Raw genomic sequence first — 72,089 nt, forward strand, 5'->3', positions numbered from 1 at the left:
ATTCATCTTCGTTAATGTTAGTTAATGAAAATACAGTTATTCATTGTTAGTTCATGGTAATTCACAGTGCATTAACTAATGTTAACAAGCACAACTTTTGATTTAAATAATGCATTAGTAAATGTTGAAATTAACATGAACTAAGACTTATAAATGCTGTAGAAGGATTGTTCTTGCTTAGTTCATGTTAATTAATACATTAACTAACATTAACTAATGGAACCTTATTCTAAAGTGTTACCCCGATCTGTTTATTCATGGATCACAAATCCAGGGGTGGCTGCATAAAATTGTTTCCAGTTCCTCTGATCCAAACATTTCCAATAACTGCAGACCATTGTAAAGTACAAAAGAAATAAATGTTCCATTCTTGTTCTGGAATTCCATTCAAAGCAGATGCCAAATTTAGTGACAAAATTTAACTGCCATTAACTGTGGTAGCATTTTGTTAATTTATTATGGAAAACCATTTACCTCAGTATCTCCAGCTGACAGTTTGGATTCTTCAGTCCACCAGAAAGAAGCTTCACTCCTAAATCCTGCAGGTCATTTTTACTCAGGTTCAACTCTCTCAGGACACAGTTCGAGGATTGTAAAACTAATGACAAACTCTCACATGACTGAGCAGTGAGATTACAGTTTAGGAGCCTGCGTGGAGGACAAAGCAAACAGTGATATATTTGTGTTTATTTTTTAAGGTTTATAATCTGGAGGACAGATGACTTGGAAAAACCTTTGAATATAGAGATCTAGTTAAAAGCAAATGTAAATGATGTTTTCTGTCTTGAGTTCCAGTCCTGGCAGTAGTTCCTTCAGGTCACTCTGGTTTGACTCCAGTGAAAGACCCAGGAGGAACCGGAGGAAAAGGTATAGGGGTCTGTTCTCACTTTGTAAAGCCTTCTTGACTACAGTCTTATGAAGCAGAAACAGTGGCTTTTTGAACAGTTTCCATGTTACTATTCTTCTACAGGACTGAAGAAATGGGCTTGTTTTCCCATCTTTGCTGATCAAATGCACATAAAGAGCAGCAATGAATTCCTGGATGCTGAGATGTACAAAGCTGTAAATCATTCTCTCTGAAACAGCTTTTTCCATCTGAAATATATGAGTGCATAACCCAGAGAACACAGACCCTTCACTAACATCTAGACCACACTCCTCAAGATCTTCTTTGTAGAAAATCAAATTACCTTTCTCCAGTTGTTGAAATGCCAATTTCCCAAGCTTCAAAAGAATCTGATCAAAGGCCCATGCATTGGCAATCAATTTAGGGTCATCACTGTATTTTGCTTTGATCTGTTTATGCTGAGTAAGTAAGAAGTTAATGTACATCCCTGTGAGAGTTGTGGGTGTTTTGTCATTGCTCTTTTGAGCCAGTAGAGGCTGAAGTACTGTGAGAGAGATCCAGCAGAAGACAGGGATGTGGCACATTATGTACAGGTTTCTGTATTTCTTGATGTGACTGATAATGTTTCCAGCAACCTCAGGACTGCTGTTTTTTATGAAGTACTGCTCTTTCTGCTCCTCATTGAATCCTCGCACCTCTGTCATTTGATTAATGTAGACACGGGGTATCAGACTGGCTGCTGCTGGTCTGGAAGTAATCCAGATGCGAGCAGAGGGAACCAGGTGTTTCATGATCAGGTTTGTTACTATCTTAGTCACTGTTGTTTTTTCATGCACTTCTGTAAATCTGTCATTCTCTTTAAAGCTTAAAGGGAAGCGACATTCATCCAGGCCATCAAAGATGAACATAGCCTTACCATCACCTTCAGGAAGAGAGGGCAATTCTTCAGGACCACTAAAGAAGTAATTGTTAAGCAGATCCATGAGACTGTAATCTTCGTTAATCAAATTCAGTCTACGGAATGAAAATGGAAAAATGAAGACTATGACTATGTGATTTTCTTTTCCTTCAGCCCACTCAAGGATGAATTTATTGACAGATACTGTTTTTCCCACTCCTGCGATCCCCATTGTCAGCACTATTTTGTTTTGTTTGTCACACAGAGCTTTAAACATGTCATTACACTTTATTGCCGTCTCCTTGGCAGCCAAACGGTTGTTATTTGATTCCTTCTGTATCACTTCGTGGATATTCACTCCAGTCTCATTATCCTCCACATATAAATCAGAGTAAATATCATGCAGGCATTCCCAATGACTTGTTTGAGAATTACCAAGTAATATCCGCTTATAGTCCAGACTTAATTTGTTCTTCAGTCTGTGGCTGGTTTTTATGTAATCATGAAGAGCAGCTTGACTTTTATCTGCAGTTGAGCCTTTCAGAAACATGAAAAATACAGCAACAAATAAGTGACTGAATTGTTCATAAATTCATAATTAAACTAAATACAAATTTGTTAACACTTTAGAATAGGAAACATATTTACTGTTAATTAAAAATAATTCCGCAATAAGCTGCAAATTTGCTTTGTATTATTTACATTATCTACATTATTTAATGTTTTGTTTTTTCTTTTATATATTAGTGATGTTACATCCCTAGTGTTATTCCTATTATGTCTGTACTATGTTGTACTAGCCTTGAAGATCCTGTCATTAAGTAAAATTCCTTGTGTGTAAACATACTTGGTAATAAAGCTCCTCTGGGTGCAGGGCCAGAGTGGGACTCATTTTCAGCCTTGTAGTTTCATGCTTTGGACTGGACCACTTTTGTTCAATACTGAATATATTAAACTAATGTAATTTAACATCATTCTGCCCTGTTCTATATAAATTTGTAATTCATTGTTTTTTCAAAAATATCATTTCCGATTCAGTGCAAATACAGTCACCTAAGTGTTGATTTACAGTGGAGATCAGAACAGTTAATAACAATATTATTTACAACTCAATGTAATACTAAACAGTGTTGGGATATTTTCTGTTCATAAATAACCAAAAACTAATTATAATAATAGACATATAATTTGAAATTGATATGTATAAATTTCTGAAAGCTGAATAAATTTCATTGATGTATGGTTTATTATGATAGGACTATTTGAAAATCTGGAATCTGAGGGTAAAAAAAAATGTTAATACTGAGAAAATCACTTTTAAAGTTCTCCAATTTAAGATCTATTCAATGCATATTACCAATCAGGTTTTGATATATTTATGGTAAGAAATTTACAAAATATACTTAATACTCTAATTAATTTTGTCATAAAAGAAAGATAATTGTGACCCAGTGACATACAATATTTTTTGGCTATTGCTACAAATATACCCCAGTGACATGAGACTGTCAAGGGTCACACACAAACACACATATGACTTTGAACGTGGAATGGTTGTTGGTGCAAGACGAGCTGGTCTGAGTATTTCAAAAACTGCTGATCTACTGGGATTTTGAAAATGGTCAGAAAAAGAGAAAATATCCAGTGAGTGGCAGTTGTGTGGACGAAAATGCCTTGTTGATATCAGAGGAGAATGGGCAGATTGCTTAGGGATGATAGAAAAAGGCAGCACTGCCTCAAATAACCACTCGTTATAACCAAGCACTGTTGGGAACGATACTTAAAAAAAGTAATTAGTTATAGTTACTCACTACTTGTTCCAAAAAGTAACTGAGTTAGTAACTGAATTACTCTATAATAAAAGTAACTCGTTACCAGGGAAAGTAACTATTTGCGTTACTGTAAAAAAATAAAAATAAAATAAATTGCTACATGTCAGAGAATTTTTTTTTTTTTTGCAGTTTTCACAAGTCAGTTGAAATGAGTAGAACAGACAGGTGTTCGTACATAACTTTCATTTATTGCACATCAACAGACAGCAAGAGTTTTATCCTGCACTTCAAGCATTATCTTTGTAAGAAAAGTGTTTTTGGCCACTAGCTTTGTAGATGCGTGTCACACATTACATGCACGTTCTTGCCTTTGACCACAATGAATTTGAAGTAGTGCTTATATCTTCACCTTGAAAATGCTACCTTTTCATCGGATTGCTCCTGACTCGCCATCTCTGCTGCTGCTGTGTAGCTGTAGCGTGTGTGTGTGTGTGTGTGTGTGTGTGTGTGTTTGGCGCTGCTGGCGCAGCCGCGTGTGCCGGCATGTGTGTAAAAACACTGGCTCTGATTGGCTACCATGAAACACATGACTCTGACTTAACCAATCACAACCGCTTATCTCGTCATTAACCCACCTGCTCAGTTGCGGTGTGTGAGCCAGGGGTCCGTTCGGATTGCATAGTTTATTAAATCAATGCATAGTAACGCACCGCATTTAACGTTCAGTAACGTTAACGGCGTTGTAATGACGGGAAAAGTAATTAGTTAGATTACCGCGTTACTGAAAAAATAACGCCGTTACCTAACGCCGTTCTTTTAAACGGCATTATTCCAAACACTGTAACCAAGTTATGCAGAATACCATCTCTGAATGCACAACACGTCGAACCCTGATGCAGATGGGCTACAGCAGCAGAAGACCACACCAGGTGCCGCTCCTGTCAACTTAAGAACACGAAACAGAGGCTACAATTCGAATTCTGATGCTTGGTTTGAACTTCAGCAAGTCGTCTTCACCAAATCTAAATGCCTAAATGCATTGAGTTGCTGTCATGTGATTGGCTGATTAGCAATTTGTTTTACCAAGCAATTGATTAGGTGCACCTAATAAAGTAGCCAATGAGTGTGTGTGTATAAACAACAACAACAATTGGGCATAGAAAGTTATATTGTAACACCTGTGATCATATTTACTTATTCCCAAACTGTGGTACAACAGCTGAATCATCAATAATGGCATCATTAATTATCTAAGGGCATTTTTCACTTAGTAGATGAACCCAATGCTTTTCATTAATATTAATTCTTCTAGTTCTTATATTTACTCAATGACAATCCTACCTGCTAATTCTGGTGTGTTGGGCTCATGACTGGTGCTTGGTAACATTACTGGGCCTGGCTCTTCACTGTTATCGGCAAACTGGACTAGAGGCTGCTGCTGCTGAAGAGCTACAAGAAAATGTTTGATGCATCAGCATGAACAGTGGTTAGCAGAATGTCATTTTGCATGGCCATTGGCATCTTGCACTGCTCCTAACTAAGCTTAACTTCAGTATCATCTTCTTCATTTGTTGAAATCTCACTAGTTTTAAGGGAAAAACTTAGTACATTTGACAGCTTCAGTTTCTAATTATTTTTTATATTATTCTGGCCTTTTCAGCGCTGCCCTTGTGCTTTGTATTATCCATTTTCATCTCTTGTTTTTTGCTTGCATATCTCCAACAACAGATGTGCATTCAGCCTAGGGATAGCATTCAAATTTCAACCCAGCGGCATGACAACACCTTGAATTCTCCTGGTGCTCACGGTTAGCCAATCCGGGCCTGGTAAGGTAGTTGTTCAGTTTAGCTGTGGGATAGTATTAGGGGATTTAAAATATGGTCATGCATAATAAGGCATTAAAATGTCACTACTGGACTGGACTGACTTCAACAATTTTTTTTATTAAACCATTAATAACTAGGACCCCAAACAAGACATGAAACTGCATTAGACTAAAAAATATCTATAAAATTAGGGCACAATGTACTGTACTAATTTGAATTAATTTTCTGTACTTTTACCTAGTGCTTTACATGTATTTATATATTTTTTTTAATTTGCTAGGACAGTAGTTAGACAGGACTGGAAGTGGGAGAGAGAGTTGGGGGACAAGATCGGGAAAGTCTGCAAGCTGGGACTCAATGAGGCGTCGAAAGTACAATGGCACTACATGTTGTCATGCTGCCCACAAAGCTATTGGCACCAATGTTTTACCTGTACTTTCCACTGCATTGTGTTATGTTTTACCTGTACTTTCCACTGCATTGTGTTGTTTTAGAGTTAATAGAAATGGAAAAAAATATGTATACTGTAGGGCTACATGATTATGACAAAAATCATAATTGTTGATTATTTCTGTGAAATTGTAATTTCGATTATTAATTACGATTGTCACAATTTTCATTGAATGATGTTTATACCATTGTTTGTTTTTATATGAAAATAAAAAAGCTGAAAACACTTTCACTGAAAAACATTTAGTGCCTTTCTATAGTATTAAGCCTCAAATGTCAAATATATAGGTGCTGGTCATATAATTAGAATATCATCAAAAGGTTGATTTATTTCTCTAATTCAATTCAAAAAGTGAAACTTGTATATTATATTTGTTCATTACACACAGACTGATATATTTCAAATGTTTATTTCTTTTAATTTTGTTGATTGTAATTAAGGAAAATCCCAAATTCAGTATCAGAAAATTTGAATATTGTGAAAAGGTTCAATATTGAAGACACCTGGTGCCACACTCTAATCAGCTAATTAACTCAAAACACCTGTAAAGCCTTTAAATGGTCTCTCAGTCTAGTTCTGTAGCTACACAATCGTGGGGAAGACTGCTGACTTCACAGTTGTCCAAAAGACGACCATTGACACCTTTCACAAGGAGGGCAAGACACAAAAGGTCATTGCAAAAGAGGCTGGCTGTTCACAGAGCTCTGTGTCCAAGCACATTAATAGAGAGGCGAAGGGAAGGAAAAGATGTGGTAGAAAAAACTGTAATAGGGATAACTTCACCCTGGAGAGGATTGTGAAACAAAACCCATTCAAAAATGTGGGGGAGATTAACAAAGAGTGGACTGCAACTGGAGTCAGTGCTTCAAGAACCACTACACACAGACGTATGCAAGACATGGGTTTCAGCTTCGCATTCCTTGTGTCAAGACACTCTTGAACAACAGACAGTGTCAGATGTTTATCACTTCAAAAAGGACTGGCCTGCTGCTGAGTGGTCCAAAGTTATGTTCTCTGATGAAAGTAAATTTTGCATTTCCTTTGGAAATCAGGGTCCCAGAGTCTGGAGGAAGAGAGGAGAGGCACACAATCCATGTTGCTTGAGGCCCAGTGTAACGTTTCCACAGTCAGTGATGGTTTGTGGGGCCATGTCGTCTGGTGGTGTTGGTCCACTGTGTTTTCTGAGGTCCAAGGTCAACGTAGCCATATACCAGGACATTTTAGAGCACTTCATGCTTCCTGCTGCTGACCAACTTTATGGAGATGCACATTTCATTTTCCAACAGGACTTGGCACCTGCACACAGTGCCAAAGCTACCAGTACCTGGTTTAAGGACCATGGTATCCCTGTTCTTAATTGGCCAGCAAACTCACCTGACCTTAACCCCATAGAAAATCTATGGGGTATTGTGAAGAAGAACATGCGATATGTCAGACCAAAGAATGAAGAAGAGCTGAATTTCTAAAAATCCTTTCTTTGTATTGGTCTTAATTAAAATTCTAATCTTCTGAGATTCTGAATTTGGGATTTTCTTTAGTTGTCAGTTATAATCATCAAAATAAAAAGAAATCAACATTTTAAATATATCAGTCTGTGTGTAATGAATGAATATAATATACAAGTTTCACTTTTTTTATGGAAATAGTGAAATAAATCAACTTTTTGTTGATATTCTAATTATATGACCAGCACCTGGACATCGGAATTTTTTTTCTCTCTTTAAATTATAAAAAAATACAAATACTATTGGTATTATAATGTTAAATTAAAACAACATTATAAAATATAAGGTAGAAAGAAAAAAAACATATCTTAAGCATGCAGAATAGCATAAGTGGACTTTGAACGGTTACTACAATTTTTTATTTAGTGTTTTCATAAAATCCTTATTTGTATACATTCTTCTTCATTACACAAAATATACAGCTACTATTATTTAACATTTTAATAAAACCTTAATTGAACAGAACACAGCGATCATTTTAGCCAGCTCCTCATCAACACTTTTCCGTTTGGCTGGGGTCATTATTTTCAGAATAAATGTGCTCATCTTAGTTTGATTTGCAGAAGGACATAGAATACCTTGAGTTTTCAGCAAGACAGTGGATGCAGAAGCAGAAGTTCTTGGCTCAGGGTCAGTGGATGGCAAGCTAGCTTGCTCTCTCTCCTCCAGCTGTACGGATGGTTGGGCGGTTCTTAGATGTCTGTGCAGGTTTGTTGTTGACCCTGCATTGACATATTTTCATTTTACAAATTCTTTATTCAGCTTTGCTGTCTCCAATATCAATGGCTATGTTTACATGCACCCAAATAATCCATTTGTAGTCGGATTGATGGCTGAATCAGACTGTAAAACGTTCATATAAACACCTTAATCGATCCGATTGAGCTCGATCTGAATGAAGTTTCGATCAGATTAAAGAGGGTGGTTTATTCGTCTTTTAATATGATTGAGAGTACATGTAAACACTCGTTTGGATTGAACCACAAAACTGCACATGTGCAATGATGCAGATATAATGTAGGCTAATGACATATGACACACAGAACAAGTGGCTGATCCTTTTAAATAAAGTGTTGTATAAATGCGTGTCCTGTCATGATAAAACTTTCTGTTCGCTTGGCAAATGTGAAGTGGAGCAGGACAACCTTGTTTTGTATACTCATCAACATGCAACCTGTCTTGGGTGCGGGGAGGGGCTTTTTTTCCCTACAAACTGGTAAATATTAATTCTGCTGTTAAAAAACAAATAAATAAACCATGTAGGAGAGTGGTTATTACGTGCAAACTCAATATTATCTATATGTCACTTCCACTTTTCACTTTCACTATTTGTGCAATGTGCACATGTAAAAAAAATATGTTCCGATTTGAAGCTTGTGACATATAAACGTGCACATCAACCCGATCACTTTATTTAGCGTTCATGTAAACACTACAATCAGATTCATCCATTGTAATGAATTCAGTCCGATTGAACCCAAAAGTGTGCATGTAAAGATGCTGCTTCTCTCTTCTCTTTTTTAAATCTGGCTCCCCCACCTCTCTTTTTCTGTGAACTTGGTCTGTACCATTACACTCACTATCTTTGAATTGTGTCCCCTTTGTGTGTGATGGTTTGATTTAACCATTGATAAAATTCATGACTAGACACTGTAGTAAATGTACTTTCTTCTTGGCTCTGTAATTGTTGCTTGCTGTTATATTTTCTCTTGCTTCCATGTAGACATACAAGCAGTAATTGTTGTTTTATTTCATATTTCTATTAAATTAGCTACAATAGGAACAGATTTCATTATATTTCCGTTTGCCCAATCTATGTGTGTGTGTGTGTGTGTGTGTGTGTGTGTGTGTGTGTGTATGTGTGTGAGAGAGAGAGATCTGTCATATGGTGGTTTATGAGGACACAAATCTGTATAATGACTTGGGTATTACAACATAAAAGGTGGTTTATGGAGACATCCTCATAAGTGTAGGGTAGGTTTAGGGGTATGGTTATTGTAAGGGGATAGAATATACTGTTTGTACAGTATAAAGACCATTATGTCCATGGAGATGTCCCTGTAAAACACATTTGTGCCAATTTTTGTGTGAGAGAGAGAGAGAGAGAGAGAGAGAGAGGTGGAGAGGGATCACCCACTGGGAAGCATAAATCACACAAACACATCAGTAGAGCAGAGAGGAAAGTTTGTCAAATCATCACACTGGTAAACAGTTACTCATGTTACAGTCAAAGTGAATTAAATGTTACCTTGCTTGTGTTTGTTTTCCAGCTGCTCAGCGAGATTAATCTGATGCATCTTTCTCAAGATGCTGACCATGATCTTCACAGCTTCTTCTGATCCAAAACATGCCACCATCTTATCCACTGTTTTTAATCTATCTGCATTCTCCATTTCAAACTTTGATACACTGTTAACCCTTGCTGTATTTTCTAGGGTAAATAACTGTAAAATAGCCAGTGTTTTGCTGTATCTTCTGGGAACAATATCTTACTGTAATATGAGGTGCATCTTTAAGAATTTATGCAGCTCAAATAATAAATTACAGTAAATTACTCTATGTACCCATTACAGGTACCAACTGTAACATTAATCAGTAAATTACTGTCCTCCGACACTACTCGAGTGCATTACGTCACATTATATTGTGAAGTGTACACATATTCAGGCAGAAACCAAGGATTTATGCAATATGCATTAACACACACATACACACGCACTGACTGCCTTATCCTAAAAGTGAAGGTGTTGCCTCTTTAAGGCAGCCTAGTGGTCAAGTCATTTGTTTACTTTTCAGCGTGCATCGTTAGTCAACCAGCTGTGACGTTTTCACGTTTTAAGCCTTAAAATGGAACCTTACACAAGGAGTAAGTAAACTGTTAAAATATAAGTGTGGTTTCTAGAATATTTATGTGAAGTTAAATCGTTGTTATTTGTTCTTGGACTTCCTTTGTTTCCAGAATGCTATATGGTTAGTTGAGTTTTGAGCCTATCCTCAAAACTTAGAGTGACATCCCTTGGTGTTGCAAAATATTTAATTGATCAAAAATTTACCAACTCAGATTGTTTATTTATTTAGTAATGTTTTATTTAAACATTTGCCACAATGTACAGATGCAAACTGTGCAATGTGCCTTTCCACCAACTTATTGTTTTAATGCACATATAGAAAGACACCAACATAGAGCAGACTTTCAATATGCCTGTGGAATACAGAAGTGCCCTTGTACATTTAAGACATTTTCCTCGTATAGGTCTCATACGCACAGAAATCACAGGCAGTCACAAAAACAAGATAACATTATACATAGGCATCCACAGGCGAACCTCCACTGTCAGGTCCTAGGGTGTGCATTTGTGGCTTGTAATTTTTCAGAGCTGTGCTTCCACTTGTAAATTCATATGAGATGGTAGAAAAGTTTGCTCACTCCCTTTAATGCACTAATTTTTATTTAAATAATTAAATAAAACTAAGGGAACATTGCTACGTTTTTGCTCAGCAAACTTTTGTTGTTGTTGTTTTGTTGTTTTCAAGAAAACTTCTGAATATATATAGACTGACCAAACCCTACCAGCCATACCAAGGCTCATCATGCTTGGTAAGCATAAAATATATTGTAAACCTATATGTTTCTTTGCAGTTTTCATGGTGACTTTTAAGTTTTCAGGAGATAAACTTCTAACCTCATCTAAGTGGATGGTCAGCACTGAGGGGAAAGTGAAACATTGCATTGAAGAGAAGCTGGATTATGCTGCAGCACTCTCTGTGCTTTTTGGTTGCTTTTATTTTTTTAATATTGAGTACCAGAAGTCAGCCAGTGCCACGCTTGAGCTTATTCAAAGGTAAGTGTTAGAAATCATTATGTCCAATCATGGTTTTATTTAAGGAATATCTTTTTTGCCAATATGTATTTATTGTTGTACTTGGTTCTCATAATACATGTATGTATATATATATATATATATATATATATATATATATATATATCTTTTTTTTTTTTTCAGCCGCAATACTGAGTCTACAGTTAAAAGAAAGGTTCAAAATGTGAATCCACATGTCCATACATTTTTGCAGAGCCTTACCGAATTTGAATAGAAAACATCTAATTAAGTAAGCAAAAGCAGTATTTCTTAAGACTTTTATTATAAAGACATAAACTGGTCATTTAATTTTTGTTGAATTATTACAGGTTCGGAACAACATGTGGGTCAATGGTGACTGAGTATTATATTTTGCCACTACATATTTTGTGTGTGTGTGTGTGTGTGTAATATTATAAAGTAAGAAAACATTATTTCTATTTGGTTATAATTTTATTGTAAATGTTGATTTCATTCATTTGCTTTTATTGAAAATATGCCTGATTAATTAAGTTACTAAAGTACACTGGCATTGTTGTTTATTTATTTTACTTGTTTTATTATATTGATAAAGAAATAAGAATACTTGTATTTTGTTTATAATTTTTACTGATGTTGTAAGATGTTATTTAGACAATTCTATAGATAATGTGGTTGTTTTTGGGTTTTAGTGGTTTTTTTTTTTCATTTTAGTATATGTTCTGATTTGTTTAATTTTGTGATATATTTCATGTTATGTATTTGTTTTTCCCAAATTAATAAAATATATTTGTATGAACATTTTGTATGCATTCTCTTTAAAAAATAAATAAAATAAAAATATTGTCATTCTGGTGTTACACAAATATTATATACAATAAATTTATATGCAGTATTATACTGAGTGGTTTCGTGTTATTACAGTAAATAACTGCCAACACTCCTGCCAGTTATTCACTGTAATTCTTTATTTACAGTATATAACTGGCAACACTGTTGCCAGTTAGTCACTGTTAAATATTAATTACAGCAACTAGCTGGCAACAGTGTTGCCAGTATTTTACTGTTAAAAAACCTGGTAAGGTCTAACAGTGTATATACTCATGATTCTTTAAGTGCCTCTGAAACTCCTTCAGCTCAGCTTCCTCCATCTCTTTCAGCATGTACACAAGCAGCTCTTTGACAGATGCCATAGTCCTTCACCAATTCACATCTGCAGGGCAAGAAGCAAAATATCTGAACTAGTTTCACTCTTAATGTATGATCTAAATCACTCGAAGGTTACTTATGTTATGAAACAAAGCTGCAATAATATCAGGTCTCTCGGATTCAAGTGTTTCAGGGCCATTCACACATTTGAATCAAATATAAAAGCATAATAAAAAATTTACCCATGAACAAAAAAAAAAAAAAAAAAAACTTATCATAACCAAAACCAAAATTAACCATACACACAAAATGCTGCCCGGAAACAAAAAATATCGACTTATTTTTTTCACTTTTAATGAACATTTGAAAAATGCACAAATTAATATAGACAAATGTAGATTTTAACAAGTTTTTTTGGGCCAAATTTAGTGATGCTTCTCCCTCATGTTCAGATGAGAACTAAAGCCATCTTTGGAACAATTTAATTACTTGATACAAACATTATTTTTTAAAATAGACATGGCAGAATCCTGGGAAATCTATCATCATAAAGCTATATACTGGGATATAATTTTGTCATAACTTTGTGTACTATACGGGTACGTTATTGGAGAGTACCCATGCATGGTCGCTCAATGCACGTATAATAAGCTACAATGTGTAGGCTACACATACCTTATACAATTTGACATATTTTTGCCCTGTTTACGGATACAGGGTTGTAGACACATTCTTCGACTTTCTCAGTTGGTCGAAGGAGCACAGTATTTGATTGCTGGTATTTATATATATTTTTTACTTCAGCATGGCATTAATCAATGCATGCTGATTAACTTTTATCATGTAGGTATATGGTAACCCATTCTTTTTCATCAGTATTATTTGTGATTTAAATTTTGTGAATGGGAATTTCTCTTTAACTGTGTTATAAGCTGGACTTTGGACGCTTTCAGTTCAAATTCGCCATCTTGGTGTCACGTTTTACAAGAAAAGATAATTTTTCTTGTAATAATCTGTTTTGTTTATATCTATACACTTTTCACTTTTTAAGACTAGAAACAAAAGTTTAATTCATGGTTACACTTAAATAAAAAATGCAACAACAATAAAACAGTAGGCTATTATGACAAACTAGATAATGTTTATTAACAAAAACAAATAAAAAGATGCATGGCTCCACATGCTATTATACACAGACTAATAAATTACAGAATGTTTAGCCAACAGTGAGGAATCAAATAAATTAAAACAAACAATAACAACAAATGATAACATTTAAAGAAAGCATAACGTGAGGGAAACAGCAAAGATAACAAGCTTTTTGAAAACAAAAAGAAAGTGAAACTAAACTGGCTGTCACTGACAGGACTTGCATGTTTGTTTTTCCACAAGAATATCAACATTCACCTTCTTTGGTTTATGAAGCGGTCTTTTATATGCAGATGTTTGCAGCGTGCACCTGTCACTGGTCCAACATCATGAAAAACTAAATTAAAATTTTGTTGAAAATCAATATTGAAATTCTAAATGAACTGGCCAAGAAAGCGCACTTTGCTCCCCTATAATAATTATAATGCTGTCACTCATTTTAGTTGGGTGTGGGGGGGGGGGGGGGGTATATGCGGGGGGCATGTCACGATCATCAGCTGTAGTGACCATGAACTCCACTCAGGATTATTGCATTTAGTGTCCACTTCCATTCCGAACTCCAATTCCCATCCTGCCTCATACCTTGGACTGATTGCACACACACACATGCATCTTATTACACTCCTGCAGCTAATACACATACACACACATATAATTAATTACATTAGCAGTTATATAGCGCTTTTCTAGGCACTCGAAGCACTTTACATTGTCAGGGGGTCTCTCCTCATCCACCACCAGTGTGCAGCATTCACCTGGATGATGCGACTCTAGCCATAGTGCGCCAAAACTCTATATAAGCAGCACACTCACGCCAACTCACTGCAAAGTCTTGTTTAGTTCTGTCTGGAATTTGAGCATTTCCCCTGTGTTTGTTCCTTCCATGTTTGACTTTGGATTGTGTATATCGACTTTCTGCCACCTGCCCGACCTTTGCCTTGTACCGTTTCTGATTTTGGATGTCCCCAGCATACCTGATGCTGTTATCTGATCATTGCCTGTTTGACTACTCTGTAAATAAAGTACTGCAAACTTTGGTTTTCAAAAAAACACAATGGACCAACACCAGCAGATGACATTGCATCCCAAATCATTACAGACTCTGGAAACTTAACCCTGGACTTCAAGCAACTTGAGCTATGAGCTTCTTCTCTTACTCCAATCTGTAGGACCTTGGTTTCCAAATTAAATACAAAACTTGCCCTCATTTGAAGAGAGGACTTTAGACAACACTCCAGCTCTTCTTCTCCATAGCCCAGGTAAGACGTCTCTGACATTGTAACAGGTCCAGGAGTCAAGGCATCAAGGAATATGACAGCTGTAGCCAGTTGTGTTGTGGCTCTTGATGCCTTGACCTCAGCCTCAGTCCATTCCTTGTAAAGTTCACTCAAATTCTTGAATCAATTTTGCTTGACAATCCTCATAAGGCTGTGATTCTCTCGGTTGGTTGTGCATCTTTTTCTTGCACACTTTTTCTTTCCACTCAACTTTCTGTTAACATGGTTGGATACAGCACTCTGTGAACAGCTTCTTTGGCAATTAATGTTTGTGTCTTACCCTCCTTGTGAAGGGTGTCAATGATTGTCTTCTGGACAACTGTCAGATCAGCAGTCTTCCCCATGATTGTGTAGCCTAGTGAACCAAACTGAAAGACCATTTTGAAGGCTCAGGAAACATTTGCAGGTGTTTTGAGTTGATTATCTGATTGGCATGTCACCATATTCTAATTTGTTGAGATTGTGAATTAGTGGTTTTTTGTTAAATGTGAGCCAAAATCACAGTTAAAAGAACCAAAGACTTGAACTACTTCAGTCTGTTTGCATTGTATTTATTTAATGCACGGTTTCACAATTTGAGTTGAATTATTGAAATAAATGAACTTAGCCACAACATTCTAATTTAGAGAGATGCACCTGTATATTAATGATCTACCGACAGTGAAGTGAAGTGAAATTCAGCCAAGTATGGTGACCCATACTAAGAATTTGTGCTCTGCATTTAACCCATCCGAAATGCACACACACAGAGCAGTGAACAAACATACACACTGTGAGCACACACCCGGAGCAGTGGGCAGCCATTTATGCTGCGGCGCCCGGGGAGCAGTTGGGGGTTCGATGCCTTGCTCAAGGACACCTAAGTCATGGTATTGAAGGTGGAGAGAGAACTGTACATCCAGCTCGTTGGGAGCAGCTGGGGTAAGGTGTCTTGCTCAAGGACACCTCGACACTTGGTCAGGTGGAGCCGGGGATCGAACCACCAACCACCTTCCGGTTTGTAGACAACCTACATGAACCACTGAGCCACTGCCGCCAGTGTGTCAGTGATTTAATATTTTAATGTTCGCTGATAATAGTCATTTTACATATGGTAAAAGTACAGAAGAGGTTTCAAATAAGTTGACAGATGATATGATAAAAGTTCTTAGCTTAATCAGTGTTCTTTGAAACTAAATGTTTCAAAACCAGTCTGTATGCTCTCATTTTTTTTAAAGGAAATAGTGTTGACAAAGCAGGACATTTTTTTGTATCTTAGGAGAGAAACTACAAATTGTTCTGGAATATAAATACCTAGGGGTACATTTGGACTCTTGTTTTGGTTTTAGAACTCATTAGAATTTAATTTGGTAAATTTTAGATTTATTACAAATTCTTTATCACATGAGGCTGCAAAAAGATATATTTTCAGAGCTGATTTTTTTTTATCATGTTACTATTTGACTAGCTGGTCTACTGCACCTTCCACATTTTTAAAACCATTAGAATTATTTTACAAGCAAGCACGTAAACAGGGCAGTGAAAATTTCAGAGGAGCCTGGACCTGACTGGAAAACATATGATGTCAGAGTTATTAAAAAATGTGGTATGCTAATTATTTTTTTTTTTTTAAATCAAAATGACTATTGTAAGCAAATATAATTTTTTTTGCCTTTATGTAATTGAAGAAAACAAAAATCCTTTTAATCGGTCTCATGCTGTTCTATTGTGTATAATTGATCTTTTTTGCTCTGATTATTTGAAACTACTGAAGTTTAACACATATATTTAATTTTAAGATGACTACTTTGAGGCACAACAACTCTTAAAGAAATCTCTGATGTGTAACACATCGGATCTACAGTCTGAAGAGTAAGAGGAAGAGATTAAACCAAAGAGAAGGCCAAACCCAATGTTAGTATATACACAGGGGCGGACCTACCGGGTTGGCATGGGGTGGCAAATGCCACCCTAAAAGAAAGCCTTGCCACCCCTGCAGCCACCCCAGTTGGCATCAACGAATTAAAAGTTACAGCCAATGTGAAAATTTATGCTCGCGAATCTCCGATGTCCAACTGCAGTAAATGCAGTAGCACGAGAGGACGACAAAAGACTAAAAACTAAAAAAAAAGTGCGTGCGAAGCGAGGGAACCAGGAGTCGCGAGGAGACACAGGAGGAAAGAGGTAAAAATGGATTATCTGTCAAGAAATTAAGCTTTATTAAAAGCACTAACTTTGAGATGATAAATAACTAACGTTACAGTGGTGCAGTCTCTTAAGTGATAAGTTACCCAGTTTTAAAAAGCATGAGGATACGTAACAACTTCGTTTTGTTTCATAACTTTCACACTTTCATTCATAAATTCATGCCGTCTGTGTTTGCAAAGTGACACGGATTGAATCGCGGAATTCAGTCACAAATGGGATTTGCTGTATAAAGCAGAACGTCACAGAATTCGGCCATTTTTGAATGAACAAATTAAAAGAAGGGCTGTACATTTAATCAGATCTCGATATGGACTAGTGTCTGTGAATATTAAAGGTGTTGTTATAGACGTCTCTGGGAATGAGTATTCAATGTGTGCTCTTCTACTATTACTACACACACACACACACACACACACACACTGAAGCACGAGGGGTGTTTTCAACTCTTCACTTTATTGACGCATGATGTACGCATGTGCACGCCAGCGCGCTAGGAGAGGATTTCACCGTTACATTTGATAAAACTATCTTCATTTATTCGTATTCAGACAGAAACCGCAATGTCTTTACGAAAACCTGTCAAAATAAAATTTCTGTATAACTTGAAGAAATTTAAACAGAAATATAGTACTATTGCACAGTAGAGTGTGCTATACTTCAAGTGGGCCTAATAGCTAAAAATAATAATAGTTTATTAAAAAACACAGAAACTATACCCGTAAGACTTTGGTTCATCTTCGAACACAAATTAAGATATTTATTTCAAATCAGATGGCTCAGTGAGGCCTTCATTCAAAGAAATGACATTTCCTCTCTCAAGATCTATAATGGTACTAAAAACATATTTAAAACAGTTCATGTGAGTTCAGTGGTTCAATCGTAATATTATAAAGCGGCAAGTACACTTTTTGTGCGCCAAAAAAACAAAATTACAACTTTCCTACAATATAGTGATGGGCCAATTTCAAAACACTGCTTCGGAGCTTTATGAATCGAATCAGTGAATCGGAGCGCCAATGTCACAATGTCAGGATTTTTGTTACATTTTTAGATTTCTTCCCTTGCAACTGTTGGGGGCCATGACACAAAACGTGTCACGTGGAACATCCTTTCCCGCATGTCCATGATGACGTTGGGAGGAGGATCAACTGGAAGGGCGTGAATGGGAAAAAAGCATTCAGCCAGATGGAGTCCAAGAAGTTCCTCCTGTGTAAGTAAATGTGGGAATGTCAGCAGGAGCAAACAGTTCTGACTCACACATAACGAGCAAGTACGACACACCTAGGGCGAGGGGAGGTTTTCCACTAGTTATTCAATCGCAGATGGTTTCATTATCTTGTCCGGATACAAAAGTCTTAACGAAACTGTGAATAAATAAAACTGTTTGAAAAAAAAGTGTGGCCTTCTCTCTCAAAACAAACAGTTGAAAGGGATATTTTAGCTACAAAGTTTGCACACACATTCACATGAACTAATTCGTGCTCAACTTATGTAAAATGGCTATTTTTGCTCAAAATAGATTTATTTATTTAGACTTTTTTTCACAAAACACATTAAGGAGGAACAGATCTTTTAACCAGAGTATCAGAACAGCTCGCCTCTCCTCAGCCACACTTCTTCTTCTGCTTCTAGCTTTTTATTGCGGTTGGCAGTAAAAAAAAGGTGCATTCCCGTCACCTACTGAGCTGGAGAGTAATTCACTGATGAAACAGGAAGAAAAACTAAGCTGAGAGAAAGAGAAAGTAAAAAAAAAAAAAAACTTATGGAAAGCACCACAAATATTAAACTGGCCTCCAATTCCTCTTAAACAGGTGAATATTTCTTAAATATTTTAATAATACTTTATATACTCTATAACTTTCCAAGTCATTATTCAGCGTAATATTTCCTATCCCCATTTCTTTTAACACTTTCACCAGTATTATCCTTTCATTTTGATAAGCAGTGCAATATACTAATAGATGTTCTACAGTTTCTGCTAATCCACATAGACTGCAATTCCCAGACTCATGTTTGTTCATTTTATACAGGAATAATTAAGAGCTGTATGCCCAAGTCAAAGTCTGCTAATTATTGTGTCTTCTCTTCTAGTGCCACAACTTCCTCTTTCACCACCAATTTTAGTTTGAATCTGAAGATGTCTTCCCTTTTCCTCTTCATTTCATTGTACTTGCCATTTGCCTTTTATAGCTGTTCTAATTATAGCCTTAACTTCTTTATAAAGTGGAATATTCAGTTCTATAGAAGATTACGTCTCCTTTACTAGACGATCCACTTTCTCATTTCAGTCTACTCCCACTGTATTTAACTTGAACAAAATTTTTAATATACAAAACAATTTCATATAGAATATCATGTCTTGAGGATCTTCCACTAATTCGACTTGATAATGCTGAGAAAGAATCTGAGCATATCACCACATTCATTGGTCCAGAATCCTCTCTCCATCTGGTATCTAAGAGTACTGCAGCCATCTCTGTTGAAGAGAAACTACTTGATCAGATACCCCTTCACCAATTTTAACTTGAGAATGTGGGATATGTACTGCTGCTATAGCTCAACCTGTTTCTGGATCTTTAGATCCATCAGTGAAAACTGTATTTAATGAACTATAATTCTGCTCAAGATACAGCATAACCATTGAATCCTATATTTTATCATTAATATTTTCTTTTGCATGAAATAGACTCCTGTCTAAATGGTAAATAGATAATGGTGGTGACATGCCAAACTTTACAGCAGAAAAAACATGTTTACTACAAAAGGTAAAATTACATAAAGTACATCAACATTTTATAATACAACATTTGGTTCACTGATGAGGGCTTCATGTTAATCCGTCTCTGCTGCAGTATGTGACCAAAAATACTGAAAGCCCTCTCGGATGGTGCACTGGAAGCTTTAATGAAAAGTACATGGCAAATAATCTCGCAAATTCTTGACATCGTCTTTTCCACCACTGGAGGACATCCAACTTTACCCATTAAATATCTTGCTATTTCGGAATCGAATGATTTTTATTTTATTTTATTATAAATAAAGGTTTATTTTTTTCTAGTTATTTTACTTTCTGAGTGCCGCAAATAATTAGATTTTTTCACAAACCGCACACAATATCTTGCTGCTTGCATTCGCATTTACCCATCAAATATTGTCCTTCAAATATTGTCCCGCGGGAGTTGTTGGGAACTCAGAAACGAAGACCAGGAGACTCTTGGGTAATCTTCAGCAGGATTCTTTATTGAGAACGCTCTGCGTGGCGCTGCAGTCATCAAGAGGTCTAACTTGTTCTTAAGACATTGTAGTTTTTATATAGATTCAAGTGGGAGGGATCCATACAGTAGAGGTGGAGTCACTTTAAACAAAGCATGCAAATGCAATCAGGAAAGTACCAGGCACTGGCATCTTCCCAGCTTTGATCTTATCAGCATAACAGTATCATTTAAATACAGAGGTGCCTGACAGTATCACTGATACCTTCACATTATCATAAGCCCCTTTCACACTGCACGTCGGACCCGCAATATTCCCGTAACATTGCCTGGTCACCTTCTGTGTGAAAGCAACCACGTCCCGGAATTGATTACCGAATCGAACCCGGGTCGGGGACATAGTAACATTGCGGTAATCGATCCGGAACGAGCGCTGTGTGAACAAAAGCCAGATCTAATTCCGTATCGAAGTGATGACGCGCGTTATCGCGCGACTTTTTTACCGGCTGTTTTGAAGGAAGATCAACATTCGCGACGAAAACATATGAGCAAACTGTAATGAAGCAGAGATCAGTTAGTTCCTTACTTTCCGCGCTGACGCAGAGATCGTTTGCTTGCTTCAGTTAAAGTATAACGTGCCAAGCGTTGTCGACTCGTACATTACACGTCACGCGCTGATGTCACGTGTCGTTACGGGATCTTCAAGGGTTGTGTGTGAAAGCACGCACATATACCGGGTCGTCACTGGCAGTGTGAAAGTGCCAAATCTAGCGACCAGGGAACAATTACAGGAACACTTTACCCCTGAATTTGCCGGAATGGCAGTGTGAAAGGGGCTCTAGAGACAAAAGGCACAGCTGTGCCTTGAGCTTCAAGGAAGAACACAAAGACAAATGGTTAATGTCTCAGACACTTGATTTTCCTGATTTGAGCTTCTTGGATGTCAACTTTATTACCCCAAAAAGTCTACTATTATATTGGAACCTAGATTTAACATTTTATAAATTTGTAATCCCACAGAGTGCAGGGGCCGGATTCACAAATCAAATTCTTTATTTAAATTATTTTAAATTCTTGAAAATAATCTTTTTAAAAATCATCGTAAATAACTTCTTAAATTTGGGACAGCCCCCAGACTTGTCTTAAATCCCGAACAATATTTATTATTTAATGAATTTATTGGTCTCTAGTTTAGCATAACATGCATCGGCACCGTCTCAGTCTCTGTCCGGTACTAGTGAAATAATAAAGCTGAAGGTGAGATACAATTCATATTTCTTTACTAAATAAATTATAATGTAATTTTGAGCATTTTTCCGCTATTTTAGTTTTCCGGGTTTAAAATCTTCTCTGTTTGTTCACGATGTCACAGATTGTGACGTTGCAATGGACTGTAGTATATTAATGAAGTGTCGGTGTCTCATAATTATTTATGAGACTGAGTTTTCTTATCCTATGAAAATACACTGCTCTTAATTATTCACAACAGCACATGACGCTTTCTAATAATATAGCTGTCAAAATGTGAGACAGTGCAATAGTTAGGAGTTCATAGTACGGGTCGCAAGTGTTTGTTTCCATTGTTTAAATTCATTGGTGATGATAGTGGTCCTGACAGGACCAGATGAGTCTTATGACTGTAGCCTGAGAGCTGGAACAGTTTGTTTCTGGATACAGCAGTGTCACAGCGAGGGCCAAATCCTGAGTGGAGAGTGAGCATCTGAAACCGGAACTGAACTGACAGGGAGGGTTTCCTGCCCACTCTCATTCACCTCGCAATGTCTGTGTCTCTGGTTGTTCCACTGCTGTCTGTCGGTAAAGATGGAGCTGCATCTGGCCATTCTTACCCTCGCTGTTTGTCTCTCAGCTGATGCTCAATGTAAGTATAGAAAAATACTTCCACAGATTTTTTTAAATGTGAAAAGCCTCTACAAGGATGTATGATTTAATGAAGCACGCTGATACTTTGAGTAAGCTTTTTATACACTGTGATACGTTTACTTCTGGAGATGTATTTTGATCACCTTGCTATTCAAACAGTTTATGACTAGTTGACTACGAGTGGTCATTATAAGTGGATGTTAAAATCAGCTGTAGAGGACATCCTTGCATTTACAAAGAACTGGTGTGTAGTAAATCAATTAAAAACTTAGCACTTGTGTCAAAAACAAGTGAGTTCTTGCTTAAAACAAGGGGGAAAAACATGATAAAGATACTAAGTAAGAAAAGCATGATTTGCAGTTCATCCTTTATTTCTCTCAGCTTCTGGATGTTTCTAATTTATCTCTTGTCTGTTGATGTTTGTTCCATTTCAGTTATCCACAGGGATTTCAAAATGAATGGATGTTCTGAGACAGAAAAAGAATCCATGTGTGGATCTAATGGAGATGAGATATGGCATGCTGACTTTATTCAAAAGATGGGAGTAAATACATTACCAAATTTTGCAGATGCTTTGCTCTTTCCAGGATTTTATGAATCAAGCGTTGCAGAACAAGAAACATGCCAGCAAAACTTAGCTATATGCATTAAAGCTTACAACAGCCCTCCAGAGGAAATGGGTATGATGTGAATTTGCAAAGTCTTCCTGTAACATATTTCTTAATGTTCAGTTTTTTACATTCAGTAATTCCATATTATGCATTCAGTGTCATCAAGAGAAGAAGACTGGTTTCCCTGTGTATAGATGTCTTTGAATGAGATCAGATTCACTCCTACAAGGTTCAACTCTGTTTCGTGTGTTCCCAGACCCCCCCGAGACGTCCATCTATACGAAGAATGATGTTCAGCTGGGTGTTCAGAACTCCCTCGTCTGTCACGTTACGGGCTTCTTTCCTCCGCCGGTCAACATCTCGTGGACCAAGAACAATGTCATCGTGAAGAATGGAGTTAGTACGAGTCAGTACCGACCGAGGGATGATGGCACCTTCCACATCTTCTCCTCTATGGATATTGTTCCCAAAGAGAAAGACATTTACAGCTGTACGGTGAACCACAGAGCCCTTCAGGGCCAAGTGCAGACCAAAATATGGGGTAAATAAGTCGAAATCAAATCAAAAGATACTAAATCTTCCTATTTCCAGTTGTTTTCCATATACATGATCATTATGTGACGAATGACATCAGCATTACAGCACTGACTAGTGTAACATTCACACCTCTTCCAATGATCAACAGGTGTCCCAGAGATGGCTGCGGTCCCGGCCCGTCTGGGTCCGGCGGTGTTCTGTGGAGCAGGGTTCACCTTGGCTCTGCTGGGAGCAGCTACGGGAATCTTCTTCTTTATTAAAGGAGCTGCAACTGACAACAAGGACACGGCAAAAATAGAAAAACTTTTCATGCAGTGGACCTACCGATAAAGAGAGCTTTTGGAGGATTCTGAATGCAATGATGCAATGTTTTGTGTGCCATTTCTGTGATGCTGGTGTTGAAGATAGATAGATGCATAAATGCAACAATCTGGTTGAACCTCGAAAGTTGATTAAATAATTTCATGAAATCGTTTATCGCTGTGTAGCACTGTTCATAGCTTTATCTACACGTTTTTTCTCAGATAACTTGATGAACTGCAAATGTAACATAAATCGTTGTTTGAATTTGAGTGACTTTAATCAAAAAAGAAGCTTTTGCTACTTTCATACTTCATGTAGTTACTTTTGTCGTGGACTGAAATTTTTCTTTTTGCCGCACTATGTAAGTTTTTTGCCCTAGTGGTTAGTAAAGGAATCTGTATGAGTCTTCTCAAGTTTGTTATTAAAAATTTACTTATACTAATCATTTTTCATATTTTGTACAAAATATCTTTTACATTGTGCATCTTTAAATCTCTTCCAATAATATTTCAGATATATCTATGTCTATATATAATCAATATCTAATATATATTTATAAATTAGTCCTGTCAAACCATTAATCGCATACAGAAAAAGGTTTTTGTGTAGTATATGTGTGTGTACTGTTTATATATTTATTACAGTATGTCTATATAAATACACACCCATACAGTATTTATTTTTAATATTTACATTTATTTATACATATATTAATATAATTTATATTATATATAAATATATTTAATACATAAACATAACATATTTTTCCACATAACATATTTTTCCTCAAATATTTACATGCATGTTTTTGTATTTAGATATACATAATAAATAAATATATAGGGGTGCATAACATTTATAATACTATAATTTATAATAGTTATAATATTACTTTATTTATTTAGTTTTTATAAATAAAAGAATAAACTAAATAATAATGTGTGATAATATTATTAAAAATAAAAAGGTAGGCATAGTTTTAAATATAAATACAATTATTTTATAGAAAACTTAAAATAAAGTTTTTTTATTTACTACTACTTTCTTTGTTTGCATCTTTAAGAAAAATCGCTTTATGTATTCCCCAATTATAAGTCGCTTTGGATAAAAACATCTAAAAACAAATAAATAAAAGCATTTTCATCATTTTCAGCAGGCTTTTATTTAGGCAGGTTGCCGGCAAGTAAGTACACGCGCTTCCAGATTCATGTCAGTACGCAAATGCGCTGTCAGAACATATTTATATAGCACATTTTTTATTTTGGTCGTACCTGCGGACCACTTATGTGCACCTACCTAATAAGCGATATTAGCACCTGAAAGGGCCCCGTGTCAGGACAGGTGAGATGATGGTGGAGATGGCAACAGCAGCGCTGAGCTGGAGCGTTCAAATTAGGCTGCACACAATATCTAGGCTGTAATTATAATTGGATGTGTAGTTATAACCATCTCCTAGTTCTGTATCATGCTTGAAGAAAATTATGGTTTCTGTTTGTGCTTTGATTTGAGTATTGAGAGAGTAGCCTACTTGATTATGGTCACACTTAATAAAACGATTAACTTTTTTATTTTTTTTTATTTCAATGATTAATTTGTGAGAAAAAAAAAACTCATAACCTGGAAGTACAATTCTATAGGTCTGAAGAGACTCATGAAATCACAAGGCAGTTCGCAAAATCTTTTACAGTGCTTGAGTATTGTCCATTACAGCATATTATAATTCATACTCAAAATGCAGAACTGAGATGGCATTAGTTAAAACATTACAAATGCACCTGCAGACTATTTTTCCAGGCATGTTTTTCATCAACGAAGATTTCTTAAAATAGTGTAAAAATCTTTTCTAGTCTCATTCTTGTGAACCCTTATATTTGATTATTTTTGCATTTTAATTTGGCCTGTCATGCCAGCCAATAAAATTAATTATTATTATTATTACACTCTAATGTAATTTTCATAACCAAGTGTTTTTGCTAAAAGCATTAATCTCACACAATTTTGATATATTTCTCTTAAGCAATATTACACTCTTTAATTAAAAAATTTAAACTCTTTAGTTTTAAAAGTTTACTTAAATGCCTTGTTGACATGACATGGCATTTTTACTGTCACACAAGAGAAAAAAACATTTGTAATAATAATTGATATTGTCATTTTAAATGTATTTGTCTTACATGGGCCAATTGTTATAAAAACTGCTTTGTTATTAGATTTTATTATTATTATTATTATTATTTTAGATTTTTGAGCTAAATCTTAAAATTGTCCTATGGTGTGACTGTCTCAAGGATGTTCATTTAACTTTTATCAATTAAAAAGAAAAGCATACAATTTGTAATAAATACCTCAGGCATAATTTTACAAGTGTCTGTTTTAGTAATTGCCAATCATTTATTCATTCATATATTTCTAAAAGCATATGAACATTATGACACTTAAAACTTTGTCCTCATGTCCTTTGTCTTCATGTGCTGTTTTTAAACTCCACTGACAACTTTAATTACTTGCAGGGCCAGGAGTAGTTATTTTACTGCATATTTGTCAGCTACCCAAACATATTTTCCTATCTATACCTTGAAGTATAAATATATTGAGTAAAACAAAATGTTAAAACTTTTCAGTTAGGTGTCAGCGTAGGATATGTACATTGAGATGGGAAGCGAGTTATTAGGTGAAACTGTAGGTATGGGGGCCCCTTTTAAAAAAAACTGCTTAGGGCCCCCGAAACATGTGAGACATATTGTCCATATGTCACATATGCCAAAAAACAAAACCAAAACAACAACACAGAGACTGAAGAGACATGGAGACAGGCTGATGTTGCTTGGGCACTTTTCAAGTGACAAATATCTTTCTGTATATTTTAGATCAGTCGAAGGCCCTGTGTCTGGTTGCAAGTTGACTGCAACATTTCCCAAAGTTGCCTGGAACCATTGCTCAAAAAGTTGCCGCGTGAATCATCAGCCATACAGAAGGATATTTTACAGTGATTCAAGATTCTTCTGAAATAAACATATTGATAAAGAAACATGATGGCCATCAAAATTGAGAGAAACTAAGAGCTTATAAATAGTGTGAGGTAAATAACTGGAACAGAAACTGGGATGTGATAAATCAGAAACTATCGAAACTAACGACCTGGAGCGTAGGAAAAAGGGGAACAGGGGAAACAAAACCAAGACAATGAAACCACACAAACTCAACATCAGTTCCAGTTCTGTTCCCATCAAACTAAAAATGGGACTAACTTCATTTTCACTAACAACATTTACATAATGCCCACTGAAACCATCAGAATACTTATAACTAACCATATAGCTCTTTACCATACAGTTTTCTTAGTGTTTATATAAAACACTTGTTATTGATGTAAATATAAAATAAAGCCAAATAAATCTGGTCCGCTTGTGGTACATTTGTCAGTTATTTTGGATGAATAATCAGGATGAATACAACACCTTTGGTTTTGGGTCATGTCTTTTATTTTATTTGTTTCCGTATGGACACTTATTAACTTATTAGTCTTGTGTTAAAGTTGCCCTCATGTTTCCATTGTCTCTCATCTAGTGTTGATGTCTGGTGAGTCCATGTTCGTGTTCAGGTCTAGTCTTTGTTAAGCTGCACATGGGTTCTTCAAGCTTGTTTATTACATTGACTGAACAGTAAGGGAAAGGGTTAACTGTAGGTATATTACATTACTGGATGTTCAATAAATAATTGAGAAAGCTGGTAATATTTTTTTTTTCAGGAATGAAGGGTCATTGTGTTTAATGTGCTACTGCAATCTAACCTTTATTTGAGCCGTGGTTTTAAAAGCAAGCAGGATATTGTGTAGCAACAGTTGACAGATGTGGAAGGAGCGTCTGATTGGACAGCTGTTTTAGACTCTGACCTCACAAGCATCAACAGTGTATTTGCTGCTCTCAGTTGTGAATGAGAGAGAGGGAAAATGACACTGTTAAAGCTCTTGAATTTGCAACACATTCTAATGCTGTCTGTATTCACAGGAACAGGTGAGAGAAAAAGCCTTTACTAAGAGATGCTCAAGAAAAGCTATAGCAGTAGTAGACATGCTGTGTTTTTTAAGAGCAACATTTTCTTAAACGCTGTTAGTTGTGATGGTTTTCTGGTAGTGGACCATCTAGCATAATAAAGTTGGTACTGGATAGATACTTTAGATAACAAAATGAAAACGTGACCCTGGACCACAAAACCAGTCATAAGGGTCAATTTTTGAAATTGACATTTATACATCATGTGAAAGCTGAATAAATAAGCTTTCCATTGATGTATGGTTTGTTATGATAGGACATATTTGGCTGAGATACAACTATTTGAAAATCTGAAATCTGAGGGTGCAAAAAAAAAATCTAAATATTGAGAAAATCGCCTTTAAAGTTTCCAAATGAAGCTCTTATCAATGCATTGTTCAAATCAAAATTGAAGTTTTATATATTACAGTAGGAAATTTCCAAAATATCTTCATGGAACATGATCTTTACTTAATATCCTAATGATTATGATGTTGTTTTTCAGCTAATGGATATTATTTCCACACATGGAAACAGTGCATCTACAGCTCTCCTGATCTCAATGACATGGAGTTCATTGAAGGCTTGTACTTCAATAAATATCCAGTCATTAAGTTCAACAGCACTGTGGGGATGTTTGAGGGGTTTTCAGATCTTGGAGTACAAACTGCAGAACTGTGGAACAATGATACAGCAGTCTTACAGCAATTCAAGGCTGCAGTTGATACATACTGTAAGCCTAATGCTAAACCTTATGAAGCAGCAATCTATAACAAAAAAGGTATGTGACGAGACTCATAACTCTTCTTTGGTAAAGCAGATTTAGAAAGTCTGTCATGGGACGACAGTACATACAGTAGGAAGTGATTTGGGATGTGACTGTTGTTGTTTCAGAGCGTCCAACAGTGAAGCTCAGTTCAGTGATGCCAGGTGACAGCACACATCCAGCTCTGGTGAAGTGCAGCGCGTATGACTTCTACCCTCAACCAATCAAAGTCTACTGGCTGAAGGACGGTGTGCAGGTGACCTCTGACGTGACCTCCACTGAGGAGCTCCCCAACGGAGACTGGTACTACCAGATTCACACCATGCTGGAATACACTCCCAAATCAGCTGAGAAGATCTCCTGCGTGGTGGAGCACGCCAGTTTCACCAGACCCATGATCTACGACTGGAGTAAGAGACAACACGTGTCATGTTTACACTTATATAGCATCAGTTAACCCTCAAGATGAGATATGTGACCTGTCCAGTTGCCACACTTCAACTTTCTATATTTTACAGTTACACTGTGGTCTGAATACTCCATGCTGATTGGGTGATTGTACCATAGAAACCGACAAACTGAGTGACGTACATCCACGACGTCTGTTCACAGTGGCATCATTAACTTTTCATTAACTAAGTCTATTAGTGATGTAAAGCATGCTGCAAAAAGACATGCAAAATAATATCACTGTTTATTTACATACAGTAATAATAATAGCAAACTAAAAAAAAAAGTTTGTTGTTGAGACAAACTTTAAGTTGGCTTGAGAAAGCCTGACCAGAAAGTTTGAAGAAGTTTAAAGAAGTTAGAAGATTATAGTTTAAAGTTAGATTGACAGATTATTTGAAAGAAAGAAAGATATATTAGTTCAATTCAATTCAATTCAATTCAAGTTTATTTGTATAGCGCTTTTTACAAAATAAATCGTTACAAAGCAACTTTACAGAAAATTATGTTTCTACAATATTTAGTAGTAGCTAGTAGTTTGTGCACATTTGACAGGATTTTAGAAAAAAAATAAAAATAATAATAATAATAATAATACAAGACGTAGTCAGCTAGACGATGAACTATCAATATTATTAATTAAGTTATTATATGATTCAGTGACACATGTAGCAATAATTGTTAGTTCTGTTTGTTGATTCAAGGTTAGCATCATCTGAGGTCCTCTGAGGGTCAGCATCATCTCTTCTCAGGTGTTCTGGATCCAGACTGGAGCTTGTTTAAATCCTAGTTACCACGGGATGTAAATCCCGTGGCGAAACATAGAAACAAAATACAGACATCATTAGCATAGCTGCTGATCCAACAAAGTAAAATTAGTTTAACCCAAGTTAATGAATAAAAATGCACCTTTGAACAGATGCAACTACACTCACAATTAAAAAGATACATTATTCGAATGCTTGGCGAAAGAGATGTGTTTTTAATCTAGATTTAAACAGAGAGAGTGTGTCTGAACCCCGAACATTATCAGGAAGGCTATTCCAGAGTTTGGGAGCCAAATGTGAGAAAGCTCTACCTCCTTTAGTGGACTTTGCTATCCTAGGAACGACCAAAAGTCCAGCGTTTTGTGACCTTAGGGTGCGTGATGGGTTGTAACGTGGTAGAAGGCTAGTTAGGTACGCAGGAGCTAAACCATTTAGGGCCTTATAGGTAAGTAATGATAATTTGTAATTGATACGGAACTTAATAGGTAGCCAGTGCAGAGACTGTAAAATTGGGGTAATATGATCATATTTTCTTGACCTGGTAAGGACTCTAGCTGCTGCATTTTGGACGACCTGTAGCTTGTTTATTGACGAAGCAGGACAACCACCTAGAAGTGCATTACAATAGTCCAGTCTAGAGGTCATGAATGCATGAACTAGCTTTTCTGCATCAGAAACAGATAACATGTTTCGTAGCTTGGCAATGTTTCTAAGATGGAAGAATGCAGTTTTTGTAACATTGGAAATATGATTTTCAAAAGACAAATTCCTGTCTAATATAACACCCAGATTTCTGACTGTAGAGGAAGTAACAGTACATCCGTCTAGTTGCAGATTGTAATCTACAAGATTCTGTGTAGTGTTTTTTGGTCCAATAATTAGTATCTCTGTCTTATCCGAATTTAATTGGAGAAAATTGTGTGTCATCCAATCTTTTACATTTTTAACACACTCTGTTAGCTTAGATAATTGGGAAGTTTCATCTGGTCTCGTTGAGATATATAGCTGAGTATCATCAGCATAACAGTGGAAGCTAATTCCGTATTTTCTAATAATATTACCAAGGGGCAACATATATATTGAAAATAGAAGGGGACCTAGGACGGATCCTTGTGGCACTCCATATTTTACTGATGATAAATGAGATGACTCCCCATTTAAGTAAACAAAATGGTAGCGATCGGACAGGTAGGATCTAAACCATCTTAGAGCCTGCCCTTGAATACCTGTATAGTTTTGTAATCGATCTATGAGTATGTCATGATCTATGGTGTCGAACGCAGCACTAAGATCAAGTAAGACTAGAAATGAGATGCAGCCTTGGTCTGACGCAAGGAGCAGGTCATTTGTAATTTTAACAAGTGCAGTTTCTGTGCTATGGTGGGGCCTGAAACCTGACTGAAATTCTTCATACAGATCATTTTTATGCAGGAAGGTGCTCAATTGAGCAGACACAACTTTCTCTAAAATTTTAGACATAAATGGAAGATTTGAAATAGGCCTATAATTTGCCAGTACACTAGGATCTAGTTTTGGTTTCTTAATAAGAGGCTTGATAACCGCCAGCTTGAATGGTTTTGGGACGTGTCCTAAAGTTAACGACGAGTTTATGATATTGAGAAGCGGTTCTTCGGCTACAGGTAACAGCTCTTTCAGTAATTTAGAGGGTACAGGATCTAATAAACATGTTGTTGGTTTAGATACAGTGATAAGTTTATTTAGCTCTTCCTGTCCTATGGTTGTAAAGCACTGCAGTTTATCTTTGGGTGCGATGGATGAAACTGAAGTGTTAGACGCTGTAGAATCTACATTCGCTATTGTATTTCTAATGTTATCTATTTTATCAGTGAAGAAATTCATAAAGTCATTACTATTTAACGTTGGTGGAATATTTGAATCAGGTGGCGTCTGGTAATTTGTTAACTTAGCCACTGTGCTAAATAAAAACCTTGGATTGTTTTGGTTATTTTCAATGAGTTTGTGTATATGCTCTGCCCTAGCAGTTTTTAGAGCCTGTCTATAGCTGGACATACTGTTTTTCCATGCAATTCTAAAAACTTCTAAGTTAGTTTTTCTCCATTTGCGTTCAAGACTACGAGTTAATTTCTTGAGAGAGTGAGTATTACTGTTATACCATGGTACAGTACGTTTTTCTCTAACTTTTTTCAATTTGATTGGGGCAACAGCTTCTAATGTATTAGAGAAAATAGTGCCCATGTTGTCAGTAATTTCGTCTAATTCGTGTGTATTTTTGGGTATAATTAGCAGTTGAGATAGATCAGGCAGGTTATTTGCGAATCTTTCTTTGGTGGCTGGAACAATAGTTCTGCCCAGACGGTAACGCTGCGACATATAGTTAATATCAGTTATACGCAGCATGCACGATACAAGGAAATGGTCTGTAATATCATCACTTTGAGGTACGATATCTATAGCAGTAAGATCGAGTCCATGCGATATAATTAAATCTAGTGTATGATTAAAACGATGAGTGGGCCCGGTGACATTTTGCTTGACTCCAAAGGAGTTTATTAGGTCAGTAAACGCAAGTCCTAATGTATCATTTGCATTATCAACGTGAATATTAAAATCTCCCATGATTAGCGCCTTATCAACTGTAACTAGAAGGTCTGAGAGGAAATCTGCAAATTCTTTTAGGAATTCTGTATACGGCCCTGGTGGTCTATACACAGTAGCCAGAGCAAGAGATACATTAGATTTCTTTTGCATGTCTGACAGAGTAACATTTAGCAGAAGTATTTCAAAAGAGTTAAACCTGTATCCTGTTTTCTGGGTAACATTGAGAATATCACTATATATTGTTGCAACACCCCCGCCACGACCAGTCTGACGGGGCTCATGCTTATAAGTTTAGTTAGAAAGAATGACAGATAGATTAGTTAGAAAGGATGATATAGATTAGTTCAAAAAAATGATATAGATTAGTTTGACAGAAAGAATGCATGCGACTAACATGTTTCTAGCATGATTAGCAAGCATGACTAGCATGTCACTACCATGTTTCTAGCATGACTGGCATGTTGCTAGCATGTTTCTATTATGATTAGCATGCGAATAGCATGTTTTTACCATGACTAGCCTGTCGCTACCATGTTTCTAGCATGTTTATAGCATGATTAACATGCTGCTACCATGTTGCTAGCATGTTTCTAGCATGATTAGCAAGTTACTAGCATGTTGTTAGCATGATTACCATGTTGTTAACATGTTTCTAACATTCGACTAGCATGTAGCTAGCATTTTTCTAACATGATTAACATGTTGCTAACATGTTTCTAACATGATTAACATGTTGCTAACATGTTTCTAGCATGATTACCATGTTGCTAACATGTCGTTAGCATGTTTCTAGCATTATTAGTATGTTGCTAACATTATTAGCATGTTGCTAGCATGTTTCTAGCATGATTAGCATGCGACTAGCATGTTGCTAACATGATTAGCATGATTTTAGCTTTTTGTTAGCATTGTTTCTAGCATGATTAGCATGTTGCTAGCATGTTTTTAGCATGCGACTAGCATGTTGCTAGCATGATTTTACGGTGATTAGCATTTTGGTAACATGTTTCGAGCATGATTAAAATGTTTGCTAGCATGTTTCTAGCATGACTAGCATGCGACTAGCATGTTGCTAGCATGATTAGCATGTTAATAGCATGTTGCTAGCATATTGTTATCATGACTAACATGTTGCTACCATGTTTCTAGCATTATTATCATGCGACTAGCATGTAGCTAGCATGTTTCTAACATGATTAGCATTCGACTAACATGTTGCTAGCATTATTTTAGCATGATTAACATGTTGCTAGCATTTTTCTAACATGATTAGCATGCGACTAGCATGTTTCCAGCATGACTAGCATGCGACTAGTATGTTGCTAGCATGAGGCAAGTTGCTAGTTTAATGATTAGCATTATTTTAGCATGATTAACATGTTGCTAGCATTTTTCTAACATGATTAGCATGCGACTAGCATGTTTCCAGCATGACTAGCATGCGACTAGTATGTTGCTAGCATGAGGCAAGTTGCTAGTTTGATTAGCATTTGGTAGCATGATTTTAGCATGATTAACATGTTGTTAGCATGTTTCTAGCATTCGACTAGCATGTTGCTAGCATGATTTTAGTATGATTAGCATGTTGTTAGCATGTTTCTAGCATGATTAGCATGTTTGCTAGCATGTTTCTAGCGTGACTAGCATGCAACTAGCATGTTGCTAGCATGATTTTATCATGATTAGCGTGTTGCTATCATTTTTATAGCATGCTTAGAATGTTTGCTAACATGTCGCTAGCATATTTCTAGCATGTGAATTGCATGTTGCAAGCATTATTTTAGCATGATAAGCATGTTGCATTGCATTATTTATAGCATTATTAACATGTTTCTAGCATGTTACTAGCATGATTAGCATGTTGTTAGCATGTTTCTTGCATGACTAGCATGAGACTAGCATTTTGTTAGCATGATTTTAGAATGATTAGCATGTTACTAGCATGTTTCTAACAAAGCGACTAACATGTTGCTAGCGTTATTTTAGTATGATTTAGAATTTTCTAGCATGATTAGCATGTTGTTAGCATTATTAACATGTTTCTAGCATGTTACTAGCATGATTAGCATGTTGTTAACATGTTCCTTGCATGACTAGCATGAGACTTGCATTATTTTAGAATGATTAGCATGTTGCTATCATCTTTCTAACAAAGCGACTAACATGTTGCTAGCGTTATTTTAGTATGATTAGCTTGATGCTAGCATGTTTCTAGCATGATTAGCATGTTGCTATCATGTTTCTAGCATGATTAACATGTTGCTAGCATGTTGTTAGCATGTTTCTACCATAATTAACGTGCAACTAGCATGTTGCTAACATGATTTTACCATGATTAGCATTGTTGCTAGCATATTTCTAACATGATTATCATGTCGCTAGTATGTTTCTAGCATGATTAGCATTTTACTAGCATGTTTCTAACATGATTAGCATGTTTTGCTAGCATGACTAGCATGCAACTAGCATTTTGATAGCATGGTTAGCATGTTGTTAGCATTATTTTACCATGATTGTCATGTTGCTAGCTTGTTTCTAGCATGATTAGCATGCGAATAGCAGGTTGCTAGTTTGATTAGCATTTGGTAGCCTGATTTTAGCATGATTAACATGTTGTTAGCATTGTTTCTAGAATGACTAAAATGCGACTAGCATGTTGCTAGCATGATTTTAACATGATTAGCATGTTTTTAGCATGATTAACATGTTGCTAGCATGTTGTTAACATGTTTCTAGCATGATTAGCATGCGAAAAGCAAGTTGCTAGCATGATTACCATGTTGCTAGCATGTCGCTAGCATGTTTCTACCATAATTAACATGCAACTAGCATGTTGCTAACATGATTTTACCATGATTAGCATTGTTGCTAGCATATTTCTAACATGATTACAATGTCGCTAGCATGTCTCTAGCATGATTACCATATTGCTAGCATGTCGCTAGCATGTTTCTAGCATGATTAACATGTAGCTAGCATGTTTCTAACATGATTAGCATGTTGGTAGCATGACTAACATGCGACTAGCATGTTGCTAGCATGATTAGCATGTTGTTAACATGTTTCTAACATGATTAACATGGGACTACCATGTTGCTAGCATGATTTTACCATGATTAGCATTTTGCTAGCATGTTTCTAGCATGATTAGCATATTGCTAGCATGTCGCTAGCATTTTTCTAGCATGATTAGCATGTTTCTAGCATGACTAGCATGTTGCTAGCATGATTTTAGCATGATTTGCATTCGACTAGAATGTTTCTAGCATGATTTACCATAGTTTACCACGATTTACCATAGTTTTCCATAGTTTACCATTATTTACCATGATTTACCATAGTTTACCATGATTTACTATAGTATACCATGATTTACTATAGTATACCATGATTTACCATGTTCAAGTATGATTTACTGATTCTAGTATGATTTATCATAGTTTACCATGATTTACCATACTTTCCCACGATTTACCACGATTTACCATAGTTTACCATGATTTACTATAGTATACCATGATTTACCATGTTCAAGTATAATTTACTGATTCTAGCATGATTTACCATAGTTTACCACGATTTACCATGTTCAAGTATGATTTACTGATTCTAGCATGATTTATCATAGTTTACCATGATTTATGATCTATGATAGATAGAAAGATAGATCACGACGCACACACAGAAACATTAAGGAGCACAGAAACTTTTTTCGCTGCCCTGACTTGAATTCATTTATTTAAATTATATAATTGTATACACTACTTTATCTCAAATTCTGATTTAAAGCAGGTAGAAAGCTACATCTAATAAGCTGAAACCACTGTTGTCCTTCCAGTCAAATATGTCACTGTAAACATCAGTAACAGCTTTAAGCTGTCAGTGCTGGTAAATGCCCATGGTATAAGCAGGATAATCCACGGCTAGTGGTGCATTGAATTAACAGAGTGATGTCTGTCCCTCACAGCCCCACCGGCCCCTGAGTTTGAGTGGGATATTCAACTATTATTCATTATGGAATCTGCTGCAATGCTGCTGGGAGTCATCATAGCTGCTGCTGGATACATTTACTTCAAGATAAAAACATCAGAACTGTAGAGGTGAGAGCAAGCCACTGATATAAATCTAGTCCAGTCATAGAAATTTAAACTATGTTTCTTATAGTAAAACTGTACTATAACTAAATTATAAATATCATAGCACTTTTTAATTAATCACTCTTTTTATTTTGATAGACAAGTTCCTAGTACTACGACAGTGATGGTAAGTTTTAAATTTTACTCATATATTTGGATAGCACCTTAGCATTTCTGTGCAATCAAACATTACCTCTACTGATCTCATTACCTCTACTTTATCTCTGCTGAACCATCAGCCTCAGTAACATGAATATAAATCACTCAAATGGCAGGTCCTCATACTGACTGAAAGGAGCATCATCATGGAGAAGCACAAACATGAATATTACACATCGTCCAACTCTTCAACTGAAGCTTCAGAATAAAAAAGAGGAATATAGCATTGTATCTGGCCATTTCTCTGGCTAATATTTCAGCATCTTCAGGCAATATTGGCAGTAAATAATGTGAATGATTGAGGGACTCACACTCCTGAATCTCGGATCATGTTGTCTTAACAGTTTCTCAGTTTCCTCCATCGACCCTCTTTTCTCACTCTCCTTCTACATCTTACACTCTTTCTGTCCTCATTCTCTTCTTTTCTGTGTTAGATAAATAAATGTATAAGTTTATAAATAGTGTTGCGTGTTTCACAATTATTGTCGTATGTTCCACAATTATTGTCAAGTGTTCAGAAAATGGACTGACTGCCTTGGGGAAGAAATTGTTCTTGTGCCGGGCTGTTCTGGTGCTCAGTGCTCTGTAGCGTCAACCAGACTGTAACAGTTCAAAGAGAGAGTGGGCTGGGTGTAAGGGGTCCTAATTAAAGGTGCACTCAGGGCGTGTCCAAATCCACTTTTGCCACTTTAACGATGGAGAAACAGCTGGCGCACCCAGGTGCATGGTCTAAACCGGTTGTCCATATTCACTTAATGAGTAATGGGTGTTTTTTGGGCGTAACATGCAATAAACCAATCAGAGTCTCATCTTCCATTCCCCTATTTACCTCAACATGAGAGGCTATTAGGGCGATTCTCGTGGTAGTTTAGTAGCTCTCCCCTTTTCCAAGAAGGGTCGCCTATGAGTGGGCTACTCTGAATTTGGAGTTCTCTTTGGAATCCATATGAAACTGAGTTCTCTGTTTTTTCCCCAGAGCGCTCCAGCATTATTTCCACAGATCCAGTTGATGACTCTAAAACATACTGTTTTGAGATGCACCATTCCATCTATGAGCTGCTCTATCAGAGTGCCACGAGAGCCCCTCCTTAGAACAGTATTTGAAAATCCATGCTATGGTAAATGTGCATGTGAATCTTTGCATACTCTAAATCCACACTGTGGTAAGTTTGCATGCTAGTATTCTGCGTTCTCTCTAAAATCCTATATGGTGAAGGCTTTGCGCGGTTGCCTCGTGCCCTTTCTTGAGCTGGTAAAAGCCCCGTTCATCTTGGGCACTAATCCACCTATGTATCCTCGGATACCTATCTAAACAGGCTATTGCTACTAGAGATCTGATGAGACAGCTCCTTCAGCAAGCTTATGTTAAAGCAAGTGGTAGCCCCTGTGTGACAGGCAAGATATGGTATAAAATGCTAAGTTCTTAGCCGTATCCCTTTAAAGCCTTCAGCTCTACCATGGGCCGAGGCCCTAACGATTAAGTTGGGTATGTACCTTAGGCCTTTGGCCGTAAGGGGTACTGTCACAGACAGCTGTCTAAACGTACCAGGGGCAACTCCCATGGAAATGGTAGAGTTGGTACTTAGTGCTCGCCATGATTCTGGCGTGGGTATACTGTTCCCCAAAGTGACCCCTAGGGGATGCAGTTCGAAGTTCCCTCGAAAGGGAACTGTCTCAGGTTACCAATGTAACCATAGTTCCCTAAGTAGGGAATGAGACATTGCGTCCTCTAGCTCCCTGCCATGCTTCGGACGAAAGCTTCAGACGAAGAAGTGAATGAGATGATCTCCCAGTGCCTGTTTATAGTCCCGCCGGTGGTGATGTCAGAGGCTGTCGCCGGCCAACTCGTTGGTGTTTTTTCAATGTATACTTCAGACATAGGTGTACCCACATAGCACCTCCTAGAGGACGCAGTGTCTCGTTTCCTACTCAAGGAACTATGGTTACATTCATAACCTGAGAAGTTTTTTTTTCAATGTTGTCTAGTTGAATCCCATATAACTTAAAATTGAGTGAAACGGGTAAATTATGAGTTAAAGTAATGGATAAAACATGTTGGCTGATCATAAATTTTACAGTGTACCATGTGATATTTTATCATCAATATTATAACTTATTAAACTTGCTTGTTTGTCATAGCATCAGTAAACATGCTGCTGCCGACGTCTAGTGTTTAGAAATATTATCATTACATGTGAATGATAGCTAAAAATGTCAGCACTTATAAGTCCTCTGACACTTCAAAAGGATACATGAGGCTGCACCGTTTAATATTGCAATTTTTGTTGATTTTTGTATTTTTTTCTTAATACTAATAACTTCACAATATCTGAAAAAGAAAATGTAACAAAATAAATTAAAATAGCAAACTGCATTAAAAAAAATAAAAGAATGTTACATTAAAATATAAAAAAAATCTACAAATAATATTAATAAGTATTGCATAAAAAAAATCTTTATATAAATAAATTTCACTTATAGAACATTGCCCCCACATTGTCAGGTACTTGCACTTTATAGAATACAAATGGCTTGAAAGCAGCAATCAGGAATCAGTAGTTTAAATTTTCAAACTCAAACTTTATTGTGATTAACATTGAGTTAACGAGTTCACATCCACGTATATTAATACAGTAAGGTTATGCATATTTGGCGTGCTGTCCGGGTGGAGGGCTCCGAGCTCGGGATGTGGCCCGAACCCAGTGTACTCCCTCCGGTTGTGGTAAGAGTAGATGGATCTATAAGTGAGGAGAAATGGGATGGAGGAGGGATGCTGAAAACTGTCAATGAACAGAGGTAGGTTCTGCTGTTATTTATACCTCGTCATGAGTTGATTACTGATTGGTCTCCACTTGTGTTAATCAGGTTAATGAACTGTGACTGCTCCTCCCGAACTTTGTTATAAAACAGCATTAATGGAGAAAATTACAGCATGTAAATAAAGAACATCAAAGCTGATGAGAAGAAAGTTTAACTTTTACAGACCAGAAGACCATAAGTTTAACTTTAACAGACCAGAAGACCATAAGAGCCGACCCGGTGAATGTTTATGTAAAAGATCCTGAATATAGAGAGGTGCCTGACAATGCAAGGCTCTATAAGTGATAACTAAAATTTTAAACTTCACTCTGAATTCAACTGAGAGCCAATGAAGGTCCTTGAGAACTGGTCTTGGACCACTTACTGGTACCAGTCAACAGCCTTGCAGCTGCATTTTGTACAACTTGTAGTCGCTCCATAGAAGACTTATTCAAAAAGTATACATTTCAATAGTCCAAACGTGACGAGATGAAGGCATGAACAAGCATCTCCATCCCTTTTCTTGAGACCACCAATCTAATCTGAGCAATGTTTCTAAGATGGAAAAAACATGAGCGAACTACAGACTTTATATGACTGTTAAAACATATGGCTCTATCCAGAAAGACACCTAGATTTCTTATTTCACTACAATCTGAAGTGGCTGAAACCCCCAAAACCTGCTTAATCCTTGGTTTAATATTGTCAGGAGCAAAGATCATGATTTCAGTTTTATCCTTGTTAAGTTGCAAAAATTTGCCATCCATTTATTAATGGAGACTAAACAATCCTGTAGAACTGACAGTTTATCTAGACTATCAGGTCTAAACGAGATAAATAACTGAATAACTTTGTCCCGCACAGTTAAAATTGGAGGACCGATATTTCGGCTGGGCCTCCTATGGTCTAGTGCATTAATCTGTCCCTAGTCTTCTGTTCAAATAGCCTTTTATTTCAAGCTGGTCCAGTCAAATTCACCTAGAAAGGATTCAGACCTGTTTTTAAGCAGCTCTGAATTATCTGTAAAATTCACATAGACTCCCACTTTACAGAAAGTAAGAGTCTTTAAAATCCCAGGAATATTCACAGTGACACAGCGTCCCTTCATCCCAGGACACGAGAAGCTGTTGGTTGCTCCTGCTGGAATAGAAAAAACTGTAGCACATCTGGAGAAATAATGAAAGAGTGATTTCCTTTTGTTGCTTATTATTAGTTTGACTCTTCAATTGTATTATCTTCTCTCATCACTGAATGTATTTAATATAATTAACTCTTCCTTTAACAGCACAATGTATATTTTATAATCCACTACTTGCACGTAGAGTCGTGACGTACTTCCGCTTTGAAGTAATAGGGCTCGCTGACTTCCGGTTGTCAGCCATTGTTTTGGTGTTTGGAGAAAATGTTACGAAAAAAGTGTGTTTATAGATTTCAGAGACAGCAGAAGGTATAGAGGGTACACTGTTGTGTAAGTTTTCACAGTTTTCCTGCAGATGTCGACCTTAGAAAACGGTGGCTTGTGAGCATACGTCGAGACGATTTTTGTCCTACCAGCAATTCTTAGCTTAGCAATTAATTTTTTTTGCATTGATCAGTTTAGTGAACCGCAACCGGCACGGAAAAAGTTAGTAACTGGCACTGTGCCAGTGCTCTTTGCCTGGAATAATTACACAGTTTAAAGCACTGTGGCCCACTGTGTGGGAGAGGAGAGAGAGGCCTGCTGAAGTGGTATCCGCTGAACCCATACCCATGGATGTAACGATGGATCATGATTACTGTAGCATTCCTGAGCCTTTTTCATTAGACCTGGCATGTGCTAAAGTAGACGAACTCTCTAATGAAGTGGAGGAGCTGAAAAAACAGCTACATAAGCTAAAGGGTTAGCGTGATTTCGGATTGGAGCGGTTTGCCAGCTCAGATGAGGACATCAGATTTTACAAAAGGTAAGTCTAAATATTGGTAGAATCTTAAATATAGATGTGATTACATATACTCAGTTATAGATGCATACTCAGTTTTAGATGCATGTAAACAATTTGTAAATGTATTCAGTATAAGACTTCTGCTTAAAGGTTTCCCAGCTACCGTCACCTGATGTCATTCTGGTGGCTTATAGAGCCATCCGTACACAAAATCATTCCTGTGTCCAGATCGAAATCTGCTGCTAGAAAGCATGAAGATATCACACGTGTACTGCAACCATCAGAGGCAGGTTATATACTTGCATGCACACGATAAGTGTGACTGTACATTTACAGAACACAGTACAGGGCAGTATTTAAAATGTTTTATCTATGTTTTCATACACTTAACTTACCTTTTATGCATCTTTTACTTTTCCAGCTGCTGCAGCCAATCGATGAGTTTTTTATTTTCCTTATCTACCTGTCAGTTAGTTTAAGGGAGAGAGACCTGGCACACCGAGTTCATATGCATCCTTCCACAGTGAGCAGAATAATTTCAACATGGACAAACTACCTCTATACACTCCTGGGATCAGTGAGTGTGTGGCTTTCAGCAGCTGATGTGAAATCTATCCTCCCTGAAGAGTTCACGGATTTCCCAGACACACAGGTCATCATTGAATGCACTGAGATCAGATCTCAAACACCATCCTCACCACTACTCCAAAGTGAAATGTACTCAAATTACAAATCTCACTGCACAATGAAAGGCCTCATTGGAATAGCTCCTCATGGACCAGTGACATTTGTCTCTCAGCTTTATGCTGGGTCAATGAGTGACAGGGAGCTCTTTAAACAGTGTGGGATAACAAAAAGACTGACAGAAGACATGGATAGCAATTATGGTTAATAAAGGCTTTCTGATTAGTGACTGTGTCAGTTGCAAAGTGTACTGTCCACCATTTCACCATTGGAACGAGTCATCGGGAGGATTAAACAAAACAAACTTTTTGATTGCGACATCACACTTTCCCAAAGTGTTAACATTAATCAACTTTTTACAATTGCATGTCTGTTGTCAAATTATCAAAACAAGGCATTAGTGAAGACATGGATCAAATGAGATCAACTCTTAGATTACTTTTTACTTTGAGTACTTGTATGCTATTTTACATTTAAGGCTTACTTTAACTCAGTGATCCTCAAATCTGGCTCACAAGATCCACTTTCCTGCATTTTCTAATCAATGTCTTTAGGATCATTAGAAAATCACAGGCAGGTGTGTTTGATTATGGTTACCTCGAAACTCTGCAGGAAAGTGGATCTCGCGACCCAGATTTGAGGATCACTGCTTTAACTGTTACTGTTTTAGTGCCATTTTTTAAGTTAACTCTGAATCGGTTTATTTAAAAAAAACTTATGAGAAGACAGATAAATGAAATTTACTGTAAATGAAACTGACATTGTAAAAATAAGAGAATGGAATTGAACATAAGAAACAGACATCGTACTAATAAACATTTATTAACATGTTTGAGTGCTGTTTTACAGATGTAATTTCTCTGACAACTTAAACATTTCAGTTACTGTTTCATTGACAAGTATTTAGGCATGTATGTGTAAAAGTAAAAATAATCCACTCTCTCTAATAACTTTATGCACTGAAGTGTCACTGTAGATATGTTGGACAAAATAATCCTCCTGGGCCCACACCATGAAATCACACCACTGCATTCCTGAGACCAGTAGCTGTCCCTGCACTTGGTAATAGTATGCATGGCCCTTTTTTAGGGTGAGAAACCCATTGGCCATTTGCATATATTTGCAGTCAATAATGTTTTTGACATTAGGACATTTAATTCAACAAGTCCAAATTGAGGACTGTCAGTTGGATCAAAGACCACACCATCAGGGGATGTACCAAGCCAGGGAGCATTTGGATGGATGATTAAACCACAGGGTGAGTAGTTAACATTTTTCTATTTGCTGTATTCCACGGTTACTTCCGACTCCATTTCAGCACCTCTTCTCATCTCTGCCGTCTGTCGGCTTCCTCTGATGCTTCGCTCTGCGAGGGACTCTGCAGAGCTCAGGCCTCTGACGTGACATATCTCCCGAAACCTGGAAGCTGTTACTCTTGATCTGCGAAGCTGATGCGAGTCAGGACAAGAGCTTTGCTGGTGTGTTGCCTCTTCAATTTTCTGAGCCATATCTGATGGTGTGTTTAGACTTTGAAGTTGTAAGAGCTCTTCCTCGGTGCAAACAAACATGCATTTAGATGGAGCAAGATGATGTCCTTCAAGAGGCAAAGGTGGAGTTGATGGGGCATCATGTAGTGTGATGTACTGTGATGTTAAGACAGGCTGCTGGTAGGACAACATGCCTCCTTCCTGGACCAACCTGAATGCACTTTCTATAAGTGGCTTGTCAGGTGACATGTTCATGGTGGAAACAAGTGGCTTGTCCTCAAGGTTGAATTCTGCGTATGCCTCATCAACTCATGCATGGATCTGGTAAAAGGCCCAACATCCCTCTGTTGAGTCCACTTCTGTAGGGGAATGTTTAGCTTGAAAATTGTTGTTGCTAACATTACTATGTCTATACTTTTTATACTCTTTATTTTTTTAAATGCATAAGAACACTGCTGCATTGCAAGACCTTATGCTGTTAAACAAATTATCTTTGTCCTCAGCATCCTTGTACTAAAGAAAGAAAATTGGTTGCTGAACTTACCTCATACCACATTGTGTAGTACGATTTGCTACAGGTTTTGTGATGACCATGGCATTGATGGGGCCTGGTTTTACACCCTGACAGACAAATGCAAGTAATATTAGAGAGAATGACAAAGCTGAAACTATAAACATAGAACGCACTTTAAAAAAAATGTTTCTACATAAAATTATCCTACATAATGTAAAGCACATTCTGTGAAAATATAACCTTGATATCTTTAATATGAACTGAATAAGATCATGTCAAATATTGAAATCATGGTGAATTAAATGGATTAAATTGAACTTTGATGCTCCTGATCTCAGAATTACATTGAGATTTTAGTTTCACAATGTCATATATTGTGATTATACAGTCTTATAGATAAGGCTAAAATTCTGATTTTAATTAACATTGTTCGTGGTTTATGCCAGGATTGTTCTCTTTCAGTGCAGATAAGCACAGGGGGTACAACAGATAAATTAAGCTGGGAAAAATGAGCACTTTGAAAGAGTAAGGCAACCGTGTGATTGCACAAAGCAGTGCCTGCCACACATGAACACTTGCTTTGTGTGAGCACCACAGGTGAAGCATCCCGGAGTCCAACCTAAAATATATATATATAATAATTAACTTGTATATCTTACCAATAAAGTCCAAGTTAGTAGCATGTTAATTTTAGTAGAACAATAACCAAGTTGGCTTTGCAGGAGTAGATTGCTCCATGGCTACTCTGGGTTTATGTAATATTTAATGCAGGAAACATACGGGTATCTTTATACAGATTTCAAAAAACAGACTGACAACATTATGATTCTTCTGCAAAACCTCCTTGTTATTTTAAATTAGGGTGACCATAAGAGACATTTTTCCAGGACGTGTCCTGGCCAGGATTTCTACATTGCCTAAAATATCTAGATTTTGGCTTTGTTTGCATGGAGACCGATCGGTGTATGACATTGGTTCCTTATGTTTTCAAAATGCTCTCGAGGTACTTTGAATTAAAGCAATACAGAAATCCTGACAAGGACGAGTCCTGGAAAAATGGCACGTATAGTCCCCCTATTTGTAATACTTCAAGAAAATGAACACATTTAATTATTTGAACACACTTGCACACCTGAACTTAGTATGCTAGAGACATAGGGTTCACCGTTCTCCAAACCATCAAATTGTGTGGTGCCTCATTCTTCCTCATTGACCTCTAACGCTGACTTCCCCTGACAGCCTGTCTTTATTTGATACTGATAACAATAACACAAACACATATGATGAAAACAATTAAAACATTTGTTTTTATAGTTAGCTAACAGTTAACACTGAAAGCTAATTAACATTAAATGTTGCTTACCTTCGTAACCGTGTATATACGAGGCTGCGTATAATTTAAAGCCTTTCTCCAGCTTGATGGATGGAGCTGTGGTTGATTTTTTGCAGATACGATGCACATCGGTAACGTTAATCTTAGGGAGATCCTGGAGACAGTGGGTGTAGAACGCAGCCATAGCTAAACCGGAACTGACTGAGCCCTATTGAAAAGAACGCTGAAGTAGTAGTGCAAGTAGCGCATTGGATACTTCCTCCATCTTATGTGATGTACGTTTTACACTATTTTTATTTATTGTTATTATCATTATCATTAAGCAGCTAAGCAAATGTGCAAGTATTTGACCTGACAGTGAAATGTAACTATGTAACTACTAGTAACTATTACAAGTTATTATATTAGAGTTGGTTCTGCGGTCATGTGATCACTGGAGGTAAACTATTTGTGTGACACAAGTTGCCATTTTATAAAGATAACATCAACTATCTAAACATTAGGTAGATAAACCAGTGTTTCCTCCACCGATCATTGCCATGCAAAAAAAATTATAAAAAAAATATATATATATATTTTGGGGTTGGGGGGGGGTGAAATGCTATTTCATGCATACTGAGTTTTTTACACTGTTAAAGAGTTGGATTCCCATGCTAAACATGGACAAAGTTGCAAAAATTAAGTTGTACGTTTGAAGGAGTATTTTTGTTCCAACTCCTTCCGGTTTGTCACAAGTTTCGGAATTTTTTTTTCGAGTATGGCTCTGTGTGAAGTTAGATGGTGCGGAATTTCCTTATATGGGTCCTGAGGGCATGTCTGCCGGAAGAGCGCGCGCGCGCCCGTAGACCAGAGCAGAGACATTCACTGATCAGAGCGAGAGAGCTAATGTCACCAAAGTTTTTCTTTTGGTTGCCAGAGCAAGACAACCCTGCACAGATTACCAAAAAAAAAAAAAAACAGCATTAAGGGACCAGTGGATTGAGTTTATTTTTACAGAGCATCAACGGAGTTGTGCAAGTGTTTTTGTTTGTTCCCTGCATTTCCACGATGCTTGTTTTACAAACAAGGCCCAGTTTGACGCCGGATTTGACCCCTATTTGACATGTAAAATTAATGTATTTAATTTAATTTTCTAAAAATATCTCAAGACTTTGTTGGGTTTTTGTTCCCCATACCACTGCATCTCGTGTTTTTAAATGAAAAAAATATTATTCTGTGTGACTGTTTTTCTGTCCTCCTTTTTATTTATTTAAAGGGTAACTAAACCCCTGGTCAGATCTTGACTCCACCCACTCGCAATATTTAAAAAAATGCTGAAAAGTGGGCAGAGCACAGCAGAGATAGAGGGGATGAACCGAGGGCGGGACTGAGCAGGTGGGGCGTGAACCTGAGACCCGCAGTGACGGATTGATTGACAGCTGCTGTCAGAGTCGCTAAAATGGAGAGTGACTGTAGTGACGCAAGTAGCTTTGCAACAGAGCGTTCATTTGAAGTAAAGGACTTTTCTCCCCCACATTCACCTGAAGTGGAGGATGTCGAGGTGTCTGTGGCCTGAGCCATATTAATTCGAGCCACTGGCTCAAACTGCGGTCTTAACTACCGCTCCGCATAGCTTTTCAGCGTGAGCTGTGTAGAGAAGCCCAATTCCACCTCCATTGCATTGGAGAAGCAATCCTGTGTAAAATGCAGTTTGCACACTTTAGCTCTAGGCAGGAACTCGCGGTCTTCCAGCGCCTAATTTTCAAGTCTGCTGGAAAACTATACAGTCCATGCTGTTGCAACCAATAACCAGCACGTACCATCCTGACCACTGTAAATAAATCTATGCTAACTTGAAGCTATCCTAACTGATGCAATACTATGCTACTAGCTAACTATGCTTCTAACAATACTAACATTACACTAACAACTATGCTAATTAACTACATGGGCTACACGAAATAATATAAATAACTATTTAAATGGTATGCTAAATAGATGCTATAATACTCTATCCTGGTTGTTTTCAATACTCGCAATTCTCACTACAGTGATTTTGACGGAACAAGATGGTTTTATACTGACAAGGGCGTGGTAGCTCGTACCGAGGGGCGTGGTGAGCTGGAAACTGCTTACGTCACCTGCCACTACTTACGTCACTTGCCACCGCAACATCCAATAGGAAAAATCAACTGCAGTAGCCACCGTTCAACCTGAAGAGGGCAGCACTCAGACGTTTTTACACCATATATTGTAGAAATATAACACTTTATACTCAAATGTCACAAAAGTTACTCGAATCAATGAACAGCACTAATAAAGCCCCATTCTTACAGATAATTAACTAAAAAAAGTTGGTTTAGGGTTAAGTTACTCTTTAACAATGCATGTATACATGACACTGTTTTGTTAATATTTCTTTAAGGAACTTAATAATAATTGGTTCATAAACATTATTATATATATTATGTTGTATTTTCACAGTCATGTATTCTAATGCTTTGAATAAACGTGCAGTAATATTTAGCTTGATGTGCAATCTTGAGGCCTCAGAAGAGAAGCAAAAAGCTTTTCTTCACCCTAACTGAAATTATGCATTTTAAATTAGAATACAATTTGAATTTTGATCATATTTGAGTAAAAACTTCAAATTTAGTTTTTTAGCTATTTTGACAGCCCTAGGTGATTCTAGCCCAAATCTGTATCTGTATGCATGGGACTGTCTGAATACCGGCAGAATTTACATTTCTGTCGTAAAAAGAGAAAACATTGTGCAGTAATAATTTAAGTAATTATTTGCTGTTATGCGTGTGTCCGAAGCTGCAATTGCTGTGTGATGCATAAAAAAAATATAAAAAAAACTGGACGCGCTCTGACAGGAAGGTCGTTAAAATCAATTTCCTATTTTCGTTTTCGAAACTTGTGTTGGTTGGTCCAATTGATTCGTGCAATAGATTTTCGAACATAAAGTGACAGTCGACACGGACACTGTTTTAGACTAGACGTGAGAAGGGATGGGAATAGATCTGGGCACAGTTTTTCCAGAATTTCCTGCAAAGTTAAAGCGGTGTCGAGCTGTTTTAATGCATTTTTTTTTTTTTATTATGGTGCCCGAACCCATTTGACTTTGAACAGTAAACGCGAACATTTTGTTTATTGCAGCCGCAGCCATCATTACTAAGCGTGAACTGTTGACTCTGACAGTGAATGAGAATATGAGACGAAGTGAACACGCAGAGGCCATAGTGTGACATCCATTAACCAATAGTGTAAACATAGATGACGTCACAGGGTTTTTTTTTTATTAAAGAAGATAGTCTTCGTTTGTATGTAGACCTAGGAAATTTATATATTTACAATAATTAATATTATAATAGAGAAGATGCGCAAATCCACTTCATTTTAAGCGTTTATTGGCGCATCTTCTCAGTTAACAACGGCTCTGTGTAGTAACAGCTGCTCTATGTGAAATCACGCACCTGATGGAATTAACCGCTGATTAGAAAAACCGGCTTTACTGACGAAATGCGCATTAATGATCGGCCGATCGTGATCGGAGCACCCCTAATGAGTGCAGTTATTATAAAGTGTTACCAATGCATTTACTAATGTTAACAAATTAGATATTATTTTACAGTGTTACCAAATCCTTAAATAATTTATTAGTGTTTTGTAATGATTTTAATGACCTATAAGCATTTGTGAAATAGTTTTGCTTGCATTGCAGCTTTATCTGTCAGTTGTAACAGTTTTACTGTTACATCCATGAGATTAATAAATGTCATGTTACGTCACAGGATGCCATAGGTCAGTATCAAATGAGTTTGAAATTATTATTTGCAGCACAAATAAGGATTCTTAGGATGTTTTTAAATCCCTAAAACTGTCAGAAAAGGCCTAAGAGATTTCTTAACCTGTAATGAAAGGAAAAAAAACACCACCATTAGCAACAACAAAAACAATAACAATTTAAAATACAGATTTTTTCCCCCCTGATTATTAAAGGGATGATTAGGTCTCTCTCTCTCTCTCTCTCTCTCTCTGCCAGACAGCCCCTCCCTACAGTTCACAAACACTGTCAGTCACCAAAAATTCACAGTCACCAACCCCCTCACACTCCCCCTCCCTCTCCCCCTCCCTTTCCTCACACAGACAGAGTGGCCAGAGTGAGATCATGTCAGTTGAGAAGTCTGACAGTTTTCACATTTTCTTTTATCCATACAGTGTTGTAAAGTCGTGAAACTATGCATATTTCCTCAGAATGATTTGATCTCTGTATGAAAAAATGCTTTGAAGTGTTTGGAAGCTGCAATTTAAACATACCAGACAATAAATGTTTCCCTTTTTACTGTCATTTCAAAAAATCACCACGTCAAAACCGTTCAAGCTAACCAAAATCCGTTCGCAATTTAAGTTCCTCAATGTTTTTTCTTCATGTAGAGCATTAATTCACAACTGTAAAATCTCAAAAATACACATCAAAATAGCCGACTTCCTGTTGATCGTAGCTTATGACTGTGAATTAGAAAGTTGTCCGTCTTGATTAGAACAATTTATGTACCAAGTTTGGTGTCTGTAGCTAAAACTAACCCCCCCACTTTTGACAAAAGGTGGCGCTATAGAGTGCCTCCTTCACGCCCTTTTAAAAGCTTTTGCCATTGTCTAGCTATCAATAATACCGATATGTGTTTTGACTTTCATGTAAATATGAGCTTGTTATCTGCCTCAAACTCACCATAACAGAATATTCAAGTTTGACACGTTGCCATGGCAACACTATATTAGATATCAATATCCCCACAACAGATTTTCATCGGCCGTGTTTTGTCATTATTCTGATGAAGTTTGAAGCAAATAGAGTAAAAATAAGATGCTGAATTCAAAGCATTTGGAAAATGACACACTTTCTGCTGCCAGTTGGTGGCGCTATAATGTTGACTTTTAATAGGCACATATATACGATCTGTATCATACATCGAACAAACCAATGAAGTTTGATCAAACTCAGGCAATGTATGTAGATGTTATTAGGCATTTCCTGTTTCTCATTTTTTTCCCCTCGCAATTTTTCATCCCCAATGTCTTGAGATCATGTTCACCGAGTTTGGTGGCAATCAAGTAAAAAACCTATGACAAGTATATCAAATTCCAGAGCATGCTTTTTATAAACAGCCCTGGATAGCTGACTTCCTGTTGGGCGGAGCCTATGACATAGAGTGCGAAAGTTGTTCAGCTCAAAGAGATCTATAAGTGTACTGAGTTTCATATAAATATATGCAAGTGTGTGTGAGCTATGGTTCAAGGTTTCTGACTGTGTTCCAGGGGGCGCTGTAGAGCCCCTGTGCCACACCCGGGTCCCAGTCTCTGTGGCGTCCTGATGGCCGCAGATTCCAATGTGTGTGCCAATTTTCAAGAGTTTTTGAGCATGTTAAGGCCCCCCAAAAACCCCGGAAGGTTTAATAAAAAAAAAAAATAATAATAAGAATAATCCTTAGAAGAACAATAGGGCTCTTCGCCCCTTTGGGCTTGAGCCCTAATTAAAGAAAGGTTGTTATAAAAACGGTCTGGAAATTATCCAAAGATATTTGAAATTGGACATGATCGGTTTTGCTGATTCCACCCCCTTTCGATTACTACAAGTGCCATTCCTGAAGGCACAGAGGTGCTGACAGTGATAAAGTCCGGTGTCAACATGTGTACACATCGTTGGTCTTCTGATTGTCACCTTTTGCACAGTGGGTGAAGCTGTAATCTGTTGATTAGTCAGTTTGAATGTCTCACATTTGGTTTTTATACACATGGCCAAAGAAGGGATAAAAGAAGATTGTAACTGCTGTTCTGTCACTTTCCTTTTTTGCCTCTTTTCTTTGCTGTACTTATTCTTGGGGCTTTGCTTTCTCTCCCTCTTTTTCTCCCTCTCTAACTAGTGATTCAAGGTTAATAGTAAAGTTGCAATACAATATAGTCCCTTAACACTCTCCCACATATTTAGCTATTCTAACTGCACTTATTTCCAATGTTGGTATAAGTGGCAGTGTGTGGTAATACACGAGAAATGCACAGTTTTATACCATTGTGCTGATAACGCTTCTTAGTCCTTTGGCTATCCTACAGCCTGAACCTCTGTAGAGAAACCACCCTTACAGTCATTGTCCTTGAGGGTTTAGCTCCAACCCTGATCAAACACATCTGAACACACTAATCAGTGTCTTCAGGATTATTGGAAAGCTATAGGCATGTGATATATACTAGGGTTGGAGCTAAACTCTGCAGGGATATCGGCCCTCTAGGACCAAGTTTGCACATACCTGGTATGGTAATATACATGGTCAATTGCAAAACAATTTGGCACCCAAGAATTATGAAAAGATTGATTCCAGAGACGTATCATCACAGCCCTAATTTGTGTACCAGTTAAAAAAAAAAAAAAAAAAAATCAGTAACTGTGTAATTGTGCAAACAATTGTAAAAAAATTTATAAATAAAAAAAAGGAAAGAAAGCATCTTACCAGTTTTTGCTTGTAATCTGGGCTCTGCTGAATCCTTTGCTCAAGGCTGAGCAGTCGTGGAAGGTCTTGCAGGGGCAGCAAACCTTCCTCAGTGTCCAAAAGCTGTCCCTGGTCTTCCCGCAGCTTCAACAGTCTGAGGATGGTGGATTGCTGGTCCAGCACCATCTCTAATTTTATTAAAACCTCCCTCAGCAGGGGTATGTTAAAGACATTTACAATATTTTACAATTATAATACACCCTACAAAACTGTACAATGTCATCCTTGGTCTTATTAAAAAAAAACGATAAACTTAAAAGTAAGATGACTGAGTGGAAATCACTGTAGGGCCAACCTGGTTCTGATAATTGCTGGGGGGCAATTCGGAACATCTGACAACTCCGCAGCGCTATAAAAGAACACTGTTTTAAGTGTTCAACAAATGAGTCTACTCCACCAAACTACTGTTATAAGCATGAGCCCCATCAGACTGGTCATGGCGGGGGTGTTGCAACAATATATAGTGATATTCTCAATGTCACCCAGAAAACAGGATACAGGTTTAACTCTTTTGAAATACTTCTGCTAAATGTTACTCTGTCAGACATGCAAAAGAAATCTAATGTATCTCTTGCTCTGACTACTGTGTATAGACCACCAGGGCCGTATACAGAATTCCTAAAAGAATTTGCAGATTTCCTCTCAGACCTTCTAGTTACAGTTGATAAGGCGCTAATCATGGAAGATTTTAATATTCACGTTGATAATGCAAATGATACATTAGGACTTGCATTTTACTGACCTAATAAACTCCTTTGGAGTCAAGCAAAATGTCACCGGGCCCACTCATCGTTTTAATCATACACTAGATTTAATTATATCGCATGGAATCGATCTTACTGCTTTAGATATTGTACCTCAAAGTGATGATATTACAGACCATTTCCTTGTATCGTGCATGCTGCGTATAACTGATATTAACTATATGTCGCAGCGATACCGTCTGGGCAGAACTATTGTTCCAGCCACCAAAGAAAGATTCGCAAACAACCTGCCTGATCTATCTCAACTGCTATTTGTACCCAAAAATACACATGAATTAGACGAAATTACTGACAACATGGGCACTATTTTCTCTAATACATTAGAAGCTGTTGCCCCGATCAAATTGAAAAAAGTTAGAGAAAAACGTACTGTACCATGGTATAACAGTAATACTCACTCTCTCAAGAAATTAACTCATAGTCTTGAACGCAAATGGAGAAAAACTAACTTAGAAGTTTTTAGAATTGCATGGAAAAACAGTATGTCCAGCTATAGACAGGCTCTAAAAACTGCTAGGGCAGAGCATATACACAAACTCATTGAAAATAACCAAAACAATCCAAGGTTTTTATTTAGCACAGTGGCTAAGTTAACAAATTACCAGACGCCACCTGATTCAAATATTCCACCAGCGTTAAATAGTAATGACTTTATGAATTTCTTCACTGATAAAATAGATAACATTAGAAATACAATAGGGAATGTAGATTCTACAGCGTCTCACACTTCAGTTTCATCCATCGCACCCAAAGATATACTGCAGTGCTTTACAACCATAGGACAGGAAGAGCTAAATAAACGAATCACTGTATCTAAACCAACAACATGTTTACTAGATCCTGTACCCACTAAATTACTGAAAGAGCTGTTACCTGTAGCCGAAGAACCGCTTCTCAATATCATTAACTCGTCGTTATCTTTAGGTCACGTCCCAAAACCATTCAAGCTGGCGGTTATCAAGCCTCTTATTAAGAAACCAAAACTAGATCCTAGAGTACTGGCAAATTATAGGCCTATTTCAAATCTTCCATCAGGGTCTCCGCGGATCCTTAAAAAGTATTAAAACGTCTTAAATAAAATATAAGTTTTTTAAGGTCTTAAAAATTTATTAAATTTCGCAAATTTTCGAAAAAGTGGCATTAAATTTCATCTGGGCGGCATTAAATTTCATCTGGGCAGAATGAAAGAAAGATATCGGAAAAAACTATTTTCCATGCTAACATAATTTCACCAGCGCACGTCCCTGTCTAAAGACAGCAAAAAGTAAGTAGCGTGTGCTTATAACACAGGCATCATACTTCATTTAGGGGGCAGTGTTTTCCCCGTAGGCCTGTCATAGAAACAGACGAAGAAGTGTTTTAGCCAAGAGCGTGACAGACGCAAGCCAAGATGGGGAAGTGTAGGTTTAATGATAACTGGCTCGATGATGAGAAATATCGCGGCTGGTTACAAAAAATGTCGGAATACGAAGTGCGGTGCAGACTTTGCAAAAAGACGATACAATTGGGAACAATGGACTGCAGAGCCCTTGATGCACATATGAAAGGGGAGAAGCAAAAGCGCTATGCCGACAGTCAGGCAACAACTGTCCCCATTCAGTTGTTTGCAGCATCGGTATCTACTTCAAAGGCTAACTTTACACCCGCGTTGGTGTCTTTGGGTCCCAGTACAAGTAATGCCTTCGGTACATTCTCCCCAACCACTACACTGAAGGCCGAAATGCTGTGGGTTTTGCACACGATTAGCCGACATCACTCCTATACGTCCAATGAAGACGTGAGCACCGTCTTCAGGGCAATGTTCCCTGACTCGGAATGTGCAAAAACATTTAGTTGTGGCAAGGACAAAACCTCTTATCTTGCTCGATTTGGACTTGTTCCGTACATAAAAAGGGAACTTCTGTCAAGTGTGAATCAAGGCAGCTTCGTTCTCATGTTTGACGAAAGTATGAATAGGACCACCAAAAGCAAACAACTGGATTTGCATGTCAGGTATTGGGCGAATGACGAGAATGGTTCTCGAGTGCAGTCCCGGTATCTGGGATCACAGTATATGGGTCACTCAACTGCTGAAGACTTACTGGAAAAGTTCAAGGTAAGCCATTCAACAATCTAACAAATTAAGACAAGCACGTGATTTAAAATGTCAGTTTAATGTTTGTAAATGGGATAATAATTGTGTGTGTGTGTGTGTCATAAGGCAATTTTTCTGTATGTTTATGTTTGCACACCTTATCTTATGGTAAACTTTATTTAAATATTTGACAGACATAGGCTATCTTAATACAATTGTCTTGGTTTCATTGCTTTAGGAATAAGTTGGCAGTTTTTATAATGTTTGTGTTTTTCATATTTTTAGGAATGTGCAAAGGAACTAAATCTCAGGAATATGCTCTCCTTGTCAATGGATGGACCGTATGTCAACTGGAAATTTGTGAATCTCCTGCAAAAAGAGCATGCTGAGCAATTTGCTGGGACACAAATTGAAATTGTCGGAAGCTGTGGTTTACACACCCTTCATAATGCATTTAAGGGTGGTTTTGAATTGTGGATGGTGGAAAAAGTGCTTAAAGCACTTCATTTTCTCTTCCACTGCGCACCAGCCAGAAGAGAAGATTTCGCTTCTGCAACAGCAACCTCAAAATTCCCCTTGACTTTCTGTGGGCATAGGTGGTTAGAAAATTTGCCTGCTGTTGAAAGAGCTTTCGAAGTTTGGCCCGCCATTGTGAAGTATGTAGACCTTGTGAAGTCAAATAAGGTGAAGAATCCAGGGACATCATCATTTGACAGCATTTGTGAAGCCCAAATGGATCCCCTTCTACTGGCCAAATTCCATTTTTCCATGTCGATATCACGAGCCTTTCAGCCATTTCTGGCGAAATATCAGACGGATGTGCCTATGATGCCCTTCCTTTGGGAGGACTTGGAAAATTTGATCCGGGTAATCATTCACAACAAGAGTAACAACAACACCACATGTCAAACACACACACAAATTAACTGAATTAAATTTTATTTTCAGAATCTCCTTAAACGCTTTATCAAGCGAGATGCCCTGCCTCTCACTCCGTACAAACTTGTTAGGCTTGATATTACGGATCAAAAACTCTGGCTGAGTCCAAAGGAAGTGGACATTGGAATGGGTGCAACAGCTGTCATCAAGGTGGGACTTCATGTACATTCACTGATATCTTTAGATAGAAATGTGTCAAACAAATGTGACTAACTTTGAGTGTGAGCTGTTTTGATATGTACAATTGAGGTATTGTTAATCTTCTGCTTAGTGTTTGGAGAGATCATAGAAATTTGACAAGCCATGTTTTGTTGTTAGGAGCTGTCAGGGGCCAAAGGCAGAGTTAGTGACCTTGGTCTGCTTCAGTTCAGAAAAGACTGCCAGATTGTTCTTTCGAACATCTGCAAGAAGGCGCTGGATAAGTGCCCTCTGAAGTATTCCATTGTGCACAATATGATGTGTTTGGACCCAAAGAAAATGCACTCAAAGCCAGATGACTGTCTGCAGAAGATAAAAGCACTAATCCGGAAGTTTGTGCAGGACAAACAGTTGGCAGGCGGGATATCTGCTGGTAAACTTTAGGAATAAGAATAGATTAGAATAGAATGGAATATTAAATTGTGTTTTCATTTTGTTTTCAACAAGAATATTTTTAACACATGAATTTTAAAACCTTTTATCAACCAACCAACTCTTTTGGTTTGAAGTATTAGCCTGGGGTGTGTTCCCCAAAACCATAGTTGCTAACTAAGTTAGCTACTTTGTCAGTTGCAATTTCCCATTGCCAACCAACTAAGTTGTTAACTGGATAGCAACTATTGTTAACTGGGAAACGCAGCCCAGTTTAACATATACCCAGAGATTTTATTGCACATTTCTGGTATCATGGGATTATTGGATTACAAGCTACTTTCTCATTGTGATCCTGTGTTGACATTTTTCTTCTGCATCAAATCTAATTACAGGTGATGTAATATCTCAGCAATTCGAAAATTTCCTGCACACTGATGCCAAAGGATTGGACTTCATCTCCTTCAGTCCTTCTGAAGAATGCAGAGTTGATGTATTTTTGCATCAGAGAATGGGTGGATCTTATCCTGACCTCTGGGCATTCTGCAAAAATCTGCTGCTCTTGTCCCATGGGCAAGCTGAAGTTGAACGTGGGTTTTCAACAAATAAAGAGGTGGAGACCTGCAACCTAACTGAGGAAGGAATCGTTGCACAGAGATTTATATGTGACCATGTCAGAGTGTGTGGAGGAGTGACCAAAGTGCCTCTGACCAAAGAGATGATCGGTTACTGTGCCACAGCACGCACCAGGTACAGAGCATACATGGATGAGGAGAGGAGTAAAAAGGAAAAAGATGACCGAAAGAAAAAAAGAAAGAATATGATGGAGGAACTGAAGGATCTCAAAAGGCAGAGGAGATCATTGGAAGGTGTATGTGAGAGTCTTCAAACCGATGCTGACCAAATGGCAGAAAAAGCATAGAATTCTGCTGGCACCAAAATGGCAACACTAATAACAAAGTCAAACACCCTGAGACGACGAGCTAAGGAAAAAAGAGAGCAGTTGGTGGTCCTGAATGCTGACATTGAAAAGAAGGCTACTGAACTGAGATGCGTAAAAATTGTGCAAGAATATTGGGGTTCTTTGCTGTTGTTTGGACACTAATTCCTTTTTTTTACTCCATCGATTTTTTGGACTGTGTTTAACTTGTTATTTTCAATTTGATTTGTTTACACACTGTTTGTACGTTACTTACAGCAGTATTGTTGTAGTATTGAGAAGGCAGTTGCCTGACGTGCACTTTATTTACAGCAGTATTGTTGTAGTATTGAGAAGGCAGTTGCCTGACGTGCACTTTATGTTGCTAAATATGCACTGATTATTTGCACTGTTGCTCAAATACAAATGTGATTTGTTAACCTGAACAGCTTTGTCGAGTGTCCTTTTATATATATATTTTTGCCGTGGTAATGGTCTTAATTTTAATTCTTGAAGGTCTTAAAAAGGTCTTAAAAGTCATTAAATTTGTTGATCAAAAATGCAGATACCCTGTCCATTTATGTCTAAAATTTTAGAAAAAGTTGTGTCTGCTCAATTGAGCTCCTTCCTGCATAAAAATGATCTGTATGAAGAATTTCAGGTCAGGTTTTAGGCCCCACCATAGCACAGAAACTGAACTTGTTAAAATTACAAATGACCTGCTCCTTGCGTCAGATCAAGGCTGCATCTCATTTCTAGTCTTACTTGATCTTAGTGCTGCGTTCGACACGATAGATCATGACATACTCATAGATCGATTACAAAACTATACAGGTATTCAAGGGCAGGCTCTAAGATGGTTTATATCCTACCTGTCCGATCGCTACCATTTTGTTTACTTAAATGGGGAGTCATCTCATTTATCATCAGTAAAATATGGAGTGCCACAAGGATCCGTCCTAGGTCCCCTTCTATTTTCAATATACATGTTGCCGCTTGGTAATATTATTAGAAAATACGGAATTAGCTTCCACTGTTATGCTGATGATACTCAGCTATATATCTCAACGAGACCAGATGAAACTTACCAATTATCTAAGCTAACAGAGTGTGTTAAAAATGTAAAAGATTGGATGACAAATAATTTTCTCCAATTAAATTCGGATAAGACAGAGATACTAATTATTGGACCAAAAAACACTACACAGAATCTTGTAGATTACAATCTGCAACTAGACGGATGTACTGTTACTTCCTCTACAGTCAGAAATCTGGGTGTTATATTAGACAGCAATTTGTCTTTTGAAAATCATATTTCCCATGTTACAAAAACTGCATTCTTCCATCTTAAAAACATTGCCAAGCTACGAAACATGTTATCTGTTTCTGATGCAGAAAAGCTAGTTCATGCATTCATGACCTCTAGACTGGACTATTGTAATGCACTTCTAGGTGGTTGTCCTGCTTCGTCAATAAACTAGCTACAGGTAGTCCAAAATGCAGCAGCTAGAGTCCTTAAGAGGTCAAGAAAATATGATCATATTACCCCAATTTTACAGTCTCTGCACTGGCTACCTATTAAGTTCCGTATCAGTTACAAATTATCATTACTTACCTATAAGGCCCTAAATGGTTTAGGTCCATGCGTACCTAACTAGCCTTCTACCACGCTACAACCCATCACGCACCCTAAGGTCACAAAACGCTGGACTTTTGGTAGTTCCTAGGATAGCAAAGTCCACAAAAGGAGGTAGAGCTTTCTCACATTTGGCTCCCAAACTCTGGAATAGACTTCCTGATAATGTTCGGGGTTCAGATCTAAATCTAGATTAAAAACACATCTCTTTCGCCAAGCATTCAAATAATGTATCTTTTAAATTGTGAGTGTAGTTGCATCTGATCAAAGGTGCATTTTTATTCATTAGCTTGGGTTAAACTAATTTTACTTTGTTGGATCAGCAGCTATGCTAATGATGTCTGTATTTTGTTTCTATGTTTCGCCACAGGATTTACATCCCGTGGTAACTAGGATTTACACAAGCTCCAGTCTGGATCCAGAACACCTGAGAAGAGATGATGCTGACCCTCAGAGGACCTCAGATGATGCTAACCCTGAATCAACAAACAAAACTAACAATTATTGCTACATGTATGACTGCATCATATAATAACTATTAATTAATAATATTGATAGTTCTTCGTCTAGCTGACTACGTCTTGTATTATTATTAATTAAAATTTTTCTAAAATCCTGTCAAACGTGCACAAACTACTAGCTACTACTAAATATTGTAGAAACATAATTTTCTGTTAAGTTGCTTTGTAACGATTTGTATTGTAAAAAGCGCCATACGAATAAACTTGAATTGAATTGAACGATCTGACAACATGAGACACCAGTTACTGCACTTAAATAGACACACACAATAGGTTGCAGGTGGTGCTGTAATCAGACATGATCAAGGACCACACCCACAGACACACACATGCACAATAAACAAGCCATGAGAGACAGCAAATTCATGAACCGTGACAGCAAGGCCATGCTGGAACTGCATTTCTCATGGTTGAAAGACTTGTACAGCGATATCCAGACATATAACGCCCCATTCACACAGGGCATCGGCGTCAATGCCTCTTGTTTAGTTTGAATGATAATATTTAGAAATGTTTCTGAATATTATCAATGCTGAAAACAGTTGCGCTGCCCTAGACATTAATATCAAGGATGGATAAAATTTAAGTGCATTGGTAGAAAAGGCTTTTGTAATTTTACAAAAGATTACTTTATTTTGATGATCCTCCCTTTCAGGTGCCAGATAAGGATATTGACAGTGCAGGCTCTGGATGAAGAAGAGGAGGAAGAACATGTCTAACAATTTTCTATAAATATAATAAAAACAATAAACCTGACTACAATAATATTCAAAATTTTATTAAAAGTTTCCAGTTTTTAGGAAATCTGAGGGTGCTTTCTCACTAGCACTTTTGGTGCGCACCTGGGTTCGATTGAAGTCAAAGTTTGGTTCGTTTGGATGATGTTAACGCTGTCTTCCGAACTCAGGTGCGCACCTGTGAACTACCCAAGTCCACTTAAAAACGGTGGTCTGGGGTATGGTTCATGTGAACTCTTGGTACAGCACTGTCTGAAAGAGTCTTCTCCACAGTTAATTATCAGAAATCACAGATTCTCCTGAGGAAGTCAACACGTTAATTTTCTTAAAAACTGTTTATGTTTTTTGGGTGGGACAAATAATACGGGAGAGATGCTAGCAATCTTCTTATTGTTCATTTTACATATCTTTGCTCTTTATGAAGGTTATTTTTTATGTTCCGAGTAGCTCAAAAAAATGGTTCTTTGGTTATTGCAATATTGTTTATTTAGGTTTATCTTCTGAAAGTGAAGCAGCATTAAATACAGAGCCCCGCACATGACGTGCAAGAAAAAATAATAATAATGTGCACGATTCACAAATTCATTCCCTCAATGTAGCGTTATCTTTCTGGCCAGAGCCCTCCAGCTCAGGTGAGCCTTCCATTTCTTCCAGATCTCCTTAAAGTGATTAACTAGAAATTGAAGATGCCATTTTTCTTATGCATCCAATGATTCCAGCAAACGAGTATGCAATATCAAGGTGATGCACAAAAACAGATTCAGGATGAGTTAGCCAAGTTGCGCCACCCTGGCAGATATCGGGAAGAAAGTAAGGTTTTCTTCTTGATGCTCCGGTCTAGCCTTCCGAATTTTTTGGTACCTCCGTTAAGACGGTGGTTGAGACATTTATGGAGGTGAAAACGCACTCAGCTGCCTTCAGTCCTTCATAAACAACCAGATCTGAACCCGAACAACATAGGGGTCCTGGTCCGTCTCGGTCTGAGGATCAGAGACTGGCACATAAGGCTAGTTTCATGGCTCATGCTCCTCCCCCACCTGAGGGGGATTGTAGGATGATAGGCAAAGAGAGGGGATCCAGACAAGGCGTCATCACTTTCGTCCAGATCAGAGTTATACTTGAGTATTTACTCACTCCCTTTGGGGGTTTCACATCTGCCCTTATCTTCCCCTTCCTAATTCCCCTATAAACGTCTCTAGGTTACGTATGTAACCCTAGTTCCTCGAGGGAACGAGACGCTGCGTCGAAACGCTTTGGGGAACGCGTTTAGCGTGAGCGACTCTGAATATGATATCTAATCTGTCTTATAGAAGAGTGTGACGTCACGGGCGAGGTGACGTAAGCGACCAGGAAGCTATAAAGGCACGAGCCGCACAGCTGGCTTCAGCTTCGAGTACCAGCAAGCGCCGGCAGGGGTGCCGGGGGTATGGCCTCGAGACGCAGCGTCTCGTTCCCTCGAGGAACTAGGGTTACATACGTAACCTAGAGACGTTCCTCTTCAGGAACTCGAGCTGCGTCGAAACGCTTTGGGGAACGAGTACCAACGCTGCCAGACTACCAAACCCCTGCCTAGTGTGTATCCGAAGAGCACAGCTTAGGACGAGGGGAATGAAGTGCCTGGAGTGACTGGCATGTCTAAGCCATAGAATCTTTCAAAAGTAGAAGGCGTGGAAACCCCGTAGCATTGCAGATGTCCAGCATGGACGCACCTGCTAGAAAAGGCCTTGGAGGCCGCAATACCCCATGTAGAGTGAACCTTGGCTCCCGACAGCGGGGGATGACCAGAGGGCTCAGAGTGGCGTTGATAGTCTCAACTATCCAACGACTAGTAGTCTGCTTAGAAGCAGGGAAACCCCTCTTGGGGGGACCACAGCATGCAAGCAATTGGTCCATTTTTCTCCACAGGGCAGCTCTGTGGGCGTATGCATCCAGCGCTCGAGCTGGACACACACAATTTAGCTTCTCTTGGTCGGCGAAAGGGAGGAGGACAGAAGGCCTGCAGCACTACAGGTTGTGGTGTGATAGAGGGCACCTTAGGAACATATCCCGCTCGAGGGTATATGAACACTTTGGTCATGCCAGGTGCAAAATCAAAATAGGTAGGGGCCACTGAGAGGGCCTGTAAATCTCCTACTCTCCTCAGAGAGGTAATGGCCAACAGAAAGGCAGTTTTAAGAGTCAGATGTCTATCTGAGATATCTTGAATCGGTTGAATGGCGATTTGTAAAGAGCCTCTAACACCACACCCAAGTCCCACGGGGGAATACGGGACCGTACTGGAGGTTTCAGCCTCAGCGCACCGCGGAGGAAACGTGTAACTAGGGGGTGTCTTCCCAAAGACTGGCCATCAAGAAGGGCGTGGTAGGCCACAATAGCCGCCACGTGGACCTTCAACGTGGAGTGGGTCAACCCTGCAGAGAGCCTAGCCTGTAGAACTCCAGAACTGTACCAACCGGGCAGTTTGCTGGGTCTAACTGGCGGTCTCTGCACCATGAGGTGAGGAGTTTCGACCTCAGGGCATACAGTTTCCTCGTTGAGGGAGCTCTGGATTGGAGAAGGGTCTCAACAACCTTGGTTGAGAGACCGGCTGCTAACAGTTGCGCTCCCCCTCAGGGGCCACACCCACAGCTTCCACAACTCCGGGCGAGGGTGAATTATCGTACCCTGCGCCTGCGAGAGTAGGTCTGTCCTGATCGGTATCTCCCACGGAGAGCCGTCGAGGAGTGAGACTAGATCTGAGAACCATACTCGGCCCGGCCAGAACGGGGCTACTAACAACAGACGGACCCCGTCCCGGCGTACTCTCGCCAGAACTCCCGGGAGCAGAGCGATAGGGGGAAATGCGTACAGACGAAGCCTCGGCCAAGTCTGTACCATGGCGTCCAGTCCCAGAGGAGCTGGATGAACTAGAGAGAACAAAAGGGGGCATTGTTCTACTTGAGCCCTGCCAAATACTCTCCATATCTGCTTCACTACCCCTGCCTCGACAGTATGTCTGCTCCCATATTTTGTTTCCCAGGAATATATACTGCTCTTAATGAGAGGAGTTTGCTTCTGGGACCACACCAGGATCTGGTGCGCCAGCTTGTACAAAGGGCGCGAACGCAGACCTCCCTGGTGGTTGGTATAAGAGACCACCGATGTGCTGTCGGTGCGCACCAACACATGGTGACCCCTTAGGTCTGGGAGGAAGTGCTTCAGTGCACGATAAACTGCTAGCATTTCTAGACAATTGATATGCCATGTTAGATGGCGATCGCTCCGCAGACCACGGGCAGGGTGGCCACTCATGACTGCACCCCAGCCGGTGAGGGATGCGTCCGTCGCTAGTGTTACACGGCGACAAGGAGCTCCCAGCGCCGGGCCCTGTTTCAAGAACCAAGGTTTCTTTCACATGTCTAAGGCACGTAGGCAGCGCCGCGTGACCTTGATAGTGCAAAGTAGATTGCCCCTCGGGGAAAATCCCTTGGTCTTGAGCCACCACTGTAGGGGTCTCATGTACAGCAGGCCAAGAGGTATCACGTTGGACGCAGCTGCCATCAGACCCAACAACCTCTGAGATTGTTTGACAGTGAGTGACTGGCCTTCTTTGCCTCTCTCGACTGAGATGGGATCGACTCGATACGAGCAGGGGACAATCGTGCCTGCATCGTGGTCGAATCCCATACTACGCCTAGATAGGTGGTTCTCTGAACCGGAGAAAGCACACTCTTCTTGGCGTTCAGTCTCAAACCCAGCTCCCCCATATGTGCGAGAACGACACCTCGATGCCGAGCCGCAACCTGCTCTTGACTGAGCTTAACTCAACCAGTCGTCGATGTGGTTGAGAATGTGGATGCCCTGCATGTGCAGGGGGACCAGAGCCGCGTCTACACATCTTGTGGACATGCGGGGTGAGAGTGCAAGGCCGAAGGGAAGTACTCGATATTGGTAGGCTTTGCCCCCGAAAGCGAACCTCAGAAACTTCCCATGTGGAAGGATGGAAATGTGGAAGTATGCATCTTTGAGATATATTGTGACAGACCAGTCCTCGGACCTGATCTGATCTACAACATGCTTAATTGTGAGCATTTTGAACTTCAATCTCATAACTGAACGATTTAAGACCCTCAAGTCTATAATCGGACGCAACCCCCCATCCTCCTTTGGAACTGTGAAATACCAGCTGTAGAACCTGGACTCCCTGTCTTGAGAAGGGACCACCTCGATGGCCTCCTTCTCTAATAGGGTTTCACTTCCTGTTCCATAACCAGACCCTGCCCGGGGCCGACCATCGTCGGAATAACCCCGTTAAATATCGGCGGTGCAGAGCCGAACTGAATACGGTAGCTTTTTCTACTGTGTGCAGGACCCATTGAGATACATTTGGCAGTAGTTTTCACGCTGCTAAATAATCTACTAAGGGAATCAGTCTCTCGAGACTGACCTCTGGTGCAATAGGCCCCCGCAGGGGCAGCGAGCGTCTCGGCTCCGCTACGCGCACGGGCGGAAAATACTGAGAATGATGCTCGCTGGGGACCGCTGCGCCCTGGAACACTGGCAGGGTTGGCAGACCGGCCCCCAGAGGGCGCTGAGGCGAGACGGGAACCGTGTAATGCGGTGTACGCCGCTCCACCCCAGTAGGGGCCGCCCTCTGCAGTCGTGACCGAAACGTGTCAGGACTTCTTAACCGAGGGCCTCACAGCCTGAAGTACGGCCCTCAGATCCGCCTTCGGCTGGAAAAAAACCCTGGTTCAGAGCGTTGCTTCAGCCTCCGGTCCCGACGCAGGGGGAGCGCGGGTGGCGACGCTCTGACTACAGACTGGGAGGGCTGCTCTCGCCCAACAGCCCCTCCAGTATATATAATTTCTCAGAGTGAGATAAGTGTCATTATATTCCTCAGAATTTAATGCAAACAAACAATCAGACGAGTAAACACGGTCTGCATTGTTAATATAATTCATATCTAACCTCTCATAGTCAGATAGATACTGAATTAAATTCCTCAGAATTAATGCAGTTAACCAATCAGACGAGTAAAGACGGTCTGGATTTGGTAAGATTTACATCAAAACTGAAAATGATGTAGTACACGCGCTGCCTCGGCAACACGCGAGCCGCATAGTCACACAAACAATATAAATCTCCTCAGAGATAAGTAGCTGCAGCTGCGAGTTCACAGAGGGGGAAGGAACCGTTTCGCGTGCTTCCGAACCTCGATGAACTCTAAATCTAGGGAATACGGGTGGAGATAGGCAGAGCCGTCTTCGATCCGTCCTAGATATGCGAGAAGCACAGTCAGCCCCCTTATTTTTATTTATATTTCGAGAGCTGGCTGCGTGAGCTGCGCTCCTCATTAATGCTGCTCGTTATACAGTTAGGCATAATATGTTTGTGAAGCTGATGCTTGTGTAACTGTTTGTCTGTGCAGCTGAGGTTTATGCAGCTTATGTTTGTGCAACTGCGAGCTCATCGACGCCCTCCGTTTTAATCTCCTCGGAGAAAAAAAGGCGGTGCGTCACGGCCGTCACTCGGGGGGAAGGACCGAGCACTCGGGCTTCCGCACCCGGAGATCGGGCAGATCTGGCGGGTGAGGTAGGAGATAGGGACGCGCCCGTCTCCCTACCCTCCAGCAGATCTATCTGCGAACCCAGCGAGTGCAGGCGCCGCTCCGCCTCGGCGAAAGCAGGACCGACACCGCGAGGAACGCTGGCGAAGACTCCCCCTCGAGAGAGTCCTCCGGGATCGAAGCGTCCACACTGGCTTGTACCAGTGCAGGCAGTCGGCTCGCTCAAGAGCCGAAACAGCGTGCCTCAATCCCAGGCAGACCGCGCACAGACCGTGTATTCTCACTCGTGATGAACACACAATCTGAAACGTGATCTGGATTCGCCTTTCAGATGTCTCGTCTTAGCTTTGCTCTTTGACTATTGCTTACTTTTCAAGGAGCTAATAGTGACAAACAACAATAAATAAGACTGACAAAACAGAATGACATGCATACACAGAGCGCTTGCTGAAAACGCAGAAGCTGAAGCCAGCTGTGCGGCTCGTGCCTTTATAGCTTCCTGGTCGCTTACGTCACCTCGCCCGTGACGTCACACTCTTCTATAAGACAGATTAGATATCATATTCAGAGTCGCTCACGCTAAACGCGTTCCCCAAAGCGTTTCGACGCAGCTCGAGTTCCTGAAGAGGAACTATAGCTCTCCAACTGACTGAGGTTAGGTGGGAACTTCCTGCATTACATTCTCCTCTTGAGCTGTGCTCCAGCGTGGGAATCAGGGTGGGTGAGTATGATCCATTTTGTATTTACTTATATATGTATCAAATTGCTGGTGGTTATGTGTGTACTAATCTTTTGTTAGTTTCTTTGCAGTTCTCAATTACCGTGTTTACTAAACACTCATCTGAACATGTCCAGATGGTATGATAGCCCTGATTCCAGCCTCATGCTTCCAGTATCAGGCAGCCAGAGCATAGGTTTCTGCGGGTGTCATGATCGGGACACAGGAAAACACAAAGAGAGATCCACGTGCAGGTATGTCTTTTATTGGGGTAATCCAAATCGTTATCCAGTCCAGGCAGGGGTCAAAACCAAAGTATCAAATCCAAACATAAACAGACACTAAACACACGGCAAGAACAAGACTTAGAATAGTCGTGAAAACTACAAGGACTCCGTGACACATACTAAAACAGACAGGGTATAAATACACAGATATCGTGGGGAATGTGGTTCAGGAAGTGACAGACACCGTGGGGAAGGAGGACTTCTAGTGGTTACCCAGGGAACACAAACCAGACACTGTGACAATACCCCCTCACTACAGAGCAGCTACCAGACAGGTGGAGGCTCAGGGGGAGTAATATAAATAATAAAATCTGTTTTGGCCCAGATCATGGCCAGATAAGGCTGATTAACTGGTTGAGATTCGGGCCAGTTATGGCCCATGTGTGGCCCGAGTCTTTAATCCAGTTCTGGGCCACTTCCGGGCCGTCATTCTTTGCGGTACTTGGCCGAGGGAAAAGTCATTGTGTGGCCCGGATCTGGGCCAGAAGACATTTGCTATGTGGGTAGAAGCATATTAGTGTGTTATGTGTAAGCCAGGTTAAAGAGATGGGTCTTTAATCTAGATTTAAAGTGCAAGAGTGTGTCTGCCTCCCGAACAATGTTAGGTAGGTAAATACTGAGGTGCTAAACCATTCAGGGCTTCATAAGTAACAAGCAAGATTTTAAAAGCTGCACAATGTTTAATAGAAGGAGATGGAAACCAGCAGACATTCAAATAAAGACTTTAATAATAAAATAAACACAAAACAGCATGACAGCCCCTCGCGGACGACTGCAGTACACAAACAAAACCAAACACAAAATAAAATCCAGGCCTTGTCCTCTCTCGTCCTTGACTGTCATCGCTCCTCTTTAGTATCCTTCCGATCTCCTCAGTGGGACTCGAGACCGGTGAGTGGAGCAGGTGTCACTCATTTCCCAATCACTCCACCAGCCTTGCTCTGTTCCCACGGCTTTTGGCCCCACCCCACTCGTCACACTGTAGTTTGTTTACTAAGCGTGCAGAACAACCACCCAATAAAGCATAACAATAATCTAACCTTGAGGTCATAAATGCATGGATTAACATTTCTGCATTTGACATTGAGAGCATAGGCTGTAATTTAGATATATTTTTGAGATGGAAAAATGCAGTTTTACAAATGTTAGAAACGTGGCTTTCTAAGGAAAAATTGCTTTCAAATAGTACACCTAGTTTCCTAACTGATGACGAAGAATTTACAAAGCAATCATCAAGTCTTAGACAGTGTTCTAGGTTATTACAAGCAGAGTTTTTAGGTCCTATAATTAACATTTCTGTTTTTATTTATTTTTTGCGGGGGTGAGGGGGTGTTACATAGACATAACAACTTTATACTGTACAACTTTATACTGTACTTTATACTGTACTAATATATATATATGAGAAACTCTGGTTGAGAAAGTTCTACAGTGGCGGCTGGATACCAACGTTGTTTACTAGGACAGTTCTTCTCACTTGACTCATCTCCTGTATGCCACTAGACAGTATTGGCAGTAAAAAAAAAAAAAAAGAAATGTGTGCAGTGAACTTTGAAAAATATATATTTGTACTACATGTAATCATACTACTCGCGATACTTACTCAAATGTTAGAGTGCCAACAGGTCCTTGTGGCCTTGGACGGCATCTCCAGTTAATTTTGGGTAAATTGGGGGGTCGCTGTTTCTAGCAAGGATGTAAGACGTGTTTCCCCGCTGCTCTGAGAGAAAGTGTTCCATTTACTCATTTATTTGCACAGTTTTGTATAATTTCTTTATACACGTTGTAAAACTAGTTTACTAACATTAGAAGAATCACTCGCATTGACTGTAAGTCACGAATATGTCGTCTTCTTGTGCGAAAACCGACGCGGGTAAGAGCGGCCGCGGCAAAACTGCACACTCGCCGGAGGATGCTGATGAGGCCTCAGCAAACATCAAGTCTACAGACAGTTCATCTGCAAACATAACTGTCATTCAGGGCATGTTGGAGTCGGTCAAAAATGATATTTGCAAGAAAATTTACTTATTGTCATCGGATCTGCGGTCAGAGATCGTCACAGTTAGACAAGAAGTTAAAGACTGGCTAGGCCCTTTGCAGCAAAAAGTTGACGCTAACGCTGACACTATTAGAGAACTGGAACGTTCAGCATCTGATCACAGTGATCGCATAACTGAAATGCAATCAGTCATATCCACGCTTCAAAAACAGGTGGTACAACTGGATGCCAAATGTGAAGATCTGGAGGGAAGATCCAGAAGGAACAATATTCGCCTCGTCGGATTACCCGAGGGAGTTGAGGGTTCGCATCCAGCTAACTTCGTCTCTCAGCTTTTGCAGAGCTTGCTGCATCTTCAGGAGAAACCTCTACTGGACAGGGCACATCGTACACTGCGTGAGAGGCCAAGGAAGGGGGAGCCCCCCCGTCCCCTTGTCATTAGAGTCCACTACTTTCAAGCCCGTGATGAGATTCTACGACGCGCCGCGCAGCTATCTCCTCTGATGCATGATGGGAATAAGATATCTGTCTTTGCGGACTATACAACGGCTGTTGTGAAGAAACAAGCTGCTTTCAAGGATTCAAAACGTCTCCTTCACTCATGCCCTGGGGTTAAGTTTGGCCTTCTGTTTCCAGCTGTGCTGCGGATCACACTCTTCAATGGTGCTGTACACAAGTTTGAGGACCCGGCCGCCGCATCGGACTTTATAACTGTATAACTGTATAACTTTAAACTGTCTTACCTGCTAATACCTGAGGTAAATATCATGTAGTCAGTTTGGCTTTAAACAGTGTGCACTGACCAAAATATGGCTATTGTCACTCTGCTCGATAACTTGCCTGCGAGTGTTGTTCCTATTAATATAATTATGTTAGTTTAACATAAGTTCGCACACGTTATTGGTGTTATGGACAAAGTCTAATCATCTGTTTAAATATATATGTGTTTAATTATTATTATTTTTATTATTATTATTGCACTTTCTCCCAGGCAGCATAGAGTTAATTGTAGCTGTCCGAGTGTTAAAAGGGTAAAGTGCATGTGTCTCGTTTGGGGAGATGCTTCTGCTGAGGTGGGTGGGGGGTGGGAGAAAAGGGGATTTGTTGCTGTTTTCATGTGTTTTTTTTTTTTTTCTTTCTTTTTTTCTCGCTTTGTTTTCTCTTCCTCTTTCCTTGGTCTCCGCTCAATTTTTGTCAGTTTCACAGTAAAGAATTATTTCACATTCAAAATTTGATCCATATCATGTATGCCACAACCTAAAATGAGGCAACATCTAAGTGGGAGGAGTTTTACATTTATTAGTTGGAACTGTAATGGAGTGAACAATCCCGTTAAGCGTAGCAAGATACTACATCACCTCCAACATTTAGGAGCCCACATTGTCTATCTTCAAGAAACACATCTTAAAATTCACGACCACCTATTGTTGAGGAGAAGATGGGTTGGGCAGGTATTTCACTCCAAATATCAGGGTATAGCCAGGGGTGCTGCAATTCTTATACACAGGTCAGTTCCTTTTGTGTGCTCTGATGTCATAGCAGATCCCAATGGTAGATTTGTCATTGTCACAGGTAAAATCTGTAATTTTCCAGTTATTCTCACCAATGTTTATGCGCCTAACTGGGATAACGATAATTTTTTTAGACATTTATTTTCTGTACTACCTGATACTTCTTCTCAACATCTTATTTTGGGAGGTGATTTTAATTGCTGGATTAATCCCAAACTTGATCGTTCCTCTGTTAGACATAATACACCATCAATATCTGCAAAGGTGATTCAGTCTTTTATGAGTTTAAGGTCTCTGATCCTTGGCACTTTTTTAACCCGTCTGGGAAAGAATACTCTTTCTTTTCTCAGGTTCATCATACTTTTACTCGGATTGACTTTTTTTTGATAGATAACAGGTTAATTTCTTCAGTTGAGTTATGCTCATACAACGTTATTGTTATTTCAGACCATGCCCCGGTTAGTATGAAGATGTGTATTAAGGAACTTGACGGCACACGGCCACCGTGGCATTTAAATACCCATTTGTTGTCAGATGAGCAATTTGTGGAATTTGTTTCTAATCAGATAGATTTGTTTATATTGACAAACAAGTCTTCAGATGTTTCAGCATCTCTCCTTTGGGAAACCATGAAGGTGTACTTAAGAGGGGAAATCATCTCATACACTGCATATAGGGAAAAAATGAGGAAGCATAAACTATCAGAGATTATTCAGAAAATCGCCCATATAGATAATATCTATGCAGTTTCTGCATCCCCAGATACATATAGGGAGCGTCTTGCTCTACAGGCAGAATTTGACATTCTTTCATCATGCTACGCAGAGAATTTAATGCTTAAATCTAGATACAAATACTATGAAGAGGGTGATAAGGCAGGTAAGTTGCTGGCCCATCAATTAAGACAGGATTCATCCTCGCATCTCATTCCTCAGATTCAAACCTCATCAGGGGTAACAACAAACCCTCAGCTAACTAATGTTCATTTTAAAGAATATTTTATTTCCCTATATACATCTGAACAAACTGATAACCCCCTTGCTTTTGATGTCTTTTTTAGCAAACTGAACATACCCATTGTCGATTCTGCTGCCCATTTGGAAGAACCAATCACTATAGAAGAACTCACTCAAGATATTACCTCTATGCAAAATGGTAAATGTCCAGGGCCAGATGGGTATCCAGTAGAGTTTTATAAAAAAATTCTAGACAAATTGGCCCCCATGATGATTGACATGTATTTTGAATCATTTGATTCACCCAAGCTCCCCCAGACACTTAATCAGGCTTCCATCTCTTTGATATTAAAGAAGAATAAAGACCCCTTACACTGCACTTCTTACCGCCCAATCAGTCTTCTTAATGTTGACTTTAAGATATTATCAAAGTTGTTGGCAATACGTTTAGAGTCCATTTTACCATCCATTATCTCCCCGGATCAGACCGGGTTTATAAAAAATAGACACTCTTTTTTCAATATTAGGAGACTGTTTAATATCGTATACAATCCCTCTTCTTCTGTTGTCCCAGAGGCTGTCATTTCATTAGATGCAGAGAAAGCATTTGACCGGGTGGAGTGGAGGTATCTTTTTTACACTTTAGAAAAATTTGGTTTCGGTCAAAAATGTATCTCTTGGGCGAGGTTACTGTATTCTGGCCCACAAGCTTCTGTCAGGACCAATAATACTCGTTCAGGTTATTTTCACCTCCATCGGTCCACTCGCCAGGGATGCCCTCTGAGTCCGCTTCTCTTTGCCATTGCTATTGAACCTCTCTCTATTGCACTGTGATCTGATTCTTCTATAATGGGCATAAAAAGAATGGGTACAGAAAAAAAGGTATCTTTGTATGCGGATGACCTTCTTCTTTACATTTCAGATTTGGATAAGTCAATACCTACAGCACTTGGTGTCTTAAAGTCCTTTGGTTCATTTTCTGGTTATAAATTAAATTAAGCAAGAGCGAGATTTTTCCACTGAACTCTGCTGCTAGGAACTACCCTTTACATAATTTTCCATTTAAGATCTCTCATCATAGATTTACCTATCTTGGAGTTTGCATCACAGATACATTTAAAGGCTTTTTTAAATTTAACTTTTCTAAGTTGCTTCTACAGATGGAGAAAGATTTTGAGCGCTGGTCACTTTGTGATGGCTCGTAAAAGAGGAGGAAGCAAATGCAGGCAATCAGAAGAAGTTTATTGATAACGGAGTCCAGAATGTAGGCAATGGTAAAAGAAGGTCTACGGTGGCGTGAGAAGTGCTGGA

At 38.7% G+C, this 72,089-nt stretch overlaps 3 protein-coding genes across 3 annotated transcripts in view; 2 read left to right on the forward strand and 1 right to left on the reverse strand.

The window, feature by feature from the left end:
• Nucleotides 1–12,331, reverse strand: part of LOC127953060 (NACHT, LRR and PYD domains-containing protein 12) — a 19,288-nt gene extending 6,957 nt beyond the window's left edge. The window contains exons 1-4 of the mRNA XM_052551954.1: nucleotides 12,240–12,331; nucleotides 9,548–9,708; nucleotides 776–2,282; nucleotides 475–648 (exon numbers count right to left, since the gene is read on the reverse strand). Of these exons, the coding sequence (XP_052407914.1) occupies nucleotides 475–648; nucleotides 776–2,282; nucleotides 9,548–9,708; nucleotides 12,240–12,331 (1,934 nt within the window). The remainder of the gene's footprint in view (nucleotides 1–474; nucleotides 649–775; nucleotides 2,283–9,547; nucleotides 9,709–12,239) is intronic.
• A 9,499-nt stretch (nucleotides 12,332–21,830) lies between these two features.
• Nucleotides 21,831–23,886, forward strand: LOC127951797 (H-2 class II histocompatibility antigen, A-U alpha chain). Its single transcript, XM_052549837.1, has 4 exons — nucleotides 21,831–21,991; nucleotides 22,428–22,673; nucleotides 22,861–23,145; nucleotides 23,290–23,886. The coding sequence occupies exons 1-4, from the start codon at nucleotides 21,934–21,936 to the stop codon at nucleotides 23,469–23,471; spliced, it is 771 nt and encodes a 256-aa protein (XP_052405797.1). The 5' UTR covers nucleotides 21,831–21,933; the 3' UTR covers nucleotides 23,472–23,886.
• A 3,425-nt stretch (nucleotides 23,887–27,311) lies between these two features.
• LOC127951798 (H-2 class II histocompatibility antigen, E-S beta chain) lies at nucleotides 27,312–36,794 on the forward strand. Its single transcript, XM_052549839.1, has 6 exons — nucleotides 27,312–27,457; nucleotides 27,981–28,256; nucleotides 28,370–28,651; nucleotides 36,006–36,138; nucleotides 36,274–36,301; nucleotides 36,450–36,794. The coding sequence occupies exons 1-4, from the start codon at nucleotides 27,394–27,396 to the stop codon at nucleotides 36,134–36,136; spliced, it is 753 nt and encodes a 250-aa protein (XP_052405799.1). The 5' UTR covers nucleotides 27,312–27,393; the 3' UTR covers nucleotides 36,137–36,138; nucleotides 36,274–36,301; nucleotides 36,450–36,794.
• Nucleotides 36,795–72,089: the final 35,295 nt, after the last annotated feature.

Source organism: Carassius gibelio, chromosome B3, assembly GCF_023724105.1.
Source record: "Carassius gibelio isolate Cgi1373 ecotype wild population from Czech Republic chromosome B3, carGib1.2-hapl.c, whole genome shotgun sequence".
In the NCBI taxonomy this organism is placed as follows: Eukaryota; Metazoa; Chordata; class Actinopteri; order Cypriniformes; family Cyprinidae; genus Carassius; species Carassius gibelio.

Excerpts from the sequence above, each read along its gene's own strand:
- LOC127951798 (XM_052549839.1), top strand. The coding sequence starts at position 27,394 with ATGACACTGTTAAAGCTCTTGAATTTGCAACACATTCTAATGCTGTCT. Across the intron at positions 28,257-28,369 it reads AGCAATCTATAACAAAAAAG|AGCGTCCAACAGTGAAGCTC; the intron begins GTATGTGACGAG and ends TTGTTGTTTCAG. Across the intron at positions 28,652-36,005 it reads ACCCATGATCTACGACTGGA|CCCCACCGGCCCCTGAGTTT; the intron begins GTAAGAGACAAC and ends TGTCCCTCACAG.
- LOC127951797 (XM_052549837.1), top strand. The coding sequence starts at position 21,934 with ATGGAGCTGCATCTGGCCATTCTTACCCTCGCTGTTTGTCTCTCAGCT. Across the intron at positions 22,674-22,860 it reads CAGCCCTCCAGAGGAAATGG|ACCCCCCCGAGACGTCCATC; the intron begins GTATGATGTGAA and ends GTGTGTTCCCAG. Across the intron at positions 23,146-23,289 it reads AGTGCAGACCAAAATATGGG|GTGTCCCAGAGATGGCTGCG; the intron begins GTAAATAAGTCG and ends AATGATCAACAG.